We start from the raw sequence: 72,089 nt of genomic DNA on the forward strand, positions 1-72,089 counted from the left end.
GGACCGTTCCCGCTAATTGCAGCGATCCTGGGCTTCAGATAGCATCCGGTACTGCGGCGGTTCAGAGCGGGGGCGCTGTGCGACTTCCCTCTCTTGACGCCCCCATCCGCATGAGGATGTACAGTTATGCCCTCATGCGGGAAGGGGGGGATTCGCCAACATTAGATCTTGTCCTACAAAGAAACACTGTGTTAACATAAGCAGAACATGTTTGTTAAATTTACTAATATGGTAGCTGGATCATCACTTTAATAAACCTTTATTCTACGGGACCGTACTGGTAAATCCTTTTATTTCCTATTTGTAGTGCAAAAAGAAAACTATCTAGCCGTGGAGCTGGAGTTTTCGCTGTTAGATGCTTTTAATATCCACAATGAATGTTACTACAGTATATGTGCTTTATTTATAGTTCCATAGGCTTATTATTATGTAGTCAGAAGCCTATAGAAGCTTTATTACTCTCTTGCTGGCGCACTGCCCGGACTCTAATGACATTGTGTAACACTGTGACAAATTTTTTCATTTACTCTGCTTTAGCTTCATATGGCTATTTATTAGCCAGAATCCTCCGGCAATACTACTCGTGGATAATATCATTGTAAATTCCTTTCTTTGAAGTTTGTGGTATATGTAACTTTATAGTATGTTATTATTCACAGTATGTCGTACTTATACAGGAGGTAGCTCAGCACTCACCTATGGTATAGTATGTTATTACTCACAGTATGTGGTACTCATACAGTAGGTAGCTCAGCGCTCTACTATGGTATAGTATGGTATTACTCACAGTCTGTGGTATCGGCTATTGACATTGGCTGTATCCCAGTTTTCTAGGCGTTCATTACGCTGTATCCACCCGCTGCACGGAGACAGCAGACAGCTGGAGTCAGACCCCGAGATTTCTGATTCATACGAACCAGAAATCCGGCAAGTTCGCTCATCTCTAATCATCTGATCTGGCCAGACAATCGCTGCTATTGACATATAGGGTTCCCACGTGATGCTACGAGCTCCCAACAATTCTCCTGCATGATGATCGGCTGAAAAAAAGCCACCAAACATGCAGGAAGAGGAAGATGCCATTGTCTCGAGTATCGTGAGTTGCTTGCTCATCTCTATTTATTACTATTTTTCTGGATTTGATGCGAGCAAAAATGCACAATTTTTCTTTTTGGCGGGGTTTTGCGCTTATGCCATTTACCATGCGAGACCAGGATAATTTAATAGTTTGTCTGATCACGCACGCGGTGATGCCAAATATGTTTATTTATTTAATTATTTTTATTTATAAAATAGGAAAAGGGGGTTAAATTTAGACTTTTATTAGGGGAGAGTCTTTTTTCATTAATAAAAAAAACTTCTTTTTTTTAACTTATACACTAATTAAAAGTTCCCCTGGGGGACTTCTAATACAACTACACTGATCTCCCATAGTAGTATGTATTATACAGCACCGATCAATGAGATCAGTGCTCTATTGATCTGGTCTGCTTCAGACCAGATCAATTGAATACCGAGCAAGGATCAGCGTCATTCTGACGCTGAGGCCCGGGCCCGTAAGATGAAGAGAGGGGATCTACCCACTAGACCACCAATGATGCACTATGGGTGACTTTTAAATGCAGCTGTCATGTTTGACAGCTGCATTTAAAAATCTTTATTAGCAGCAGTGGCGATCCGCTGTGCCCGCTAATAGCTGCGGTCCCGGGCTAAAAATAGCAGTCGGGATTGCGGCAGTTCAGTGTGGGGGCGCGGCCTTCCTCTGAACTCCCTTGGCGTCGAGATGGCATAAATGTATGTCATCCGTTATTAAGAGGTTAATACTGTAATTTTTCACCCTGTTACTGCAAATCATTTAAAGAGAGTCGCAGTGGGACCGGCATTGGAAGTAGGACCAGCAGAAGTGGGTAAGTATTGAAGGCTCTATGGTAGGTTGGGTGGGTTCCATCCTGGATGCAAGGAAGGCAGGCTCCCTTTAAGAGAAAGTATTGGAAGATCTGGTATAGGTGTCCATAGGTGTATGCAAACACAAAAGAGGGCTGCCCATGCTCCTCAGACAAAAAAGAAGACAACAGTATCATTATGGTACTTTATAGGTCTCGGAGGTCTGTTTTCGATTTTTAAATTAGGGACCAGGAGCTGAACTCTCCTGAAAATCCAGGGCGGCGGTCCCATTTTGGAGGCGATCACGGCACTATGTACCCTGCCTTCTGCCCAAGTGTATTCTTCTGGCACCCTATCCACTTCCTTTCATATATCCAACGTCACGCGACAGGGGTGCCCCCTGTCGCCTACAATTTTTGTATTAGCTGTAGAGCCACTAGCTCAAAAGATAAGAGAGGATAGTACAATAAAGGGAGTGTCGGTAGGTGGATGCGACCACCGTATTGGACTATTCACAGATGACATAAAATTTTGTGTTTAACAACGCCGGAACAGTCCTTAAAACGGGTCACTGAGATTTTAACTGATTTTGGGACTGTGAGTTACTACAAAGTAAACCCATCTAAGTCTCTGATTTTGGCTATGGGTGTCTCACAATAATTAAAAACATGTCTCCAACAACAATACCCCTATAGATGGTCAGACGGTGCTATCCCTTACTTGGGAATCACACTTTCTTATCCTCTGCAGAGAATATCCACTGTTAAAATGATGCTCTTACCAAAACATTATATTATTTCAGAAACCTACCTGTCCCTATAGCTAAATCCCTCATAAAACGTTTACAGAGCTCCAGGTTTTTTTGGTCTGGCCAATGTGCCAGAGTTTCAGCTCAGATATTATACCAACCCGTGAATCAAGGTGGATTGGCATGCCCTAGCATTGCCCTATGCTATCAAGCTGCCCTTTTAGATCAACTGAAACGTTGGTGTATAATGGATACTCCTAATCTTTGGATAGAAATAGAAAAGGCCTTACTCCCCAAACAGAACCTCCACACCCTGCTCTGGGCCTCTAGGTTTCCAATGCCCCATAAACCATGGTTGTAAAAACACCTCCAACACCACAAAACACGGTTCCAAGGGGCGCAGGTCCAGAAAGAATAAAATGATAATAAAATACTTTGCTTTATTGAGACCCAACGCGTTTCGGAGCCGTACCGGTTCCTTTTTCAAGAGTCATAATGTTCTACAGAAAAAACACAATACATATAGAGGAAGTGAACATGACGTCAGAATAAGGGGGCGGGGGAGAACAGCCCCTTCTAAACAGGTGCATTATGTCTATCATTATCAAATCAAAGCATAAAAGTACATATATAAACTCACATCAGGTATAAATAGAAATAAACATAAATATAAATAAAAATAAAAAATATATATATAAATATGTAGTATCATAAATAATTTATACTTTAGTGTTCTCTATCATTTCGTTTAAACCATCTGGTGCTAACGAACATAACCTAAAAATCCAATAGGATTCCCTATTGATCAACTGTTTATATCTATTAGGTATCGATTCTGATATTTCTTCCAAAATTGTGAGTTTTAAAGAAGTAGGGTCAGAGTTGTGTTTAATAAAATAGTGTCTTGATAGACTATGTAGTAAAAAGGAATTCTTAATGTTAGACCGATGTTTATTCATGCGGGACCGCACAGTCTGAACTGTGCGGCCCACATATTGCAACTGACAAGGACATTCTAAAAGATAGATCACATATTGTGAAGAACATGAATATGTGTTGTGAACATGAAATATTTCCTTCGTTACTGAGGATTTAAAGGTAGATGATGAAGTATCAGAAATCCAATTGCAACATAGACATCTGGTGACATTACATCGTACAGTGCCAATCATATTTGTCTTTTGTCCTTTGTCGTTAGTATTAGCAACAGTACTATGAAGTCTACCCGGGGCAAGTTGACTGCGCAGTGTTTTGGTTCTACGAAAAATAACCGTAGGTTGACTCGGAAGAATCGGTTTTAAAATTGGGTCACTTAAAACAATATTCCAATGTTTAATTAATATTCCTTTAATATCTCGCGTCCCACAGTTATATTCTGTAATAAGTGCTGCATTAAAGCTATGAGTATTGGATTTTTCAATTTTTTGTTTATTAAACATTTTATCAATAATCTTTTTTTGTGAAATATCTTTATTTTTATTATAGGCATTGGATAGCAGGCGTTTAGGGTAACCCTTATTAACAAACCGATCATATAAAATTTTAGACTGCACTCGAAAATCAGTATCTAGGGTACAATTTTTCCTAATACGTTGATATTGTCCATAGGGTACATTTTTTAACCAGTTGGGAAGGTGGCAGCTCGTGTAATCTAAAAAACTATTAACATCTACTTTTTAAAAAAAAATGTGGAGGTTTTAATACTATTGGATACTAAATCTTTACTAATAATTAGGTCTAAAAACTCTATGTTAGTCTCCCCATAATTAAGGGTAAAATTAATGCCCCAATTATTTTGATTTAAAAGTTCAACAAATAAAACCGCATCATCTTTGGACCCTGTCCACACCATAAATAGGTCATCAATATAACGACGATAAAAAAATACAAATTGTCTGTACATATTAGAAGCAAGGGACTGTGCGATGAGTTCTTCCTCAAATCGACCCATAAACAGATTGGCAAAACTGGGAGAGAAACGAGAACCCATCGCACAGCCCTTAATTTGACGAAAAATATTATTATCAAAAGTAAAAGCATTATGCTCTAAAATAAACTGCATACTACGTAGAATAAAAGTAGATTGTGCTATAGGTAAGGACGTATCCTCAAACAAATAATATTGTGTTGATTTAAGACCCAATTCAATATCAATATTAGAATAAAGTGCTGATACATCAAGTGAAATAAAAGAAAAAAACGGAGGTAAATGAAGCAACTGAAGTTCGGAAATAAGTTGTGATGAATCTCTCAAAAAAGACGGTAATTTACAAACATATTTCTGAAGAAATAAATCAACATAGTGAGACAGATTACTTGTAAGAGAACCCACCCCCGAAATAATAGGTCTGCCTTGTGGTTTTGATTCGCATTTGTGTACTTTAGGTAAATAATAAAAATAAGGAAAATTGGTGTTAATAACTGATAAAAAATCTTTTTCATTTTTATTCAAAATCCCTTCACCTATTGCATCCTGTATAAGAGTGCCATATGCGCTGGAATATTCATGGCTGGGGATAGTGTCCAATTTAATATAGTAGTCAGTATCTGAGAGTATTCTATATGCCTCTAAAACATAGTCAGATCTATCTAGCAAGACAGTACCACCCCCCTTGTCAGCGGGGCGTATTATCAGTTGTGAATTGGATCTTAAAGTGTTTAAAGCTATTCTTTCATTCTTAGTGAGATTATCTTTATATCCCTTGTTGTACACTACACCATTGATATCTCGTAGATCATTAAGTACCAGTGACTGAAAGGTCTCTATAAAGTGACCTTTGCTATGCAGCGGATAAAAATTAGATTTATTCTTGACCGGAACATGTTGAAATAGATCTAAGGGAGTATCCACACTGGAAGGGGTGGGTAGGCAGTTATCTGATTCCTTTAATTTAAAATGACGCTTAAGTGTTAATTTACGTATAAAATCATTAATATCCAAAACAATGAACCATGGTTGTCTCCCACTATGTCAGCTAGTCTTAGAGTTTGGAATATGGAAATAGTAAAGTCTGTACTCATTCCATTGAGACCAATGACCTTACCTCTTACAGTCCTGGAGTATCTCATACCAGATTCTGACTACCAGTCATGGTCAGACAAGGGAATAAGTACAATATCCTCCTTGTATGACAAAGGAGAATTGGTTTCTTTTTCCCACCTGGTCACTACGTATAACATTCCCAATAGGGACTTTTTATAAGTACTTATTGGCTAGGCATGGTTTGCAAACCATGAGCATTGCAGCTATGCCTACATCTACTAAATATGAAAATTACTTTAATAACACTCAAGTGCTCGCCAAGAGTATTTCCATGGCTTATAAAGCCATGCAACCACGATTACCTGAGCTGCCCTTTGTGTCCAGGTGGGAGCAGGAACTGAAAAGTGTGGTTGTAGCAGGGGAATGGTACAGAATGTTCTCCTTAGTCTCTAAAATTTCCCATTGCATTGATCACCTGGAGGCCTCGAGAAAACTACTATATAGATGGTACATGAGACCTTACCGCCTATCCAGAATCAACCCGGAAGCACTCTAATGCACATATGGTGGGAATGTCCTGTGTTGGTCCATTTTTGGAATAAAATTCAGGCACTATTAGAAAAGGATCTGATGTTCCCCTTAGATTGGGGCCCTAGCATGGCTTTACTTTCTATGAACACAGAGGATTTCCACCTCTCTGATGTTACAGTTTTGCTTTACATTTTGATGGTGGCTAGAACTGTAGTTAAGAAAAGGTGGAAGTCGTCTGTAGTTCCTACACTTTCAGAGATCCAAAATAAAGTGAACTTTAATTATCAAATGGAGGTCTCTATAGCAATGAGGTCTGATAAAGCGGGATAGATGAATACACTGTGGCATAAGTGGTGTGCATGCCAAAAATCTTTTGATTTTGAGTCTGCTGAAATGATTTCATATTGCAGATATACTTTATTTTATTGCAGATATGCTTATTTTACTTGCAGTTATGTTTTTCTATATAGCCTTAGAGCCTTGTTATACTTATTCTGAGATTTTATGTTTTTACACTGTTTGGTCAGTGTTTTCTGACCTTATTTTACTTTACATGTAAAAATTGGAAAACTTTCAATAAAATATTTGTCATAAAAAAAAAAGAAAATCCAGGGAGTCTATTGAAGGATGAGTTGATTGAACAGACAGAAATTTATATGGCAGACAGTTTATCACACTTTCACGCTCATACATTAATATTCACACACTTTCATTTCACATTCACATGCATGAAAATAATTGAATATAACATAATAGAAGATGCAATAAGAGTAAAGTTTATTGGAATTTATCTTTTTCAATCAAAGTGTAAGGCTATATTCCCACTATGGAAACATATGGGGGAATGCACCTGTTTTGTTAAACAGACAGTGGCTGATAATGATCGGGATCTTTTTTAGGGGCCATCTACAAAACGGCTATGTTTCCCCCATATGTTCCTGAACATAACCTATAAGTGATTAGTAAGTAATTTTGAATCATTCTTAATCTCTATATTCATTTTAACTATGATATTAAACTAAAAGAAAGTTAGGAACATTACATGACTATATCTTCAGCACAAATCTCCTGTAATTTCCCAAACGGACTGTTTGGGATTACTTGTTTCCGCTGTGGAGTTCTTTAGATTTTTTCTAAATAAAGAAAGAAGAATTTATTATAAAATCAATTACTGTACGTCTAATTCTTTGTAACTACTGTATGTGACTAAAGGAGCCCATAGACCTTATACAGTTTTTTGAAAGCATATATAGGCTATGTTCACACATTTTTTTAGGTGAAAAAAAAGTCAGTTTTCTGATGAAAAATTATCATTATCATTATTGACTTCTGTAATTATCAAAACACATCTGTAGTAGCATTTTTTTTCCTGCCATATATATATATATCGCAACTAGTGATGAGCGAGTACTAAAATGCTCGGGTGCTCGTTACTCGAATTGAATATCTCCCGATACTCGAGTGCTCGGTTCGAGTAACGAACCCCATTGAAGTCAATGGGAGACTCGAGCATTTTTGCAGGGGACCCAAGTTCGGTAGAGGGAAGGTCGTGTGAAAACCTGTCAACCTCAGAAAATGATGGAAACACAACGGAAATGGACAGGAAACAGCAGGGGCAGCATGTATGGATGCCTTTGAGACTGCCTAATTGCACCATTATGCCAAATTCCGGGCAACAACCTGGTTAAAACCGAGGCAGGCAGGCAAGTTCAGCCTGAGAGAGCATGGCAGTGAGAACACAGGGAACCATTAAAACAGAGGTAGCATATCATGAACCACCCAAAAACTTAGACTGACACAGCATGGCGGTGAGAACATATGGAACCATTCAAACACCGGTAGCATATGGACCACCCAAAAACTTAGCCTGACACCAGAGACCCAGACCAAGATGGACAATACAATCATCTAATAAAAATAGCCTGATTATGGCTAGATTTAGCCTCACACCCTCATGCAGTTGTGCGTGAGAGGCATATCTTTAGAGGTAGGGACGAAGAATAACAAAACAGTCTTCTTAAGAGGCCCCAGAATTTGATTTGAATGAATGAATACACTTTAAATCCTTAAAAGAGTCTCTAAGAGAGGGCAAGTGCGGTAGCTTGTCTATTAAAAAGACCTGGTCAATCGTGCCTTCAAAAAGGCTGCAACATCCAAGAAAGGTTGACGGCACTGGTGAAAGCCCTGGTCAATCCTGCCTTCAAAAAGGCTACAACAGCATCCAAGGAAGGATAGAAGCTACTGGTGAAAGGCCTGGTCAATTCTGCTTTCAAAAAGGCTACAACATCCAAGGAAAGATAGCAGCTACTGGTGAAAGGCCTGGTCAATCCTGCCTTCAAAAAGGCTACAACAACAGACAAGGAAGGTAGAAAGTACTGGTGAAAGGCCTGGTCAATCCTGCCTTCAAAAAGGCTACTACAACATCAGAGAAAGGATAAAAGCTACTGGTGAAAGGCCTGGTCAATCCTGTCTTCAAAACTGCTAAAACATCCAAGGAAGGTAGAAGGTGCTGTTCAGCAGCACTTACCCACTTACTCGTGGGCACTTACCCATGGCAGTGCTGCTGCTGTTCCTAAAACTAAAATAGCCGGATTATGGCTAGATTTAGCCTCACACCCTCATGCACTTGTGCGTGAGAGGCATATCTTTGGAGGTAGGGATGAAGAATTACAATACAGTCTTCTCAAGAGGCCCCGGAATTTGATTTGAACGAATGAATACACTTTCAATTCTTTAAAGAGTCTCTAAGAGAGGGCAAGTGGCCTGTCTAAAGACATGGTCAATCCTGCCTTCAAAAATGCAACAACATCCAAGAAAGGTAGACGGTACTGGTGAAAGGCCTGGTCAATCGTGCCTTCAAAAAGGCTACAACAACATCCACAGATTGTCTGGTATGAAATGGACAACAAAAGGTGGATGCTAAATTAGGATCCACCATTTTCACTGTCTGTTCCTTTGAACAGTGGCGTGTATCTTGGAGATATAATAGATGACCAGACAGCCCTGCAAAATAGCACTTGAATTGAAGTAGATTTGATTTCAAAATTTAAATTGAAGAAAAAAAGACCATAAAGTGGCCATTACCGGCCTTTAGATGAGGCAGGCGTGGAACCTCACAAAAATTAGGCCTGACCCAGTAGAGTACCAAGGGGCTGCAACCGCCATGAGGTTCCAAAAAGGGGACACAGGGAACCATTCAAACACAGGTAGCATATGGACCACCCAAAAACTTAGCCTGACACCACTGACCTAGACCAAGATGGACAATACAATCATCCAATTAAAATTATTACTTATGATTATGGCTAGATTTAGCCTCACACCCTCATGCAGTTGTGCGGGAGAGACATATCTTTGGAGGTAGGGACGAAGAACAAAAATACAGTCTTCTTAAGAGGCCCCAGAATTTGAATGACTACACTTTCAATCCTTTAAAGAGTCTCTAAGAGAGGGCAAGTGCTGTAGCCTGTGTATTAAAAAGACCTGGTCAATCCTGACTTCAAAAAGGCTACAACATCCAAGGAAGGTAGACGGTACTGGTAAAAGGACGGCAGAGGCCACCCGTAAGATGACATTCACACATAATATGGCTTGAAATGGACAAGAATGCTAAATTGAATTTGACTGTAGCAGTTGGGGTAACATTCCCTGCACTCCCCCCACCGCTGTTTTGAGTTTCAATTTGACTTTGAATTTGACTGAAGCAGTTGGAGTAACTTTTCCTGGTGATCTTGTCAGCCAAATTGGGGTAGGATTTAAGGAACGACAGCAACACTAGGTTGAAGACGTGGGCCAGGCATGGTGCATGTGTGAGGCTGCCGAGTTGCAGAGTCGCCACCAGGTTCCGCCCCTTGTCACACGCAACCAAGCTCACTGCTAATTACACAGGGAAATTAGCAATGAGCTTGGATATGGCTTTAATAAGAAATAAAGAAATAATAAAATTAATAAACGTCAGCCTGTCAGCGCTGTCAGTTGACAGGCTTATTAGTGAATGATGATGCCACCAGCTGCACTGACGACCCGCTCTGACAACACGCTGGGGGCAGGGCAGCCCAGCACCTCCAAGTCAAACTCAAACTTAAAATCCAATAAGCTTTGGGGAGAAGTGGTGAGTCACATCCAAGCTCACTGCTAAATGCCCTGTGAAAGATGGTGGCATATACTATATACAGTAGCTGCAGTTACCCACAGATTGTATAGGACAACCTCCAGAAACTAGTGTGACCTGTCCTGTATATTTTCTTATTTCTTCATTTATGACTGCAGTCACATCCAAGCTCACTGCTAATTGCCCTGTGAAAGATGGTGACATATACTTTATACTATATAGCTACAGTTACCCACAGATTGTATACGACAACCTCCAGAAACTAGTGTGACCTGTATATTTTCTTATTTCTTCATTTATGACTGCAGTCACATCAAAGCTCACTGCTAATTGCCCTGTGAAAGGTGGTGGTATATACTATATAATAATAGTAATAATAATATAATAGTACTGAGGACTTCTTAGGGGTCTGTATGCAACACCTGCTGTCCCCTTTCTGCCAGCAGCCAATCACCACAGTGTGCTGCTAAAATCTTGGTAGCTGCACTGCATGTCCAAGCCAGCAGTCTGGAGTCTGACTTTGAGCATAGTGGAGGTGAAGGGGTGGGTGTAGGGAGGGAGCCGCTTGTGCCTTGGGCCTGTGGGATACAATCTGGTGGTGGCTGCACCAATACACTCTGTGACACCCCCTTTACTCTGTGCAAGCAGTTGTGAACTTAGATATGCCTTGTGTATGAAATACAGAAATCAGAAAGAAAAAATACTAGTGGTACCACTAGTTTAGGGGGGCTGTGGGATACAATCTGGTAGAGGCTGCACTTACAGTATACACACTCTGTGACAACCCCTTTAGTCTGTGCAAGCAGTTGTGAACTTAGATAGGCCTTGCGTATGAAATACAGAAATCAGAAAAAAATACTTGTGGTCCCATTAGTTTTGGGGGGCTGTGGGATACAATCTGGTAGTGGCTGCACCTATACACACTCTGTGACACCCCCTTTACTCTGTCCAAGCAGTTGTGAACTTAGATAGGCCTTGTGTATGAAATACAGAAATCAGAAAAAATACTAGTGGTACCACTAGTTTAGGGGGGCTGTGGTATACAATCTGGTGGTTGCTGCACCTATACACACTCTGTGACACCCCCTTACAATGAGCAGTAAAGTTCTATGCAGGTGTACTACAAATCCCAGCAATGCAATGTAGTACAGCAGCACCACCAGCCACAAAATCATAAAATAGTACTCGATCAAGTATTAGGGTACTCGATGGTACTCGTTACTCGGACAAGCATCTCTCGATACTCAAGAAAATCTCATCATCCGTTTCCTGTAAGTTTGGGCGCTATTTCTCAGCCAATAAACATGCAGGAGACTCTTTGGTACATCCTGCGATGACGTGGGACCCATACATGTCGATAGCAGCGATTGGTTGGCCAGATCAGATGACCCTGCCATATAAAACTCGGCGCCGGTAGTGATCGCTTCAGACGCATGCTGTGAGAGATCAGGGACAGAGCTGCTGCTACTCAGGGAGAGTGTCAGTGTAGGATTTAGCGTTCCAGTAGGCAGGGTATATACTAGCAATACAAACAAACAGCCCTTTTTAGGGCTTAAAAGCATTTTTTAATAGTATTACTACAGACTGCTGGCTGGGACTTGCAGTGCTGCTACCACGATATCACCAGCACACTGTGGTGATCGGCTGCAGGCAAAAAGGGGACATTAGATGTTGCATACAGACCCCTAAGAAGTGCTCAGTGTACTCTTTTTTTTATTTTGGGGCTGGTGGTGCTGCTATATTACACTGTATTGCTGGGATTTGTAGTACATCCTGCATACAACTTCACTGCTGAATTTGAAGGGGGTGTCAGAGTGTGTATAGTTCACGCCAATACCAGATTGAAATATCCAGCCCCCCCCCCCCCCCCCCCCCCCGCCTAGACTAGTTGCCACTACACTGTATTGCTGGTATTTGTAGTACATCCTGCATAGAACTTTACTGCTGATTGGAAGGGGGTGTCAGAGTGTGTATAGTACATGCCAATAACAGATTGAACCATCCAGCCCCCCCTGAACTAGTGGGCACTACAGTGTATTGCTGGGATTTGTAGTACATCCTGCATAGAACTTTACTGCTGGTTGGAAGGGGGTGTCAGAGTGTGTATAGTTCATGCCAATACCAGATTGTACCGTACAGCCCCACCAAACCAGTGGGTACTCCAAGTATTTTTCCTGATTTCTGTATTTCATATGCAAGGCCTATCTAAGTTCCATACTGTGCAGTGTCCATAAAATGGTGAATCCCAGGGGTAAGGGTCGAGGGCGTGGCCGTGGGGTTTGAAGTGAAGGGGTTGCGTGAGGCCGTGGTTCAGGGCAGGGTGACACAGCAGCACCTGTTGAGGAGGTAGCAGTGGAACACCGCAGACGTCCACTCCCTAGCTTCTTTGCCCAACTGAAACCACAGCAGTGTGAACAGGTGATCACGTGAATAGCGGATAATGTGTCCAGTAACTTATCCACCACCCAGTCTTCCACGCAGTCCACCCACACTACCCAAGGGAGTGGAATCCTTGCTCCATTAGCTCAGCCTCCTTCCCCACAGCCTGGCCCCTCCAGGGAAAGAAGGGATTCAGATCCACCACCATGATCCCAGGAACTCTTTTCTGGACCCTTTCCTGAGTCGGAGCAAACGAAGCATTCGATCTGTCCTGATGCCTAAACTATGCAGCTCCCGCAGTCAGTGGGTGATGAGAGTGGGGACTTGCAAGTGGGGTTGGAAGAGGTGTCTGATGATGATGAGACCCGGTTGTCAGACAGTGAGGTTGTTGTCATAGATGTAACTCAAAGTGAGGAAGAGAATGAGGAGCAAGTGGATGAGGACGAGGTGACTGACCCGAGCTGGGTGGATAGGCCTAGTGAAAAACGTGCTTCTGAGGGGGAGGCAAGTTCACCCGCAGGACTGGTTGGAAGAGGAATAGGGGTGGGCACAGGGAGAAGAAGGGGCAGAGCGGGTAGATCAGATACTGTTTCACGGAGTCAAACTCACGTGGCCAGGGCTAGATGTTCCCAAGTCTGGAGGTTTTTTTTAAAGAAACTGCGGATGACCGACGGACTGTAGTGTGCAATGTGTGCCACGCAAGGATCAGCAGGGTAGCCACCACTACCAGCATGCGCAGGCATATGAGTGCTAAACACCCCACTCAGTGGAACCAAGGCCGTTCAGCGAGTACAAGTCGCACACCTGCTCATTCCCCTGTGTCACGTGCTTGCTCTGTCAGTCCCCCCGCTCAGGCGCCAGACACGAGCGCCTCCCGCCCTACACGCACCCCTTCACCTGCACTATCCCCACAACCTCCAGCAAGGTGTCCAAGCGCTGCATCAACTGTCCCTGCAGCAGACCTTTGAACGTAAGCGCAAACACACTGCCACTCACCCGCATGCACAAGCCCTAAATGTGCACATAGGTAAACAGCTGAGCTTGGAGATGCTGCCCTATCGGCTGGTAGAGACAGAGGCTTTTAAAAACCTCATGGCGGTGGCTGTCCCTCGGTACTCTGTCCCCAGCTGTCACTACTTTTCAAGGTGTCGGATAACATCATACGTGCCCTGACCAACGCGGTCAGCGACAATGTCCACCTAACAAGTGCTGGCGGGCAGGGACACTATATCTCCCTGACGGCACATTGGGTCAACTTGGTGGAGGCTGGGACAGAGTCTGACCCTGGTTCCACTCATGTGCTGCCCACCCCGAGGATTGTGGGGCCTACCTCGGTTGTGGTCTCTCATGAGTTGTACACCTCTTTCTCCTCCTCTTCTTCCTCCTCCTCTCTATTACCCTCCACGAGCACGTCGCCTCCATCTCGTAGCATCAGCAGTGCGGTGGGTAAGCGCCAACAGGCGGTGTTGAAACTGCTGAGCTTAGGCAACAAGAGGCACACGGCCCAGGAGCTGTTGCAGTGCATCACAGCGCAGTCAAATTTTTGGCTCGCGCCACGGAACCTCAAACCAGGCATGGTTGTGTGTGACAACGGGCGAAACCCGGTGGTGGCTCTGCAACTCGGCAGCCTCACACATGTACCATGCCTGGCCCACGTGTTCAATCTAGTGGTGCAGCTGTTTCTTAAGACCTACCCCAATTGCGGCATCTGTGCGCATTTCCGCAAGTCAACCAAGGATGCTGGCACCCTTAGGGCAATGCAAAGGCGCTTGCAACTTCCAGCTCACAGACTGCTGTGCGACGTGTCAACAAGGTGGAATTCCACCCTCCAGATGGTAGCCAGGGTTTACCAGCAACGCAGAGCCATTGTGGAATGCCAGATGTCAACCTCATTGCGAAGTGGTAGGTCAGTCAGCTACCTCAAATCTACAATGAGGAGTGGACGTGGAGCAGTGGAGCAGGCAGCTTATCAAGGGGCAGGGCAACACTCTCCAAGGCCTTTGACAGTTTCATGGAACCCCAGCAAGACTATGTCAACCGTCCCCAGTCTAGACAGAGTAGGGGGGAAGCCTTCAGGAAGATGGTGAGGGAGTACCTTGCTAACCATACCACCGTCCTTCCCGATCACTCTGCTACCTACAACTACTGGGTTTCAAAGCTGGATACATGGCCCGAACTGGCGCTTTACACCTTGGAGGTGCTGGCCTGCCCTTCCGCTAGCGTGATAAGCGCACCCGCCTGTCCACTGACAGCGCTGACAGGCTGAAGTTTATAAAAATGAACAAAGACTGGATTTCACCGGAATTAAACTGTCCACCCGGGGAAAGCAGCTGAGCATGAAGATTCTTGGTATCTCCTCTCCTCCTCCTCCTCCTCTTCCTACAATTATCAGCCAACTGCAAAGTCTTCTTCCGCCATACAGGGTCTGGCCTAATTATTGGGAGGCTCAATTGCTTCCTCACTGACTTCTAATGGTTCTCTGTGACCTAACTGCCATGCTCTGACGTCACACTACGTCTGAGGAGGAGCGGGACTGGTTGCCGGGGGCCCGCCAACCGCCCCCGCCAACCGGGCAGCTGTTTATTTTTTTTTGTCTAGCTGTGGCTGGAGCCTCGCCACCCCTGGTCGAGAGGCATTAAGTGTACTGTTCAAGGCCATGCACTGTCTGAACTAGTTTTGGGGAGCCTCACTAGCTTCCTCACTCACTTGTTATGGTTCTCTGTGTGCTGAATGCCATGCTGTGTCTGGCCTAGTTTTAGGGAGCCTCACTAGCTTCCTCATTCACTTGTAATGGTTCTTTGTGTGTTCAAGGCCCTGCACTGTCTGGCCTAGTTTTGGGGAGCCTCACTAGCTTCCTCACTCACTTGTAATGGTTCTCTGTGTGCTGAATGCCATGCAGTGTCTGTCCTAATTTTTGGGAGGCTCACTTGCTTCCTCACTCTTTTCTCATGGTTCTCTGTTTCCTCACTGCCATGCTTTGTCTGGCCTAATTTTTGGGAGGCTCACTAGCTTCCTCAATCACTTGTAATGGATCTCGGTGTGCTGAATGCCATGCTGTGTCTGGCATAATTTTGGGGAGGCTGACTGGCTACCGCTTCTACCTTGTACACTCTGTCCTCCCGGCCATGCTGTGTCAGGCTGAATTTTTGGCTGGTTCATGATATGCTACCTCTGTTTTCATGGTTCCCCGTGTTCTCAAATTCCAGGGTCTCTTCAAGAGGATGTACCACCAGGTACATCCTGTTTAACATGACAAAGGGATAGAGCGGCGCTGTCAGGGGAAGTCGGTGCCGCGGTCCTTTTTTCGAACCGCGGCCCGGTTCCCGTGTACGGCACCTTTCTATCCACGGTTACCGGCCAGTGCTAAAGCACTGGAGGTAGGCGGCCCGCCCCCAGTGGGAGGGAATTCCCTCCCCTCTATGACACGGCTCCATTGATTCTAATGGAGCCGCGTCATAGAGGGGAGGGAATTCCCTCCCACTGGGAGGGTCATCTGATCTGGCCAACCAATCGCTGCTATAGACATGTATGGGTCCCACGTGATCGCAGGGTGTACCAAAGAGTGTCCTGCATGTTTATTGGCTGAGAAATAGCGCCCAAACTTACAGGAAACGGATAATGAGATCTTCTCGAGTATCGCAAGATTCTTGTGCGAGTAACGAGTACCATCGAGTACCCTAATTCTCGAACGAGTACCAAGCTCGGACGAGCATGCTCGCTCATCACTAATCGCAACTACAGTAGAAAGATGATGAATCATATTTTGGCACTGAAACCCGATTTGAAAACCCAGCTTGGAACTTCTCTGTTTGGAGAAAGACGCTGTAGGGCTCTCTTGGCATCAAAACCTTTCTTTATTGCATGAATGTGATGCATTTCGGCGGTCCACAGCCCCCTTTATAAGACATATCAACCCTCATCAATTACATTCACTAATTGTTCGCTGATAATTGTTTGTTGGGATCAATATGGTGATCCCAACAAACAATGTAATATGGTGAACAATTTCAGGTTAACGATAAACAATTTAGTTTATCTGGCTAGTATCTGGCTAGTCCTGTGTTTCAAGACTCCTAAATAAGGCTCCATGGGCTCGCTCTCTCTTTTTTTTTTAGAAAATGAAAACAAAAAAATAAAATAAACTTGGTAGTATGTGAACCAGCGCTGTCACCGGGAGGAAGCCGACTTGCAATCACAATGAAAGATTATAACTTTAATGGAAAGGCACAGTGTTAACATGTTTCGGGAGACAGTACTCCCTGCCTCAGAACAAGCGTGCATAAGGAACAGAAGGTAATGACTGGATTTAAATAACATTGAAAGCTCGCCAAACTCGCCTAGTGGGTGGGGAAAGGAGGGTGAGATACAAATAGTTCATTGCAATATGCATAAATCAAAAAAAAAGGACACAACATATAAAACATATGTATATAAATCATATGGAGGGGTTAGCACAGCTAATACTGTAGCTATAAACAGAGTTCTAACTAAATGTAGACACGCCCTTGCTCCTACGTAGGTATAAAGTGCCGTGCGACTCAGGAGAATCCCCATAGAGCCGTCACAGAGTGCAAAAGGGGCATGGTCAGCAAGCTCTCACTTGAGCTAAATATGATGTATAATATAAATAAATAATGTAAAAATCTATGTTCATCAAGTAAAAAATGTAGACAACAATAAATATATCATATCTCATAACTGTAATGTGATCAGGGTAGTATGTAAGGAACCAATCAATTAAGTACGTTCTCAATATATTCATTAAGACCTTGTGGTATTAGGGTCTTCATTTTAAAGATCCAGTAATTTTCACGTCTACGTAACTTCTGGAATCTTTGGCCGCCTATTGGGACATGTTCAATAGGGGTAATAGTAAAAGAGGAAAAATTGCAATTGTTACATAACGTGGCATGGCGGAATACGCTATGGAGGACGTATCCTCTCAACATTGGACCTATGTTGGTTAATTTTTGCCCGCAGTGTCTTGGTGGTACGACCTATATACTGAATTCCACAAGTGCAAGTGAGCAAATGAACAACAAAAGTGGTGCTGCAAGATAAGAACGATCTAATAGGATAAGACTCCCCTGTCACAGTTGATTTAAAATTAGTGGCCCTATGAGTAATATTTTTACAGCTAGGGATGGTCCGAACCGAGTTCGGTTTGGGTTCGTTCGAACCCGAACTCTCGGTAATGATTCCCACTGTCTGCCCGCTCCGTGGAGAGGGTGGATACAGCGGGAGGACCGCCTGGAAAACTGGGATACAGCCATAGCCATAGGCTGTATCCCAGTTTCCCAGGCGGTCCTCCTGCTGTATTCACCCGCTTCACAGAGCGAGCAGACAGCGGGAATCTGTTGCGAGCGTTCGGGTTCATTCAAACCCGAACCTCGGCAGTTTCGGACCATCCCTAGTTACAGCATTTACATTTTTTATACCACATTTAAAACTTCCTAATTGTTTAGCCAAAAAGGTGGACGATGAGGATGCCGAGATGTTAGTTTTCGTAACATTTTTAAGGACACTAGGTGCTAGAATATTCTTGAGAGACCTAGCCCTCCAAAATGTAACCCCCGTATGGTTGGGTATGATATCCTTCAGGAATGGGTCACAGCGTAATATATTCCAGTGCTTATTAAGAATAAGTTTTATATTTTTGTGATCAGAGAAATATGTAGTGATAAAGTTTATACCAAAATCCTTCTTATCAGCTCCTTGAATTTGCTTCTTTTTCCCTGGCTGTAAACATTGCGTTGGACTAAGAAGTGCAGCTTTTTTTCTGGCATTGTGGATGAGAGAGGCTGGATATTTCTTAGCATTAAATCTTTTAGCAAGGACTTGACTTTGGACCCTATAATCACTGATCCTGGTGCAATTCCTACGGATTCTCCTAAACTGGCCAAAAGGTATATTATTTAACTATTTCTGATAGTGGCCACTATTGTAATGGAGATAATTATTCCCATCTACGCTTTTAATAAAAAGTCTCGGTGAGTATCTTACCTCTATCGTGAAAGACAATGACGTTTAAAAACTCAGCATGGTTTTTAAAAACATTATGCGTAAACTCCAGTTCCCATGCATTGGTATTAATATCAGTGATAAAAGATAATAGTTCAACTTCAGTGCCCTCCCATACAATAAAAATGTCGTCGATATACCAGCAATAGTGCACACACTTTAAAAACAGAGGGTGTTGGTAAATTACCTTCTTTTCAAAACTGCCCACAAATAGGTTAGCAAAACTGGGCGCAAAGGTACTGCCCATCGCAGTACCCTTGTTTTGTTTATAAATTTTATGATTAAAATGAAATATATTATGATCTAAAATAAATTGAATAGCCTCTAGTATAAACTTTTTTTGAACCTCCGGCATGTTAGGGTCACTATCAAGGAACTCGTTAACTGCTTTTCCCCCCAAGGAGTGGTCTATCATTGTATATAATGAGGATATATCCATAGTAAGTAGAAAATTATCTTGCCAAGAAATAGATGTGATTTGTTCTATAAAATGTGAGGAATCACGAGTATATGAGGTCAGGGCCTGAACGTATTTTTGCAGGAAAGTGTCAGCATATCTTGAAAGATCTGAAGTTAATGAATTAATCCCGGAGATGATGGGTCTTCCGGGAGGTCGTGTGATGTTTTTATGGACCTTTGGAAGATAGTAAAAAGTTGCTAAAACTGGTTCTGACATGGTTAGAAAGTCTAATTCCGATTTTGAGATTGCCCCTGACATGCGACCTCTTTCAATAAACTCTGTGTATTCCTTTGTATATTTTACTAAGGGATTAGAATCTAATGGAATATAAAATTGAAGATCAGCCAGAAGTCTATTGGCTTCTACAAGGTAATCCTCCCGATCTAGAACAACTATTCCTCCCCCTTTGTCAGCTGTTTTGATGACAATAGAAGTATTATTAGACAGTGACACGAGGGTACGTTTCTCTATGGGGGTGAGGTTCTGTGGGGCATGGTTGGGGAGTGATGTCAGAGCTTCCAAATCTGCCTGAACTAGAGCCGAGAACGTTTCAAGGTAGTTTCCTCGACTGTGGAGGGGATAAAAAATGGATCTAACATAGCTCCAATGAGAGGATACGTCCTCCATAGCGTATCCCGCCATGCGACGTTATGTAACAATTGCAATTTTTCCTCTTTTACTATTAGCCCTATTGAACATGTCCCAATAGGCGGCCAAAGATTCCAGAAGTTACGTAGACGTGAAAATGACTGGATCTTTAACCTTCTGGATTACTGGATCTTTAACGTGAATTTACTGCAGAGGATGACACAGGCGTAGGAGCTATGCCTGTGTCATCCGCGGCGGGTCCCGGCTATCAGTGATAGCCGGGGACCTTCCGGATTTCTCAGCACCGGAGCTGAGCCCTGGAGCTTAGCTCCGGTGTTGAGAGTTAGTCCTATAAATAATGCGGTCAGCACGACCGCAGTATCTATAGGGCTCTGGAGAGACAATTCTCCCTCTACTGAGGGAGAACTGTCTCTCCGGTGTCCATTGGGGCTCTGCGAACTGATCGCAGAGCCCCGATGGTAGTCATAGAAACCGGAAGCCTCAGGCTTCCGGTTTCTATGTATGGAGACCGGTGGGGGACAGGAGAGAAGGCAGGACGCGCACCGGGCGGGCGCCTGTCAGCTCTGCCGCCTCCCCTCTCTCCCCTTTTATACCATTACTTTCTATATTCTTATATGATTAGTACACATCATTATGATATCATCTCATTATTTATATCTTAAAATTCAGGATTTGCCTGATAATGCACAGATAAGAAGTCGGGGGGGGGGGGGGGAGGCTGGGAGATTGCTTCTTGAGTACAGAAGGAGGCTTTTTTGGCTGATAAAACCTATTACAGAGTTTCTTAAAAACGCTTATACTACTGATTTCTGCAATAAAAAAAAAACATGACAGTTACGCTTTAAGTTTACAGCTATGGTCACGTCTTTGTTCTGTTACGCCCTTTTAGCGCTCCGCAACGGCTCTATGGGGATTCTCCCCTCTGTGCCGCACGGCGCTTTAACACTATTGCAGTTACACTGTTTTACTTAGCCAGCACATTAGCTCAAGTGAGAGCTTGCTGACCACACCCTTTTTGCACTCCGTGACAGCTCTATGGTGATTCTCCTGAGCCGCACGGCACTTTATACCTACGTAGGAGCGAGAGCATGTCTACAGTTAGTACTCTGTTTATAGCTACAGTTTTAGCTGTGCTAACCCCTCCATATGATTTATATACGTATGATTTATATGTTGTGTCCTTTATTTTGATTTATGCATATTGCAATGAACTATTTGTATCTCACCCTCCTTTCCCCGCCCACTAGGCGGGTTTGGCGAGCTTTCAATGTTATTTAAATCAAGTCATTACCATCTGTTCCTTATGCATGCTTGTTCTGAGGAAGGGAGTACTGTCTCCCGAAACATGATAACACTGTGCCTTTCCATTAAAGTTATAATCTTTCATTGGGATTGCAAGTCGTCTTCTTCCCGGTGACAGCGCTGGTCCACATACTACCTCAAGGTTTATTTTATTTTTGTTCTTATTATTCTTATTCACACGGGCCCCCGACCACCCTTAATGACCTGTCAGTTCACACAGTGAAGCGAGCGTCTCCGGCCGCTCGCTTCACTGTGGGCTATGGGAAGCTCTGATGCGGGCGCGCTGATGCGCCCGCATCAGAGCTCTGCGGCCGGACGGATCATCCGGCCGGCACTTAAGTACCGGCCGCGATGATGCGGGCAGAGACTGGCCGTTCTGTGACCCGGCCGGGGTCACGCAACGGCTGGTCTCTTACGCAGTGGGAACATAGCCTAATAGTGTTTGGATTTTATGTGTGGTCATTTTTTCGATATAATAAAAAGCCCCCATGATTAATTCTACAAATATATTGATATGACGTATCATTCTATCTTACCATATCAAACTCTTAAACGGAACCTGTCACCCCCCGTGCCGGGGTGACAGGCTCCCGACCCCCCGTTAGAACCCCCTATAACTCACCTCATCGCGCCGGGTCCCGTTTCTGGATTCGGTCGGGTCACGGAGATCTCAGCCGCTGCAGCCCGGCGCGCGCTGAGAGATGAGTCCAACGCTCATAGAGAATGACGGAGCGCTGGACTCTCCTGTCATTCTCTATGGGTGTTGGACTCATCTCTCAGCGTGCGCGCCGGGCTGCAGCGGCTGAGATTTCCGTGACCCGACCGAATCCAGAAGCGGGACCCGGCGCGATGAGGTGAGTATAGGGGGTTCTAACGGGGGGTCGGGAGCCTGTCACCCCGGCACGGGGGGTGACAGGTTCCCTTTAACATGATGATACAATTATTCATAACTTTTACCATACATTGTAACAGTCCACCTGTATATATAGTGTGCCACATATGTGAAGACCATATATCAATGGGGTTGTAGTACTCACGTATTATATATGATGCCATGAACCCTTTATACTGATAGGAGCCATCGCTAACAAAGTGCAGCTTCAGGGAGTTGATTTTAGATTTAATTACAATGTCATTTTCTTTTCCACAGAGTGGGCCGTACAGGGTAGTCCCACTCCTCAATTCTACATAGTCATATATGCAGGAACTGTAAAACTCCAAATCAAAATCACGAAAGGTCAGGACAATCTGTAACAAATTAACACATGCAACGTTTCGGCAAAAAAATTTCTTTTTCACTTATAATACAATATATGACATGAATTACTAAAGAAAAAGTATGTGTGTATATATATATATATATATATATATATATATATTATGGTTGTGAGAAATCCTGTAGATATTTCACTCATTTTGTCAAGTTCTGTTGTTGTTACAACGGCCGTGATTCCCACGGAACTTACGTAGTGCTGCCTTCTGAAATAACCGCGGGCGGAGTGTATACACATAGTATACACTCCGGCCGGGATCCCTAGCGGCACCGTAATAAAGTCAGTTTTCTGCGGCCGCTATTCATTGAATAGCGGCCGCAGAAAACCCAGTTAGTGCACACGGGAGCGAGCTGCTCCGACTGCACACACCATAGTGAGCAGTGGGGAATTCTGATGTGGGCGTGCACTAATGCGCCCGCATGAGAACTCTGCAGCGCTACAAATCATCTGGCCGGTACTGCAGTACCAACCCAACTGTAGCCAACCCAACTGATAATCATTAGGAGGGGTGGGCCAGATGGGAGTGGATCGGTGTTTTGCTACAAGCGACCCTCAGGCCGTACACAGGATTACATTAAAACTGCTCTGGAATTGTGCAAAGGATGATGGTAAGGGACATACCTTCATCCTCAGCACCCATGCGCGATTCTGCACTAGATTCTTATAACCTGCTGATATTTCATTTTTCACTCCCTCCCCAGTCTATGTTGAATGTAAAAACCAGTGCCGTGTCTATACCAGTCACCACACAGGTTGTCCATCTAATACAGAACATAATTTCAATCGTCAGTCTAAACCCCAAAGCTGTCCTCAGAGCTCCACCTCCCTACATCGCCTTCCTCATGTCCGTCTGCCCTCCTACCCACATTCTTTGCTTTGTAAATTATCCAAGACTACCCACCTTCATAATCCAAACCTCACATTGCCATCTTCAAGACTTTCTCTCCATGGACAATCAGGTGTTTCCCAATATTCACGGTATTAACGGTAAGAGGAAAACTTATCCCCCATCCCCTAATCTGTTATTACACAGATCAGTCATGTCAAACTCTGTCCCGTGGGCCAAATCTGGCCAGTGGTCCCATTATTTTTGGCCCTTCAGGCAATTTAGAGTTTGAATTACATCTGGCCCACCATGGCTACAATATAAGAGACTATGGGGGAAGGCTGGCTACTATATGAGACTATTGGGAAGGGCTGGCTACTATATGAGAGTATAAGGAGGACTGGCTACTATATGAGACTACTGGGGAGGGCTGGCTACTATATATGAGACTACTGGGGAGGGCTGGCTACTATATATGAGACTGTGGGGAAGGGCTGGCTACTATATATGAGACTATGGGGAAGGGCTGGCTACTATATAAGAGACTATGGGGAGAGCAGGCTACTATATGAGACTACTAGGGAGGGCTGTCTACTATATAAGACTACTGGGGAGGGCTGGCTACTATATAAGAGGCCATGGGGGAGGGCTGGCTATTGTATGAGACTATGGGGGAGGGCTTTCTACTTTATCAGGCAATTTTGGTTGAGTTGGCTACTACATGGGGTAATATTGGGGGAGGATTAATATTACATGGGTTGGGGTTTAATCATGTCATAGCAATTTATCATGTCATTTATCATCACTTATCATGTCATTTATTTATCGCACACCACTGATAGTGGCAGCAATACCGCATGCTGCTCTGACAGTGCCAGCACCGTGGCATTCGCACTTCAAGGCTATGTTCACACTACGTAAGTCTCCGGACGTAGCGCGTTCCGTGAATAAGCGGCCGGAGACTTACGTAGTCTGCGTACAATGGAAAGTATACGATCTACGGCCACACAGTTCACACTACGTACGAACTTACGAGAGGATCATACGCGCCGCCGTAATAAATGAACCAGACCATTGTTTGAGGATGAAAATGCCGTAACTTACGCCCCTAGCGTAACATGCAGTCCCGTACGTAGTGGTGATTTCTTCTTTTTTGCAGCTTTTTGTGCCGATCCAAAAGAATCTGTGGGGTGTCCGGGGCTAGGCGAAGTTTTCCGAGTAAAAGACCACTGTGAGATCGCTACGTAGGGCGCTCGGGAAACGTAAGTAGACAGCGGGCGTAAATTCGCAATCCGTACGTAGCCGGCCGCAAGTAGCGTAAATCCCCGGCCGGAGTTTAACGCGTATATGTCCGGCCGCGGAAATATGCTGCCGGACATATACGCAGTGTGAACATAGCCCAATAATTATCTAAGTTGGCCCGTGACTTTGTCCAATTTTTTAATTTTGGCCTACTGTGTATTTGAGTTTGACAACCCTGACATAGATGGATCAGAATGGCAATACTACAGGGTATACATTCCTAGGCTATAATCTGGGATATAAACTAAAAATGAAAATGGGAATACTACAGTTTAGTTTACATACCCTGTATCCAACAGGAGCTGTGATTGTGTAGTCACACTTCAAATTTGGGGCATAGTCATTGGGATAACCAGGAGAAATAAATGTTCCACTGGGTTTATAGAATGCTCCTCCACATTGCACTGTGGGAAAAACATTTAATGTTATAAAGAAAAAAGAAAAAAAAAAAAGGTCTAAAAGAAATGTTTAAAGGAAAATAGTAAGATACATAAAAAAACATTTCCCTCCATTTAAGGCTATATTAACACACAGTAAAAAAAAAAAAAAATACAGTAGTAAAACACTACATTAAAGACTACATTAAAGTCTATGAAAAATGTCATATGTTCACACTACGTAAAAGTACGGCCGTTGTTGCCATCGGCAACAACAGCCGTACTTAATGCAGTGTGGAACATTGCCTGTTCTTCTATGGGATCCCAGCCAGAGCGTATACACATCGAATACGCTCTTGCTGGGATCCCGTGCGGCCCCGCAAATAACTGAGATGTCAGTTTTCTGACGTCGGAAACCCTGTCGGCTCACACAATGAAGAGCAGCAGCTCTGGACGCTTGCTTCTTTGTGCGCTATAGTAAGTTCTGATGCGTGAGCTAATGCGCCCGCATCAGAAGACTGCGGCCGCAAAGATCATCCGTCCGGTACTTAAGTACTTGCCGGGATGATCCGGGCAGAGACCGGCCATTCCGTGACCCGGCTGGGTCATGGAACAGCCGGTCTCTTACCTTGTGGGAACATAGCCTTACAGTTTGTGCTCAGATGTAGATGTCTGCTTTTTCATAGATTTTAACGTAGCACAATTTTAGATTCAAAATAGAAACATAGGAGATTATTGTCAGTTTCCATTGTTTGGACAACTTATGGACAGTTGTAAAGCTTAATCATTTCCAGGAAAGTATCTACCACTTTAGCAGCCATAGCGGCTGCTATGGGGCACGCCACGTCAGGGGGCCCTGCGGCCTGCTCCTGCAATACACTAGGCCCCCTGAGCTGTCACTATTTGCAGCACCAGGTGGCCGAGCTGGCCTCCTGGGATCTGCAAATTTCCCTTCAACTGAAAGTACCCCTTTTGAGTGCTCGCAGTTAAGACTACACTTGATGGCTTAGTAGTCAGTTGGGAAGTAGGGGGGGGGATCAAAAGTTTGCTATGGGGCACAGCCATTTCTAGTTACTCTCCTGATCATCCATATTACTGATACCTCCAGGAATATCAACCCTATTGTACACTTTTGTGTCGTCAGCAAACAGACAAACCTTTTCTACCAACCTTTCTTCTATGTCACTATGCTTACCGACCAAACCTTCCCCTATGTCACTATCCTTACCTACCAAACCTTCTCCTATGTCACTAAACTTACCTACCAAACCTTCTCCTATGTCACTAACCTTACCTACCAAACCTTCTCCTATGTCACTAACCTTACCTACCAAACCTTCTCCTATGTCACTATCCTTACCTACCAAACCACCTTCTATGTCACTTACCTTACCTACCAAACTTTTTCCTATGTCACTAAGCTTACTGACCAAACCTTCTCCTACTGTATGTCACTAACCTTACCTACCAAACCTTCTCCTATGTCACTATCCTTACCTACCAAACCTTCTCCTATGTCACTATCCTTACCTACCAAACCTTTTCCTATGTCACTAACTTTACCTACCAAACTTTTTCCTATGTCACTAAACTTACCTACCAAACCTTCACCGATTCACCTATGACACTATCCTTACCTACCAAACCTTCTCCTATGTCACTTACCTTACCTACCAAACCTTCCCCTATGTCACTATGTCACTAACCTTACCTACCAAACCTTCTCCTATGTCACTATCCTTACCTACCAAACCTTTTCCTATGTCACTAACTTTACCTACCAAACTTTTTCCTATGTCACTAAACTTACCTACCAAACCTTCACCGATTCACCTATGACACTATCCTTACCCACCAAACCTTCTTCTATGTCACTTACAAATATATTTAAAATAATAGGAAACAGAAGTGACCCTTGTTGCCACCGCTGGTAACCAGTCTCTGCTTGGAATATACACCATTAACAACAACCTTCATATATCTATCCTTCAGCCAACAACAAATCCACTGAACTATCCAGGGACGAAGTCCATTTTTCCCTATCAGCTCTTTTTGATGAACTGTATCAAAGGCTTTTCTGGAATCCAGATACCTAACATCCAGGACACCACCTTCATCCAGCACTTTTGTGATATAGTTAAAGAAATCAATAAGTTTAGTTTGACATGATCTGCCCATAGTAAAGCCATGCTGGTTTGGATCCATGAAATTGTAATTTTTAGGTGATGAATTATCTTCTTTTTTTCTATTTTATACCTATTTTATTGTTGTATTTTGCTTTTATTTTACTGTGTATAAAGGTAGCTTAAAGCTCAAAAGTGTTTTGTTCTCCTAATCCATTCATAGCTTGGATGTTATTCTTGTAACTATAGGGCAGTACAAAAAAAAAAATAAAAAAAAATAAAAACAGATAGTTTGGAGCTACAAATAGCAGAGCAATAGCATGCTGAACCCAGTGGAGGTTTTTCAGTAATATTCAACAGAGTGAGTCCAACCATTGAATGTGCTAGCATGCCTGCTGGAAAGTTGTAGACACCGTGTGACCTATTTATCATTTGCACAATAATTATTCCACTAGTGCTCTCTTCATGTGCTTTGAAAGATCTCTGGTCTTAATTATCATTAGGAGCATGGACCTTTATAAAGATTGCACAATTTTTGTACTTTTTTTTTTAGCTAAAAACTGGCTAACAAACTATACCAAGGTTTGGAGTATTGCATCCTTTTATATATTTTACAGATGATAAATTCATAGATGATAAATCTGGCTAAAAAAGTAGCTAATGTAAATCTGGCCCTTAATGTGCCCCCTCTGAGCGATTTTTTTTTTTTTTTTTTTAAATGGTGGAGCTGGCATAAACTGCTCAAAAATAGCACGAATGATTCATAAATCATGCGTTTAATGGTATGCCCTGCACAAAAAGATGGTACAAGTGGTAAAGACAGTGAAAAAATGTGTTCAACAAGTAAAAACAATGTCTGTAGTTTGCAAAATACGTCCACGAATAATTGATGTGAACATTATTTTGACGTCCGCGCAAACAATGTCTGCTATTTAATTCTTCAATCATAATTCAGTAATAATGGATGTTATTTTAAAAAGAAAAAGTGATAATCAGTCAGTGACAAGTCCTTGTCCTGTCACTGACTACCTTAGATGCCATGATTGCTGGGCATCGCAGCGTTTAAGGGGGTTAATTACAGACAGCTGCATGACCGAAGCTGCTTGTCATTAGGCTCGAGTTTGGGGACAGTAATGTGTGCAGGGCCGATCGCATTGAAACTCCTCCAAAGTCAGGAACGGTTATATAACAGGGTATGTGCCCTAGGAATGTATATAGCCGTATGGCTGATTTGAAGGGGTTAATTGACAAGTCTATTGAATTTAATAGTAAAGGTGGTGAAAGGATGGTGAAAAAAGAAAAACAGTGTGTGAACAACTACAAAATAACGTCCATTGTTTGCAACAGATGTCCAAAAATAAATTCATCATTACCTTGATGTCCGAGCAGACAACTACCTGGGTATGATTATCACCCCATATAACATGGCACTAAAGATAGCTCATCACTATATTACCTTGGGGAAACCTCTTTGATTCTAAAAAGAAATCAAAATATACTAATATATGCTACAAAAGTTAGAATGTAATACTGTACCTGTGTCGTATAAAGCTTTGAAGCCCCTCCCAGCAACAGTGCCCTCACTGGAAAACTCAACCAGTAGCAGGTTAGTAGATGCAATAATGGGAGGAATCAACTCAGTCCCACAGGTTTTGTCCCATATCAGAGGATAATCCTTAGTGGGACCATCATAAATTCTAATATAATCTGATTTACAACCAGGAGATGACTGGACATCAAAGTCAACAAAGTTCAATGCAACCTATCAAAGAAATATCAGCATTATTAAACAGCAATTGTGATGGTTAATGTAGAAATGTAGTATCAAAATAGATGTGAATAATAGTAATAGTAATTTTTATTATTTGTCAGATAATGTTAATTGTTTTCTTTTTCATTTTGGCCCTATCCTCTTACTCTAAAGTTTACAGCTCATTGCCTAGGTTACTGGCCTCCACTCTCCGGTCTGTGAGTTGTGGCCGGACTACCGACATACTGATATCCTCATTGGCTGGGAACTTGGGAGCTGGTGAATACGTCCTACAGCTTCTATAGCCCCTATTACAAGGGGCCATGTACAGGTGCGAGCGAGTGCCGACCTGTCAGGTCAGCGCTAGGGTAAGTGTGGGGGGAAGGGGGGAGCTGCAAGGGGGGTGGCCCCAGATGATCTTTAGACTGTACAGGGAGCCCATGGGGGATAGCGGCGGTCTCCTGCCACCGATCCTATTACACGGAACGACGGCAGCAGATCGTTGCTATCTTAGTCATATGCCTTACAACATGTTGACAGATAACAACAGACAACGATCAGCCTACATTGTTCATAACGCCTGATTGTTGTCTTCTGTTACATCAAGTCATCGTCGGCCATAATGGCTGATTATCCTCCAAATACGGACAATAATTGGTTTGTCTAATAGGGCCTTAAGTCTCCCTTTCAAATCACAAATGCCTCCAGGGCTTGTGAATTGTCCTTGGAGGCAGTTGTGATCTCAGTGGAAGACACAGAAACCAAGAGCAGATTCGGCTCAGCATTGTCGCATCCCACCATCACTGATACACCCCCCAACCCCCCAACCCCGGCCCCTGCACCAAACAAGGACATGCTAAGCTGAGCTGCTATAGGATCATTGGGAGTCCAACCATTGGGCACCCGCTGATCCCCAGACTGGAAGTCAAGTGTCCTCCGAATGAGTTCCAGCCCTCTGTTCATTCCATATAGAGCTTCCCAAAATTCTTGTAAGTCATTACATTTATAGTTCTGCTTCTTCATAACTTTACCTGTCCTGATGGTATTCTTATAAGCCAAACACAGCTGACATTATGTGGGTAGGCTGATGGGTAGTTGGCTGAGGTCAGATTTCCACTTCTTTCATTAAGTAAATTTGAGCAGACATCTAAAAGACAAAATAAATTAACTCAATAACCAAATTTTTATTCTTCATACTTTTATTCCTCATACAAAATGAATTATTACATAAAAACATAAAAAAAACTATACATGTTTGGTATCAATTAGTGATGAGCGAGTACTAAAATGTTTGGGTGCTCGTTACTCGAGACGAGTATTTCCCGATACTCGAGTGCTCGTTTTGAGTAACAAACCCCATTGAAGTCAATGGGAGACTTGAGCATTTTTTGAGGGGACTCAGGTTCGGTAGAGAGAAGGTCGTGTGAAAACCTGTCAACCTCAGAAATTGATGGAAACACAACTGAAATGGACAGGAAAAAGCAGGGGCAGCATGTATGCATGCCTATGAGGCTGCCTAATGGCATCATTATGCCTAATTCTGTGCAACAGCCTGGTTAAAACAGAGGTTGGCATAGGGACCACCCAAAAACTCACACAGCAGACACAGCAGATCAGTGAGAACACAGGAAACCATTAAAACAGAGGTAGCTTATCATGAACCACCCAAAAATTCAGCCTGACACAGCACAGCGGGGATGACAGAGTGAACAAGGTAGAACCGGTGGCCAGTAAGCCTTCCAAAAATTATACCAGACCTAGCATGGCAGTGACCTCACAGAGAACCATTAAAGGTGAGTGAGGAAGAAAGTGAGCCTCTCCAAAATTAGGCCAAACACTGCATGACATTGAGCCCACAGAGAACTGCCGGGATCAGCAGTAGCCAACATGGAGGCCAGGCAGGAGCAACAGTAACCAACATGGAGGCCAGGCAGGAGCAACAATAACCAACATGGAGGCCAGGAAGGAGCAACAGTAGTTAACATGGAGGGCAGGCAGGATCAGCAGTAGCTAACATGGAGGCAAGGGCAGGCACACCAGTAGTCAGCAGTAGTCAACATGGATGCCAGTTTAGGCCCAGCAGTAGTCAACATGGATGCCAGTTAAGGCCCAGCAGTAGTCAACATGGATGCCAGTTAAGGCCCAGCAGTAGCCAACATGGAGGCAAGGGCAGGCACACCAGTAGTCAGCAGTAGTCAACATGGATGCCAGTTAAGGCCCAGCAGTAGCCAACATGTAGGCAAGGGCAGGCACAACAGTAGTCAACATGGATGCCAGTAAAGGCCCAGCAGTAGTCTACATGGATGCCAGTTAAGGCCCAGCAGTAGCCAACATGGAGGCAAGGGCAGGCACACCAGTAGTCAGCAGTAGTCAACATGGATGCCAGTAAAGGCCCAGCAGTAGCCAACATGGAGGCAAGGGCAGCATGATGGCTCATTGGTTATTACTGTAGCCTTGCAGCGCTGGAGTCCTGGGTTCAAATACGACCAAAGACAGCATCTGCAAAAAGTGTGTATGTTCTCTCTGTGTTTGCGTGGGTTTCCTCCGGGAACTCCGGTTTCCTCCCACACCCAAAAACATACAGATAGGTGAAGCGCTGCGGAATCTGTCTGTGCTATGCAAATAATAATAAAAAATTAAACAAGGGCAGGCACAGCAGTAGTCAACATGGATGCCAGTAAAGGCCCAGCAGTAGTCAACATGGATGCCAGTGAAGGCCCAGCAGTAGTCAACATGGATGCCAGTAAAGGCCCAGCAGTAGTCAACATGGAGGCAAGGGCAGGCCCAGCAGTAGTCAACATGGATGCCAGTAAAGGCCCAGCAAAAAAAGAAGGCAAGGGCAGGCACACCTAGTGAGGCTCCCCAAAACTAGGCCAGACACTGCAGGGCCTTGAACACACAGAGAACCATTACAAGTGAGTGAGGAAGCTAGTGAGGCTCCCCAGAACTAGGCCAAACACAACATGGCATTCAGCACACAGAGAGCCATTACAAGTGAGTGAGGAAGCTAGTGAGGCTCCCCAGAACTAGGCCAGACACAACATGGCATTCAGCACACAGAGAACCACTACAAGTGAGTGAGGAAGCTAGTGAGGCTCCCCAAAACTAGGTCAGACAGTGCAGGGCCTTGAACACACAGAGAACCATTACAAGTGAGTGAAGAAGCTAGTGAGCCTCCCAAAAATTAGGCCACACACTGCATGGCATTCAGCACACAGAGAGCCATTACAAGTGAGTGAGGAATCAAGTGAGCCCACCCAAAAATTGGAGTGAGTCCAGGGCCTGGAATTTGAGAACACGGGGAACCATTAAAACAGAGGTAGCATATCATGAACCACCCAAAAATTCAGCCTGAACAGAAAAAAGACCTCCCTCCAACCAGGGTAGAAAATCAGGAGCGGATCCACCGGAGATAAAAGATGATATTAAAATTTAATGCTTAAAACATTCATGGCGACACAACGCATTTCTAAATCGAACCGGTTTCTTTCTCAAGTGTCATCTGCCCTGACACTTGAGAAAGAAACCATCTTGTATGGTCTTACCCGGGAGTGGCAGCGATCCTATATGTGGTTTTAGAGTGTTGTGCCTCCAATTGCACAACCCTATCAGGTGAGAGTTTTTCAATTATTTCTCACACTAACCGCAAACCCCCTGATCTGTGCTATGGAGCGCTGTTCAAATTTCTCTTGCTAAAAATTCAGCCTGACACAGCATAGCGGTGAGAACAGAGCGAACAAGGTAGAAGCGATAGCCAGTTAGCCTTCCAAAAATTATACCAGACCTAGCATGGCATTGAGCACACAGAGAATCTTTAAAAGTGAGTGAGGAAGCACGTGAGCCTCCCAAAAATTAGGGCAGAAGCAGCATGGCATTGAGCACCCAGAGAACCATTACAAGTCAGTGAGGAAGCAAGTGAGCCTCCCAAAAGTTAGGCCATAAGCAGCATGGCACTGAGCAGACAGAGAACCATTACAAGTAAGTGCGGCAGCAAGTGAGCCTCCCAAAAATTAGGCCAGACACAGCAGGGCCTTGAACACACAGATAACCATTACAAGTCAGTGAGGAAGCAAGTGAGACTCCCAACAATTGGAGTGAGTCCAGGGCCTGGGGTATGTAGTGGACATGAACCTGGGTGCTGACAGCTAACTGGCTAGGTATATATCATACACTGCACACAGGTTACATGTCATATGCTGCACACAGGCTGTATACCATACACTGCACACAGGCTATATATCATACACTGCACACAGGCTATATATCATACACTGCACAAAGGCTACATGTCATATGCTGCACACAGGCTATATATCATAGGCTGCACAAAGGCTATATACCATACACTGCACACAGGCTATATATTATAGGCTGCACACAGGCAATATACCATACACTGCACACAGGCAATATATCATAGGCTGCACACAGACTATATACCATACACTGCACACAGGCTATATACCATACACTGCACACAGGCTATATACCATACACTGCACACAGGTTACATGTCATATGTTGCACACAGGCTATATACCATACACTGCACACAGGCTATATACCATACACTGCACACAGGCTATATACCATACACTGCACACAGGCTATATACCATACACTGAACACAGGTTACATGTCATATGTTGCACACAGGCTATATACCATACACTGCACACAGGCTATATACCATACACTGCACATAGGCTATATATCATACACTGCACAAAGGCTATATATCATACACTGCACACAGGCTATATATCATAGGCTGCACACAGGTTACATGTCATATGCTGCACATAGGCTATAGACCATACGCTGCACACAGGCTATATATCATACGCTGCACACAGGCTATATATCATACACTGCACACAGGCTATGTATCATACACTGCACACAGGCTATATATCATACACTACACACAGGCTATGTATCATACACTGCACACAGGCTATGTATCATACACTGCACACAGGCTATGTATCATACACTGCCCAGAGGCTATGTATCTTACACTGCACACAGACTATATACTATACACTGCACACACACTATATACCATACGCTGCACACAGGCTATATATCATAGGCTGCACACAGGCTATATATACCTCTGCTCTTATATATGCCCCTATAGTATATACCCCTGCTCTGATATATGCCCCCATAGTATATTCCCCCTGCTCTGATATATGCCCATATAGCGTATGCCCCCTGCTCTGATATATGCCCCTATTGTATATACCCCTGCTCTGATATATGCCCCTATAGTATATATCCCTGCTCTGATATATGCCTCTATAGTATATACCCCGGCTCCGATGTGCCAAAACAAAACCTCATACTCACCTGATCGGGGCAGATGACAGGTCTTCTCTCTTCTGGCTATTCTCTGTTCCTTCAGCCTGTCAGCCACATCATGATGTCACATCCCTGCTGGAGAGATCAGGTTTCCTTGCTAAGGTCTTAAGCAGCCCTCTCCTCAGTGAGGGGGAGGGGCAAGGGGGAGTGAGGACCTCGGCAGGAGACAGGCACCCGGAAGCTTGATAGGAAGAATCCATTCAAAGAACCACCAGGGGGGAGTCTGAGCCTGCCGGGAGGGAGATGCTTACTTAGGATTAACCCTACACCTCCCTCCCTCCCTGGACAGCATGCAGTGTGGCCAATGCTGTGTCCAGGTAGGGTTTCCACATGCTTTTTGCGCATGGGACTGGCTCCCAGACACCACTTCTGGGTTTGGGCTGGTGGAGGCCCCCTAGTGGGGGAGGCCCCTAGGCACGTGCCCCTTGTGCCCTCCTTTAATCCGGCCCTGACCTCAATACTCGATCGAGTACCAAGCTCATCTCTAGTATCAATATATCCGTAAGGACTCCAGCTGTATAGTTATTCCATTATTTATCCAGCATGGTGCACAATGTAATAATATATTGTAAGAAATCAGTGCCAGAATCCCTATATGTTGTCATTCTACCTCAGAAAAAAAACATCATAAAAGAGATCTAAAAGTCATATACAAGTAAAAGATGGTTTCAATAAAAACTATTAATCTACCCACAACAGAAAAATAAGAAAGCTCTGGATCTTGGAACATGGCAACAGTTATCATAGTTTTTTTTTTTTAGAAAATAGTTTTTAAAGTGATAATAGTTAAAGGGAAAAAAATGTAAATTTGGTATCGCTGTAAATGTAGTGGCTTAGTATATATCTATATGTTATTATAAATATATATATATATATATTATTCAAAAAGATACAGCAACCGGCACTACTATATCCACACTTCTTTAGTCCTATATATGACTCTTAACGCAGGAATGATTTTGCCACAAAAAGATGGGGTGCTCACTACAATCCGTACTGATAGATGAGTCTTCAAATGAGTATCAAAGAAAGGAAAATTGGAGAGGGCACTCACCAGGAAGGTCTGTAAATAAGGATGTAAATAAAGATGAAAGTTTTTAACCCCTTAAGGACATCGGGCGTACACTTACGCCCCCGCTGCCTGGGCTTTAAGGCCGGAGGGCGTAAATGTACGCCCCGGCATGGTCCCAGGCGAGCTCACGAGCTGAGCCTGCGCCATAGAACGTGAGGACCTGCTGCTATCTGCAACAAGGCCCTCATTCTCAATGGCGGGCGACCGCGATCTCGCGGCCGCCCGCGATTAACCCCTTAAACGCTGCAGCGTTTAAGTATAAGTGACCAGAGCATCTCCGGTCACTTAGCGATTGGGAGCCCCACAGCGTGTCTGCGGGGGTCCCGATGGGATTTCCTAACTGCCGGAGGTCTGCTGCTTACCTCCGTGCAGTCTTCTGCTCGGTCATCTGATTCAGCCTGCCACAGGCAGGCTGAATCAGAAGATCAAAAATAACACTGATCCCTGCAATGCTATGGCATAGCAGGGATCAGTGTTACTAATACAATGTATGTATCAGATAGTTCCCTAAGGGAACTATATAAGTGGTAAAATATAAATAAATGTTTTACACAATGCCCCAAAGACCCCCCCCCAATAAAAGTGAAAATCACCCCCCCCTTCCCATTTCATACATAAAACACATAAAAATTAATAAAGGTAATTAACATATTATATACCGTAGCGTGCGTAATAGTCCGATCTATTAAAATAAAACAACACTATTCCTGCACGGTAAATGGCGTGAACAAAAAGCTGTAAAAAAACGCAGAGATTGCTTTTTTTAAAATTACATTTTATGTATAAAAATTTTTATAAAAAGCGATCAATACCTTAGATGTAGAAAAAAATTATACTAATAAAAAGTAGACACCCCATACAACCCTGTAGGTGAAAAAATAAAAGCGCTATAGGAGTCACAACAAGGCCATTTTAAATATGCCTATTTGTAAAAAAAATTATGTTTTACTGCAAATAAAAATAGTATAACGTAAGAAAACCTATTAACCATGTATATTGCCAGTTTTACTCTTAATTGCATTACCTAAACATGGAAGCCCCCCCAAAATTTGCGGAATCAAATTATTTGACTCAAATTCACCCCATAAATGATGTTTGGGGGTTCCGTCATTCATTTCATGGCAGCTTGAAAGATGCCATTACAAAGTAAACCTGCTCTTGAAAAAAACAAGCCCTCACATGGCCCTGTAGGTGAAAAAATTAAAGCGTTATGGGTCCTAGTAGGCAAGGAGGAAAAAACGAAAACGCAAAAGTGACAATTGGCCCGGTCCTTAATAAAGGTTAATCAAACACATACATTAATGACAAAATGAGGCCAACAAAAAATAAAAACATGTCCCTCAGAAAACAAGCTACTTTGGCAAAAAGAAAATTGCTTGGTCACTAGGGGTCAAATTAGGCTGCCACTTGGTTTAGTTTAAAACTGCAGACCTGCAGGAACTTACCGCATTGATACAAACGGTTGATCTTTGCCACATCTAGAGGGCTTAGTCCATTGCTTTCTCCAATTGTGACGTTTGGGTCAGGTTTGGGCACGATGGTGGGTTGTCCTGAGGTGTTAGTGAATGCATACCTGTCAGATACAAGAGACGAGGAAAATGAAAACGGAGGAGTGTTTACATTTCTATATTAGCTTTAATCTTGCTAGTAAGCAAATATTATTACTTTAGCAAAAAAAACAACTTACCTGTCATAATGCATCACTGATCCGTAGTCATACTTCAGACCAAGATTATTGGTATCTGCTTTGTTAAAATTTGCACGTTTACCTTAAAAAATGAGATGTTTTTATTAGACTGGACATTGATAACATTAGTCATGCAAACCCAGTGCATGCATCAGTAACCCCTTCTCACCCCACATCCAAATTTGTGTAATGTGCAAATAATTTGCTCTGCACATTACAACAAACAACATATCACATCAACAACATATCTGCACATTACATGCATGCTCCGTGTACTTAGACCAACACTATATATCATGGTATAGCAGAGAAGAGTGTGTGATGTGTTGTGCTGTCCTGCCCCTTGAAATCAAGTAAATCATATATACCGTGTTTCCCCTGAAATAAGACGCCCTCCTAAAATAATACACCCCTACTACTTTATCCTATATTGTAAAGTAAGACACCCCCCCCCTTCCCCTCAAAAATAAGGCCCTCAGTACCCGTAATTAGGGCAAAAGTAAGGCGGCCCACCGTCACCCAGGACTCACCTAATCCCCTCGTGAAGCTTAACTGCCGACACCGCAGGCAGCTTGGTCCATGGCCCCCAACATCTGCCGCACATCCCGACACCCAACGCCGCCGCCACAAGGACCGCCGCAAGGACTTCCGGCCCGCAAGGATCTGAGTATTCCGCGGAGGTCGGGGGGGGGGGGGGGGGAATGTCTTATTTCTCTCCCCGCAAGTCGGGGGGGGGGGGGAGGGGAGAGAAATAAGACATACACCGAAAATACGACATAGGAGGAGATTTATCAAACATGGTGTAAAGTAGAATTGTCTCAGTTGCCCCTAGCAACCAATCAGATTCCACTTTTCATTCCTCACAGGCTCTTTGAAAAAAAAAAAAGGTGGAATCTGATTGGTTGCTAGGGGCAACTGAGACAATTCTACTTTACTCCAGTTTGAAAAATCTCCCACTTAGTGCCTGTTTTGGAGTAAAAATGAATATAAGGCACTGTCTTATTTTCGGGAAAACACGGTATATATGGCTAAGCACCATGACGGTGATTCTCAGTGCTCAATTACAAGATGGAGTACACTAAAATTACCTTGTTGCAACTTTAAATGGTGAACCTCATAAAACTGTGCGGGTTTAATTAAAATTTTATATATATATATATATATATATATATATATATATATATATATTTTTTTTTTTTTTTTTTTTTTTTTTTTTTTTCATTTGAAACAATGGGTACCCTATGTATGTATTCACAACTAGGACCTTACCTTCTGATATATACTGGTACATGATGGTGATATAGTCATCCCGGTCACTTCTCATGTGTTCATGGTAGAAGCCCAGGGCATGGTTCAGCTCATGTTGTATAATATCTTTATATATACAACCACCTGGATTTAACCCAACCAGCTGCCCTCCACCTAGTCGTCCCATATATGATACACACCTGAATAGAGAGGAAACCAGACTTCATTATAATGACCTATCAAGGGTACATTCACACTACAGTAATGCAAGAAAGGACAGTTAGATTAATTACTGCAATGAAATCATTAAAGGAGAAGTCCGGAGGGGGGCGGCAAAAAAATCATCACGGGCAGGGGGTGGGTGGAAATTACAAAACAAGTTATAGTTACCTGTCCTGGTGCCTGGGCAGAGCCAGGTCCCACTTCTGGACCCCGCCGGCTGTCTTTTGAGTTCCCTCCTGTTACATCACAACCCAGCTGATGGACGCCCTGCTCAGCCAGTCAGTGAATGGGGCGGAACACCACTACAGTCACTGATTGACTGAGCGGGCTAAATCCCACCCATCTTTGTCATCGAACCCAGGTCATTAACTACCTGAAACCTGGGAGAAGATGATAGCCGCCGGGGTCCAGGAGCTCAGTGATGCAGGGCAGCGCGGGCAATGGGAACGGTAAGCATATTGTCTTTTTTAACTTCCCCCTCACCCACTGCCCATAATGATTTTTTAACCTCCCCCTCATCCTGGCAGATGTCCCCATTTTACATGATGGGACAAAGATACAAAATACTAAGGAATATTCACGCACTTGTCTGCCATCCATTAGAGGGTAGCTGCCTAGGTTTAGTGTCCTTTTATACTACACGTTTTTTTTTTTTACCGTTGACGGCCGCAAACAGTCGCTTATTAGTATTCTTGCTTGTTTGATTTCCCAGGGGGCCATGTTCCTAGATTCACTGACTGTGGGAAACATATGATGGCGTCTTTGCAGTGTTTTGGTTGATTTGCCCAGGGTCAACCACCATTCTCTTAAAGGAATCTGAATTGTTAAACTTACCCTGCTGTAGGCGCAATGCTGAGGAAGTTGTCCTCTGTCGTCCGATTCACAAACCTTATACAGGTAAGTGAATGAAATTCCCCCATGGAAGTCTTTATCAAGTTTTGCTGCCAATCACCTGGGGGGGGGGGGATATAAAAGAATGTTATATGATAGATTCATTGTTTAACAGATAGCATGGCCACACTATGTATAGAAAGCAGAATATACTTACTGTAATTAGGAGCAATAGTGTAAGGCACATTGACTGTCCCACTGGCAGATTTAGGCCACAAGCATTGTGTACATTTTATAGCACTGCGATCAGGTGGTATCAGTATGTCACCTTCCCGTACGGCCAGAGTGATGTCTAAAGGAAGAGGATAGTGATTTAGATTTGTTATTTACATGATTGAGTCTTAGACTCCCCCAAAAACACTGGATTCACAGGTCAGACTGCTCTGTCCTGGTCTGGGAACTTGGTGAGGTAAGACTGCAGGATGTTGTGCTTTGCTGTCTCATTACCCCCCCCCCCCCCCCCCCCCCCCTAGACCATAATGGACACAGAAAACCTGCTTCTTCTGAAATGAGGAGGGGAGGCTGTAAAACAGCTTTTTCAGTACAGAAGGAAACTCTTTGATGTGATTTTCAGATTTGTGACATTTGGCCCAGAATTATCAAGCTGCTCAAAACTCCCACTGTCTGTTTTTTTTTCCCCCAACAAAAAACAATCACAGCTTGTGTTTTATATCTTTCTGAGTTCTGGTAAAATTATACCTAAACTGTAACCAGTTACTATGGTAGGAAAAAAACAAACAAACAAACAGCCAGACAGCGTTCTTTTAAACATCTTTTTAAGGGACAAAATATAGGAAAAAATATATTAAAAAAATATGATAGATTAAGGCTGGGTTCACATTACGTTTTTGCAATCCATTTTTTTCATCCGTGTTTTGCAAAAAACGGATGAAAAAAATGGATGCATTTGTAGACATCCGTTTTGTTCCGTTTGTCCATATATGGACCAAAACTGATCCGTTTTTTTTTTTTTTAGCTGACACAAAAATTAGGTCGACTATGTTTTTGTGTACGTTTAAAAAAACGGATCCGTTTTGATCCCTTTCTTTATAATATAGGTCAATGGAAAAAGGGATCAAAACAGATGCACATAAATGCTTTCATTTTTTAACACCCATTTTTCATCCATTTTTTGCAAAAAATGGATTGCAAAAAGGTAGTGTGAACCCCGCCTTACCAGGCACCCTCCTCTCAACTGTTTAAATGAGTCTCCAATTGCATTTTGTTGCTTGTTTAACACTAGGGCTGAGCATTGGCCTCTCAATAAGTACAGAAGCGGGGAAATAATAATAATAATATAATAATAATAATAATAATAATAATAATAATAATAATAATAATAATAATTATATATATATATATAGCATCAACAGATTCTGCAGCACTTTACAATTCTGGGGGTACATACAGGGACATAAATCAGACATTACAGAGATCTACATATAATTATCCATAAACGTGGAGTGAGGGCCCTGCTCACATGCATCAGCTTACAGACTATTAGGACTGGTTTGAGACGAAATGGCAGAGGGGCAAAGTCTTTCCTTTTTAGCATGGTCCGGCCATCTTTATAAATAAGGCAGTGCAGGTAAGGGTGGATAAATCAGTCACCAACCAATGCCTGCCTGCTACAGGTCTAAGTGCTTGAATGCCTGGCGTATGTATTGGGGGGAGGAACCGTGATTGATCCCTGAGGAACCCCAACTGTAATGGGAAGAGAAGATGAGGTGGAACCAGAAAGTGATACACTAAAGGAGCGGTCAGAGAGATCGGAGGAAAACCAGGAAAGAGTCCTTGAGGCCGATAGAGTGTAGCATGGAGAGGAGGAGCTGGTGGTCTAAAGTGTCAAAAGCTGCAGATAGATCAAGGAAAATGAGCAGAGAATGGTCACCTTTAGATTTGGCGGAGAGGAGATCATTAGAGACTTTAGTAAGGGCAGTTTCTGTGGAATGGAGAGGACGGAAACCAGATTAAAGGGGGTCAAGAAGAGAGTTTTCAGAGAGGTAGCTGGGAATAGACCAGGCGTCCTAAGAGTTTAGAGATAAAAGAAAGATTAGAGACAGGTCGATAGTTGGCTGCACAAGATGGTTCTAGAGAGGGTTTTTTTCAGTAATGGAGTGATGATGGAGTATTTGAAAGTCGAGGGGAAGATGCCAGAGGAGCAGGAGAGGTTGAAGATTTTAGTTAGGTAAGTAGTGAGAGAAGGAGAGAGAGACTGGACAAGGTGTGAGGAAAAAGGGTCACTAGGGCAGGTGGTGGGACGAGAGGAGGAGAGGAGTCTGGAGACTTCCTCCTCTGTTACAGATAAAAAAAAAAGGAACAAATCTGATTTATGACTTATCAATTCACTCATTTCTTTGTTACCTTTATTAGCCTTAAGTATTTGGCTGAAGATTCCTTGAGGTTCTTTTTCATGATCACCATCTGCAACTGAGATAATGTATCTAATAAGATAATAGTATGTAACATTTGTAGGAGACAAGTTAGTTTTAAAAGAAACCTCTTTAACTTTTCATGTGAAGAGCTTTACTTTTTAGAACTTTAATTCGATAATCATATAGCATTTACTAAGGGAATGTTCACACGGAGAAAAACAGGTGGAATTCGGCCGCCGAATCCCGCCTGCCTTAGTGTCTCTATGGGATGGCTCGCCCACCTCCACTCGCGCCCCTCTCCACTCAAAGAATTGACATGTCAATTCTTTGAGCAGAGAGTGACGGAAGTGGAGGTGCGCAAGCCCTCCCATAGAGACACTGTGTGACATTGAGGCAGACGGGATTCCATGAAGGAAAGCTCCGCCGCGGAATTCCGCCTGTTTTACTCAGTGTGAACAGGCCCCTACTGTTAATGTTAAGAAGTAGAGATGAGAGAGCATGCTCGCCCAAGCTTGGTACTCGTTTATGTCTAAGGGTACTCAATGGAGCTCATTACTCGGAGAGCATTCCGCGATACTGGAGACAATGGCATCTTCCTCTTCCTGCATGTTTGGCGCCTTTTTCTCAGCCAATTATCATGCAGGAGAAGCTTTGGGAGCTCTTAGCATCACGTGAGAACCCTACATGTCGATAGCAGCGATTGGCTGGCCAGATCAGATGACCCTGGCATATAAGAATCAGGTCCCGCGAGACTTGCTTCAGACACAGGCTGGAAGAGATTAGGGAGAGAGCTGATGTCTGTCAGGGAGAGTGTTAGGCAGGGAATTAGTGTGCGGTTAGGCAGGAATCCAACACAAAGAACCCAACAGTTCTTCCAACAGCTTAAAATTTTATTTATTTATTTTATTTTTTTTTTGCTACTCTCTGCTGCTCTCTTGGACTTGTAGTGCAGCTTTCAGTAGTCAATTTTATCCTGTTGCTGACACTCTCTTGGCTGGCTGGGATCTGTAGTTCAGCTCAAACCTATCCTCACTATGTTGTGTCCTGTGCAGGTGGTGCCTTAAAGAAGCTACCTCAGTCTAACTTGGTCACTCTGTTGTCACTGCCATGCTTCGTTGCACATAGTTTGGTGCTTTCCTAACATGTGCCAGCACTTGTGCCTTTCCCATCTTGGTCTGGGTAGGCAAAATTTTATTGAGGGCCACCACCCAGCTATTTCCCATTTGGCGTTATGTTGCGATTAGCCAGTTTTCTGAGGTTTCCAGGTTTTTAGGCAACCTTTCCTGTGCAGAGCTTTGGTCCCCTGCAAAAATGCTCGAGTTTCCCATTGACTTTAATGGGGTTCCTTACTCGAAACAAGCACCCAAGCATCGGGAAATATTTGTCTCGAGTATCGAGCACCCGAGCATTTTAGTAATCTCTCATCTCTATTAAGGAGTGCGCACCTTAAATCATTTGGATACATTATTACATAGAGATAAGATAATTCATACTAGGAACACAAAAGTTTGATGGCAGAATAAGACCACGAGGCCCATGAAGTCTATTATTATACTATTACTGTAATATAGATATATGTTTTTCCCAGATACGTACATTACCTTACTGTGAATTTATCAACCATAGTGTCCCTCACTTGGCTAATGAAGATTATGTGGACTACACTGTCTTAGGGTATGTTCACACTGAGACTGAGGTATATAGGCAGAGAGCAACACCGCAGAATCCCGCCTGCCTCAGTGTCTCTATGGGATGACTTGCACGCCTCCGCTCCCGCCGCTTTCTGCTTAAAGAAGTGACATGTCAATTCTTTGAGCAGAGAGCAATGTAAGCGGAGGTGTGCGAGCCATCCCATAGAGACATTGTGTGACACTGAGGCAGGTGGGATTCCGCGGTGGAGCTCTCCGTCTATATTACATACATACCCATATAGGTAAAATATGGCGGCACCATTGTATAAAATAAATTTTACTACAGTACATTTCTGTCCGTATGACAGATGTTACAGTCATCTCCCTCTAGGCCTGAGTCTTGCTGTCTGTACAGATGGAGAAGTGCATTGTACAGCTCAGGTTATAGAGCATCTAGTTGTAAATCCTTTGTAATGGACGTCACAAGCATTGACATTATTCTGTTATTACGTATTCTTCTTTTCTTTTTACCTGGACCCGACTTTTCAACCTTCTTGATCGCATGTAATATATTTTCTGTTGAAAGATATAAGAGGTATATGAATAATAATTTCTATATGAGAGAGCTCTCAACTCAACCTTTTTATATAATACTAGAAAATGTCCCCAGCGCTGCTCGGGTATAAAGTGTCAGTGTGTTAATTGAATTTATCATGAGTTAATCAGTGGAATTAGGGTATACCTGTAGTGCATAGTTGGAGGGGTTCTGTATACCTACAGTGTATAGTTTTAAGGGGTCCCGCATATCTGTAGTGCATAGTTGGGGGGTGTAGGGGGCTGTATACCTATAGTGTATAGTTGAGGGGGTCCTGTATACCTGTAGTGTGTAGTTGGGGGGGGTATATACTTGTAGTGTATAGTTGAGAGAGGTCCTGTATAACAGTAGTGTATAGTTGGGGGGGCTGTATACCTGTACTGTATAGTTTGGGAAGTCCTGTATTATAGAGTAGTCCTGTAGTATAGAGTTGGTGGAGGTCCTATATACCTGAAGTGTATATTTTTGGGGTCCTGTATACCTGTAGTGTATAGTTTGGGGTCCTATATACCTGTAGTATATAGTTGGTGGAGGTCCTGTATACCTGTAGTGTATAGTTTTGGAGTCCTGTATACCTGTAGTGTATAGTTTGGGGTCCCGTATACCTGTAGTTTAGAGTTGGTGGGGGTGCTGTATACCTGTATTATAGAGTTGGTGGAGGTCATGTATACCTGTAGTGAATAGTTTTGGGTTCCTGTAAACCTTTAGTGTAAAGTTTGGGGGCCCTGTATAACTGTAGTATAGAGTTGGTGAAGGTGCTGTATACCTGTTGTGTATAGTTTGGGGTCCTATATACCTGTAGTATATAGTTGGTGGAGTTCCTGTATACCTGTAGTGTATAGTTTTGGGGTCCTGTATACCTGTAGTGTATAGTTTGGGGTCCTGTATATGTGTAGTATATAGTTGGTGGAGGTCCTGTATACCTGAAGTATATAGTTGGTGAAGGTCCTATATACCTGTAGTGTATAGTTTTGAGGTCCTGTATACCTGTAGTGCAAAGTTTGGGGTTCTTTATATCTGTAGTATATAGTTAATGGAGGTCCTGTGCACCTGTAGTGTATAGTTTTGGGGTCCTGTATACCTCTAGTGTCCTTTATACCTGCAGGGTCGTGTTTACCATAAGGCACCCATGGTCTGGTGCCTAGGGTAGCACCTTGCAGAGGGGCAGTACCCTTCTTTTCAGACTTGCCAGAAAATCTGATGTCTCTTTTCGAGGGGGGGTATGGCGGTATTGGTCAGGTCTGGTATAGCGGTGTTATCCAGCCACAGTATGGCGGTATTGGTCAGGTCTGGTATGGCGGTGTTATCCAGTCACAGTGTGGCAGTATTGGTTAGGTCGGGTGTGGCAGTGTTATCCAGTCACAGTATGGCGGTATTGGTCAGGTCTGGTATAGCGGTGTTATCCAGTCACAGTATGGTGGTGTTGATCAGATCTGGTATAGCGGTGTTATCCAGTCACAGTATGGTGGTATTGGTCAGGTGTGGTATGGCGGTGTTATCCAGTCACAGTATGTTGGTATTCGTCAGGTCTGGTATGGCAGTGTTATCCAGTCACAGTATGTTGGTATTGGTCAGGTGTGTTATTACAGTGTTATCTAGTCACAGTATAGCGGTATTGGTCAGGTCTAGTGTGGCGGTTTTAAATGTGACGTCTGGAGCCATTACCTACCAATCCTGATGCTAATTGATGAGTGAGGATGGGGCATCTTCAGGTTTAGTGCTTAAGGCAGCAGCAGCTGGTAATACTGCCTTGTATACTTGTACTGTATAGATGTAGTAGGGAGTCTACCATTTATTTCTGTGGATCTGTTGTGAGGCAGCTGGCCCTAGCAACCATCAGATTCCAGCTCCCTTTGAAAATGAAAGTAGTAATCCTATCGGTTGCTAAGGCTTCCAACTGTTATTTACTGCTGGGCAGCTGCAGCTACTGTAATTATGTCACCTGTGTGTACAGTGTGGAGATTTTCCCATTCATCTCAATGGGGCGCCGCTCTTCCCAATCCCCTTCCCCTCCTGTACATCTGGCAAGGACGGGACCTTCGCTCTAACCTTCCCGGTCACCCAATGTATCTGTGTGCCAAATTTGGGGTCAGGCATTTGGAAGTCTATACGGGACAGACAGACTTTCATTTTTATGATATGGATTAGAATAAGTGTAATATTACTGAAAAAGTGGCTGCTGTATATGGTATAGTGTAGTTGTAGTATATCTGCTGCTTCACACCATAGTAGACTGCTGCTAGATTTATATAGCAATGCTCTTAATAATTAGGTGATTTTTACATCATGGTACGCCACTCACTAAGCCCCCTCAATCACAACAGCACCAGTATATCACCTATCACCCCGGGAAGTTACCCCCCCCCCCCCCCCGGCCGGTAGAGCGTTCCCAAGTTGATGCCCCTGGATCATAGACTTTAGCTGTGCCTCAGCCAGTGGTTCGGATGTCACATATGAATGTCTGAATCCTTTCTTACACTTCTCTATATTTTTATTATCTGGACATGTTACTAGGGTCATTTGGTTTGAATTCAGAACCTTTGTATGGGCAGTTAGCACCATGATAATAACTCTATTGATTGGTCTAATTTATTTCTAAACCATGTGCTGTACAGTAGCTTCAAAGCTATAATAGTTTGGAGCCCTTCGGACCATAAAATCACATAGTAATATTATTATTATTATTATTGGGAAACAATCATTATAACATCATCCCTTCAGCTATTAATATGTTACTATACGGCCCCAAGCACGGTTTCCTGCATAACTTATATGGCTCAAAAACATTCTCTGTAAATCCTACCTATGTAAGCATATGGGCAGTCCTTAGCCGTTAACTAGTCACTGGTTAGCAGCAGAGGGCGGCCCACATGAATACATAGGTAGGATTTACAAAGTACATGTTCAGCCCATGAAAGTAACGCTCACAGCAATTACTCATATGCTTGGAAACAGTGCTCGGGCCATATAGTAATGTTTTTCTAGCTGTTGAAGTGATTTTACAATGATTAGTTCCCTTTAAGTAGAATTATGGTTTACTCTTACATAGGAAAAGGTTATAAGTGTAGCAAATAGAAAAAAACAGCACTTGTATCAGACACTTTAAAAGACTAAAGGCAATTTTAGTGCAGGTTCACACATGGCAGATATGCTGCAGATTGTTGTTTGATGTCCACAAATAACTTCAATAGGAAAATCCAAAAATCCTCAGCTTATCCACCATGTTTAAACACTGTTTTAACATTGTTAAAGAAGTCTGGCAAAAAGCATTGTATTGGCCCCCAAAAGTTATACAAATCACTAATAAACACTTATTACAGGAAATTCTTATAAAGTGTTTTTCCCTGCACTTACTACTGCATCAAGGCTTCACTTCCTGGATAACATGGTGATGTCACTTCCTGGATAACATGGTGATGTCACTTCCTGGATAACATGGTGATGTCACTTCCTGGATAACATGGTGATCTCACGACCCAACTCTCTGAGCTGTGCGGGTTGTGGCTGCTGAGGAGGATGATGGCAGGGGACACTGAGGGACACAGGGCACTGGAGGGACACTGAGCATCCCCCTGTCATCATTCTCTCCATCAGCCACAGCCCGCACAGCTCTGGGAGTCGAGTTGTAACATCACCATGTTATCCAGGAAGTGAAGCCTTAATGCAGTAGTAAGTGCAGGGAAAAAACACTTTCTAAGTGTATATTGGTGATTTGTATATCTTTTTGGGGGGAATACAATACTTCAATAAAAAATTTTGCCGGATTTCTCCTTTCAAGTCTCTTATTTTTATTTATTTATTTTTTGCAGAAATCAATAGTTCAAGAGATTTTAAGAAACTCTGTAATAGCTTTTATTAAGCAAAAGAGTTCCTTCTGTTTTCAAAAATTTGTTATGCAGCCTCCCCCCTCACTTATCTGTATCCATTATGGTCTATGGAGAGGGGAGGGGTCTACGGGGTTGAGAGAGCAGGAAGAGGAGACAAGTAGCTCCTGTATAGCAGAGAGCACAAGACAACATCCTGCTATCTTATCTCACCAAGTTCCCATACCAGCACTGATCACTCTGACCCATGAATCCAGCATTTTATGTGTCTAGGCACACAGGGGAACATTTATCAAGACTGGGGAATCAGTACGCCAGCCTTAAATAAATCCCCACCTACTTTTCCCTAGGCAGATTTACTAAGTACAAGAACACAATCAGAGACTTGATAAAGAAGCCGGACTAGTCTCAAAATGTGTTGTATCGCTGTCAAAATTCTTTTTAAAAAATTCTGATATTTTATATTGCTATTACCTCTTGGACCAGCGCCTGTTTTACCTGCTTCGAATTGAGGGAGGATACAGATTTACTAATTGGCCCATGCCTCTTAGTACAGCTGGCTGGCCATGCGCCCGGCACAGGCATTGCCAGATAATCTATACCTGATCTGAAGGTGAAGATTTTTGCCTTCTAATAACTTTTATAAACCACGCCTCTTCCCCTTCTTGTCATGCCCCCCTCACCCTTTCATCAGGTGAGTGGCTGATATACGCCACATAAAAGGGGGAAATCTGCCATTTTGCCTGATATGCGCAAGGGGGGCATGATGATAATTCACTCCTGCAGTCAAGAAACTGCACGAGCTGGTTCTCTCCTCTTCCTTCTCACTCATCCCCCTCGGCCCCTCCCACCTCAATAGGTTACAATGGACACCCGTCTTCTCTTAGCTCCTCTGTAATACAGAGTACTTTGCCTTGATAATGAGAAAATAAAAAGTGAGGGGGGAACAGCATTTTGAGTACAGAAGGAAACTATTTTGCTTAATAAAACCTATTACAGAATTTCTTTAAAAAGCTGGTACTATTTTTTTCTGCAACAACAACAACAACAAAAATGAAAATTGCACTCTAAAGAATAGAAAGAACAATGAACACTTCAAGAAGAAAGCACTCTTACCATGTTCTTTATTGCCAGGTATAGAAAGCTGTAAAAGATATGTATGATAATTACTAACACTTCAATGTATGTACAGCAGATACAGATATAACAGATAATGGTGGTATATGACACATGTAACTACTTATCATTACTTAAAACTAAGTGCACATGGATTCACGTGGAGATCATCAGAAAGTCCGAATGCCTATAGCAAACCTTATTTGCTCTGGACAGTGCTTTCAGTTAATAAATGAAGGCTCTGAGGTTATAGAGAACTTTAGGTCATTTGCGTAGATGAAAAGAATTACAATCTCTCTGTTGGAGGGAATTTATCTGGAATAGGGATGGTAATGAACCGAGTTCGGTTTAGGTTCGTATGAACCCGAACCCTCGGTAATGATTCCCGCTGTCTGCCCACTCCATGCAGCGGTCGGATCCAGCGGGAGCACCGCCTGGAAAACTTGGATACAGCCATAGCCATAGGCTGTATCCCAGTTTTCCAGGCGGTCCTCCCTCTGGATCCGCCCGCTGCATGGAGCAGGCAGACAGCGGGAATCCGATGCCGAGCGTTCGGGTTCAGTCGAACCCGAACCTCGGCGGGTTCGACCATCCCTAAACGGGAATTCCAATTCTCCACCAACAGATGATGCTGGTAGAGATAAGGGGTAGGACATGATGTGGTCAGATGGGGTAAGGGCTGTCTCATGGAGCTTACCCCTCCTCATAGAGAACACATAAATGGTCGTCTGTGCAGAATGTTCGTATGTTTGGGGAGGATGGGAGAGATATCTGTCAGCGGGCATAGCCACCTTTTATCCATTTAACAAGTTCAAGCCCAGAATTTTTATGGGGGTCACCACCAGGCTCTCTCCCCTAATTATAAGGAGGCTCGCACAATTTTTTTTACAGCATGTGCATGAGGCCTTTTTTTTGTGTAATGAAGGGTGATGGGATTTCCTCTTCCCTTTCAATTTTTGGCAGCCCTTGCACTTGGTGCATTGGCTTGATGAGTCTAGGTGTCGTTTGAGTTCACCCTTATCTAGGGCACATTTCTTTGTCATAGATGACAGGAACTTGAGAGGTGTGTACGAGGATTTTTTTTCTAAAAAAAAAAACTAAATGTTTCCCATTGACTTTAATAGGATTCGTTACTCGAATCGAACACTCAAGATTCAGAAAATACTCAAATTTAGTAACAAGCATTCAAGCATGTTAGTACTCACCCATCTCTAGTGAATATGTAACTGCTATCTTACCTGCCGGGTTGGGGACAGAGGCACGCTTGTTACAGGTCCCAATGCAACAAACAGGACCAGGAGGAAGATCTTCTCATCCATGTTGTTGAGATTTCTCTACAATATATGGAAGGATTTGCTGCTTCCCTGGATGATTGTTGAACTTGATGTCAGGTAAACCTTATATACCTGTAAATGACAAATCCATCCAATCACAAAGCAGAAATAATAAGATCGGTAATGGTCAAAAGAAACGCCTGTGGCAGATATATCATTATCTTTACATGTGATCTCATGATGTCCACGTGGAGATGAATTTAGAAAATAATCCTAGTTGAATGGTCTACAAATTTAATTTTCTATGACAAATGAATAATATTGTGTATAGTAGAAAAAAAGCTATTATTATCAGTATTTAATTTTATACTTCTGTAAATGTACTATACAATGTACTATACAAAAACTTATTTTCCAGTCCTAGTCCCAATGAAATCTGATAACCAAAAAATAATTCCAGATTACATGTAAAAGTCTGCCCCTACTCTTTCAGATATAGAATTTTCATCATTTCCCTTCTCTTAAAGTGAGTGTACCAGCAATACATTTGTCATAGAGGGGAGGGGAGGCCCACCTCCAGTGCTTTAGGCCAGGCTGGGCACGAAAATATTTTAAACTTTTTTTTATTTTACACTTATATTTTACTGTAAAACATGCAATCATTAGATTGCATGTACTGATCTATGCTATCCCATAGCATAGATCATTGTTATCGGAGATCTGTACATAGAGTCTGCCTGACAGGGCGGAGGTAAGTGACTTACCCCACCCATTGGTACAAGCAATCGGGACCCCTGCAGCATGGCTGCGGGTGTCCCGATCAGTCAGTGACAGGTGCTTAACCTGTCACTGATATCCTAATAAATAAATAATAAATAATACATTTATTTGTATAGCGCCAACAGATTCTGCAGCGCTTTTTTTTTTTCTATGCATACAGTACAGAGGTACATAAATGTCCCGATCGCAATAGATTATGGCGTTTAAGGGGATAATGACGGGTAGCTGCAGGATCTAGCTGCCTGTCATTATCTCCAGCCCTGGGTACACTGTGTGCGTCAGGAAGGTATATATATATATATATGTATTGTGGACTCGAAGGGGTAAGCAAGAGATGATACTCATTTTAGGTAAAGAATTTTTAAAAAATATTTTTAGTCAGTAAATCCTAGGGTTGGCTTTAGATATTTGCTCAATCCATCTGTTTAGTTCATATAGTATCTTCCAATTTCTCATACCATGGCATTGCCTAAGCAATATGTTTGAGTGTGCTAGCTTCCTACAAAAGGTATTCTTCCTTAAATGATCCATAAATGTGTACGACCCTGGCTTGTTACCGTACCTCACTTACATATATAATTGTATCTGATCTTAGTCTGTCCTTTACAATTCTACCTGTGCTTCTAAACTTGACCAACTGGCCTCAGGGTACCACTCAGACAGCCCCATAGGCTAATACATACAGTAAGAGCTCAGTGTAGTGGTGGAAAGTAAGGCTATGTTCACACTATGTATAAACAATGGCCCTTGGTTGACAGCAGGAACATCATTTTATTATAATTGGCATGCGGGCACATTGAAGTCTATTAAACCATTAAAGTCTTTTCAATGTATGGCCGCCTGAATGGCCATACATTGTGTGAACGAAGCAGGAACAACGTGTTCATGCATTAGCAGCCACAAATATTTGACAAGTCAATTATTTGTGCAGCCATGGGAGAACAACGGCCATTGTTTTAACCCCTAGACGACCCATGACGTACAGTTATGTTGTGGATTTCTGTCACTAGACCATCCATGACATAACTTCATTGCATGGGTGTCTAATGTGCTATGAAGTGCGCTCCAGAGCGGGTGGGGGCCGGCTGCAGTTAGCAGCTGGGCCTTCATCGTTAATGACAGGCTGCACCGATCGCGCTGCAGCCTGTCATTAACCCCTTAAATGTTGAGAGTAACTCCTGTCACTTACCGATCACTTTCACGGTCGGCTGGAGGTCTCTAACCTATCTCCTATCTCCGGTCCGATCGGCAGCCTGCTCATTGAGTCTGCTCACAGGCAGACTCAATCAGCAGAGCGCCTATTACACTGATCAATGCTATGCCTATGGCATAGCAATGATCAGTGTATGCAGTCTGATGATTGCATGTAAAAGTCTCTAAGGGGGACTTAAAATGTGTAAAAAAAAAAAAAAAAAAAAAAAGGAAGAATGTTTTTAGAAATGCCCCAAAGCCCCTTCCCCAATAAAGATTAAAATCACCCCCTATTCTATTATATAAATAAAACATTTAAAAATAATTAAATAAATAAACATATTATATACTGTTGCGTGCATAATTGTCAGATCTATTAAAATATAACAATCCTCATCGCGAACGGAATGGCGTAAATGAAAAGAGGGGAAAAAGCGGCAGAATTACAGATTTTTTTTGTTACATTATACATTAAAAAAAAATAATAAAAAGTGATCAAAACATCCAAGCTACACAAATATGGTATTAATTAATTAAAAAAATGACGCCACGTAGGTGGAAACCCAAACTGTTATAAGCGTCACAATAGGGCCATTTTATTAATAACTAAAAAAAAAGGTTTCATAAAAATAATAATATGGCATATGGCACTGACCTATAGAATAATGGTATCATGTCACTTTTACCCTATAGTGCATTATGTAGACACAGGAACCCCCCAAACCTTACCATATTGCATTCTTTTTTACAATTTCACCAATTTATATTTTCATAAACAATATTTTGAGGCTTCCCTTATACATGTTATGGTAAAATGAAAGACGCCATTACACAGTACAACTATTCCTGAAAAAAAGATAGAAAAATGAAAGTGCTAGAGCTCTTAAAAGGGGAGGAGGAAAATATGAAAATGCAAAAATAAACATAGGTGCGGTCCGCTGGGTCATTTTGGGCTTGGTTCTCAAAGGGTTAATCACCAATAATGGCCGTTCTTGTCTTAAAAAATAAACTGTGTGAACATAGCCTAAGCATAAAATGTTTGTTATGTTTACTAGAGATGAACGAGTAGTGAAATATTCGACTTTGAGAATTCGAATCGAATAGGCACCGAGATTCGACTATTCAAACGAATATTCGATCCCATTATAGTCTTTTGGAAAAAAATTTGCGGCACTTGGAAGTCAAAATTCGATCACTTGGTGGTCACCAAGTCCCCAATGAAACCTCCATAAACTATGCGAACACCTCCCGAATGACACTGGGGCATTAGGGGGAGCATGCCTGGATGCACTGAAAACCCCAAAATTGCATTATAATGCCACTCTCCGCAGTTACGAACGTTTATGGCAATGTTCACACATTTCGTTCGTATTTCTTGCGCAGCGTTACATACATTATTCCAATGTGCGTCTGTAGAGCGTCATGTTATTTGTGCGTATCACGTGTCATGCTGTCTGAATGTTACTAAAACAGTATGTATCACGTGCCTTTTACTGGGCTACTGAAACAGTATGCATGACATGACTTTTTCTGGGCTACTGGAACAATATGTATCACGTGCCTTTTACTGGGCTACTGGAACAGTATATATCAGGTACCCTTAGGGGCATAGACCATATACCACTTCTTACACACAGACTGTACGACAACCTCCAAAAAACAGTGTGACCAGTATCTTTTGTAATCTGCAGCCAGTCTGCAGGGTTGCAAGATGTGCCTTGCCCATCTTGGTCTGGGTCAGCACTATCGTCTTGAGGTTGACCACCAGGCTGTTGCCCAGAATTTGGCGTAATAGTGTGATTAGGCAGCCTCAGAGGCATCCATGCATGTTGCCCTGCTCTTTCCTGTCCATTTCTGTTGTGTTTCCATAATTTTCTAAGGTTGACAGGTTTTCTCACGACATTCCCTGTGCTGAGCTTGGGTCCCCTGCAAAAATTCACGAGTCTCCCATTGAATTCAATGGGGTTCATTACTCGAAACGAGCACCCGAGCATTGGGAAATATTCGTCTCGAGTATCGTGCACCCGAGCATTTTAGTACTCGCTCATCACTATTTACCAATACAACATGTAAAAAATTTTGGAGCGCTGGACCCTTATTCTGTGGGAGGGTACTGATAAATCCTAACTCTCATGTCCTATTTATTAATAGTGCAAAAACAAATAATTGTTGATGCTTTTAATATCCACAATGAATGTTACTATATGTGCTGTATTTATAGTTCCATAGGCGGCTTAGGCCCCGTTCCCACTGAGCAAAAGTAGCGGACAATTCCGCCGCGGAATGCCGTTAGCCTCCCGCTCATAATGTGAGTCTATGGGAGGCGCACGCTCTTGCTTTGTCCGTGCTGAAGAATGAACATGTTCATTCTTCAGCACGTACAGAGCAGGAGCGTGCGCCTCCCATAGACTCCCATTATGAGCGGGAGGCTAACGGCATTCCGCGGCGGAATTGTCCGCTACTTTTGCTCAGTGGGAACGGGGCATTATTATTATGTAGTCAGAAGCCTATGGAAGCTCTATTACTCTCTTTCTGGCGCACTGCCCGGACTCTATTGACATTGTGTAACACTGTGACAAATTGTCTCATTTCCTTAGTTTCGTCACTCTGCTTTAGCTTCATATGGCTATTTGTCAGCCAGAATCCTCCGGCAATACTACTCATGGATACTATTATTATTGTATTATGTCTTTGAGGTTTCTGGTGTCTATAGCTCTATAGTATGTTATTATTCACAGTATGCGGTACAGTACTCTGTGCTCATAGGTAGCTCAGCGCTCTCCTATGGTACAGTATGTTATTCACAGTATGTAGAACTCATACAGTAGGTAGCTTAGCGCTCTCCTATGGTATAGTATGTTCTTATACACAGTATGTAGTACTCATACAGTAGGTAGCTCAGTGCTCTCCTATGGTATAGTATAATATTACTCACAGTATGTCGTACTTATACAGGAGGTAGCTCAGCGCTCTCCTATGGTAAAGTATAATATTACTCACAGTATGTGGTACTCATACAGTAGGTAGCTCAGCACTCTCCAATGGTATAGTATGTTATTATTCACAATATGTGGTACTCATACAGTAAGTATATCAGCACTCTCCAATGGTATAGTATATTATTATTCACAATATGTGGTACTCATACAGTAGGTAGCTCAGCGCTCTCCTATGGTATAGTATAATATTACAGTATGTGGTACTCATACAGTAGGTAGCTCAGCGCTCTCCTCTGGTATAGTATGTTATTATTCACAGTATGTGGTACTTATACAGTAGGTAGCTCAGCGCTCTCCTGTGGTATAGTATGTTCTTATACACAGTATGTAGTACTCATACAGTAGGTATCTCAGCGCTCTCCTGTGGTATAGTAAGGTATTACTCACAGAATGTGGTACTCATACAGTAGGTAGCTCAGCACTCTCCTATGGTATAGTATGTCATTATTTACATTATGTGAAGTTCGGTTCAAAGTTCGACTCAAACTCGAACTCGAACCCCATAAAAGTCAATGGGAGATGTTCGGGTTAAAGGGGAACTCCAGGTAGAGGTTAAAAAAATGAAACTCCTGCAGCAGCATAAAGCATTACTTACCTGTCTATCACAGTTTTGAAACTACCAAAACTCCATTTGTTTGGGGGGGGGGGGGGTGCTCTGTATTGGCTTTCTGTCCTTCCTGGTTTAGCATTTCCCAGAATGCATTGCTTTCCCTCAGCTAATCATCAGAGATGAGCGAAACATTTTAAAAGTTCGTTCTGACTGGACTTCCGGATTTTCTTAAAAAGTTCGGTTCAACCGAATTTTGGATTTCTTTGGATTTCATAGTTTAAAGCATCTATATAATACGGGGGTAGTGTATTTGGTTGAATTTAGGGGTCTACATGTCAGTAACATCATTATCTTTTCAATATCTCAAAGTCATTTTTTTTTTAGACTTCAATATTCACCATTACAGGGTCTATGCAGGAAACTCACCATTACAGGGTCTATGCAGGAAATTCACCATTACAGGGTCTATGCAGGAAACTCACCATTACAGGGTCTATGCAGGAAACTCACCATTACAGGGTCTATGCAGGAAACTCACCATTACAGGCTCTATGCAGGAAATTCACCATTACAGGGTCTATGCAGGAAACTCACCATTACAGGGTCTATGCAGGAAATTCACCATTACAGGGTCTATGCAGGAAACTCACCATTACAGAGTCTATGCAGGAAATTCACCATTACAGGGTCTATGCAGGAAACTCACCATTACAGGGTCTATGCAGGAAACTCACCATTACAGGGTCTATGCAGGAAATTCACCATTACAGGGTCTATGCAGGAAACTCACCATTACAGGGTCTATGCAGGAAACTCACCATTACAGGGTCTATGCAGGAAAAAGATCACAAATGCATCGAGGGAGAAGCAGTAGTCATTGCAGGCCAGTGGAGGTCCAGCATTAGTCATTTGAGGCCAGTACAGAAGCAGCAGTAGTCATAGGAGGCCAGTGGAGGTCCAGCAATAGTCATTTGAGGCCAGTACAGGAGCGGCAGTAGTCAACATGGAGGCCAGTACAGGAGCAGCAGAAGTCAACATGGAGGCCAGGCAGGATCAACAGTAGTTAAAATGGAGGCCAGGCAGGAGCAACAGTAGTCAACATGGAGGCCAGTACAGGAGCAGCAGTAGTCAACATGGAGGTCAGGCAGGATCAACAGTAGTCAACATGGAGGCCAGGCAGGATCAACAGTAGTCAACATGGAGGCCAGGCACGATCAACAGTAGTCAACATGAAGGCCAGGCAGGAACAACAGTAGTTAAAATGGAGGCCGGGCAGGCCCAGCAGTAGTCAACATAGAGGTGAGTTAAGGCCCAGCAGTAGCCAACATGGAGGCAAGGGCAGGCACAGCAATAGTCAACATGCAGGCCAGTGAAAGCCCAGCAGTAGCCAACATGGAGGCAAGGGCAGGCACAGCAGTAGTCAAAATGCAGGACAGTGAATGCCCAGCAGTAGCCAACATGGAGGCAATGGCAGGCACAGCAGTAGTCAACATGCAGGCCAGTGAAGGCCCAGCTGAAGCCAACATGGAGGCAAGGGCAGACACAGCAGTGGTCAACATGCAGGCCAGTGAAGGCCCAGCAGTAGCCAACATGGAGGCAAGGGCATACACAGCAGTAGTCAACATGGAGGCCAGTGAAGGCCCAGCAGTAGCCAACATGGAGGCAAGGGCATACACAGCAGCAGTCAACATGGATGCCAGTGAAGGCCCAGCAGTAGCCAACATGGAGGCAAGGGCAGGCACAGCAGTAGTCAACATGCAGGCCAGTGAAGGCCCAGCAGTAGTCAACATGGAGGCAAGTGCAGGCACAGCAGTAGTCAAATTGGAGGCCAGTACATGAGCAGCAGTAGTCAACATGGAGGCCAGGCAGGATCAACAGTAGTTAAAATGGAGGCCAGGCAGGAGCAACAGTAGTCAACATGGAGGCCAGTACAGGAGCAGCAGTAGTCAACATGAAGGCAAGGGCAGGCACAGCAGTAGTCAACATGGATCCCAGTGAAGGCCCAGCAGTAGTCAACATGGATGCCAGTGAAGGTCCAACAGTAGCCAAAATGGAGGCAAGGGCAGGCACCACAGTAGTCAACAGGGATGCCAGTAAAGGCCCCGCAGTTGTCAACATGGATGCCAGTGAAGGCCCAGCAGTAGCCAACATGGAGGCAAGGGCATACACAGCAGCAGTCAACATGGATGCCAGTGAAGGCCCAGCAGTAGCCAACATGGAGGCAAGGGCAGGCACAGCAGTAGTCAACATGCAGGCCAGTGAAGGCCCAGCAGTAGTCAACATGGAGGCAAGTGCAGGCACAGCAGTAGTCAAATTGGAGGCCAGTACATGAGCAGCAGTAGTCAACATGGAGGCCAGGCAGGATCAACAGTAGTTAAAATGGAGGCCAGGCAGGAGCAACAGTAGTCAACATGGAGGCCAGTACAGGAGCAGCAGTAGTCAACATGAAGGCAAGGGCAGGCACAGCAGTAGTCAACATGGATCCCAGTGAAGGCCCAGCAGTAGTTAACATGGATGCCAGTTAAGGCCCAGCAGTAGCTAACATGGATGCAAGGGCAGGCACAGCGGTAGTCAAAATGGATTCCAGTGATGGCCCAGCAGTAGTCAACATGGATGCCAGTGAAGGTCCAACAGTAGCCAAAATGGAGGCAAGGGCAGGCACCACAGTAGTCAACAGGGATGCCAGTAAAGGCCCCGCAGTTGTCAACATGGATGCCAGTGAAGGCCCAGCAGTAGCCAACATGGAGGCAAGGGCAAGTACAGCAGTAGTCAACATGCAGGCAAGTGAAGGCCCAGCAATAGTCAACATGGATGCCAGTGAAAGCCCAGCAGTAGCCAACATGGAGGCAAGGACAGGTACAGCAGTATTCAACATGCAGACAAGTGAAGGCCCAGCAATAGCCAACATGGAGGCAAGGGCGGGCACAACAGTAGTCAACATGTGTGCCAGTGAAGTGCTGGGCCTTCACTGGCACACATGTTGACTACTGTTGTGCCTGCCCTTGCCTCCATGTTGGCTATTGCTGGGCCTTCACTTGTCTGCATGTTGAATACTGCTGTAGTCAACATGTATGCCAGTGAATGCCCAACAGTAGTCAAGATGTCTGCCAGTGAAGGCCCATAAGTAGCCAACATGGAGGCAAGAGCAGGCTCAGAGGTAGCCAACATGCAGGCCAGTGAAGGCCCAGCAGTAGCCAACATGGAGGCAAGGGCAGGCACAGCAGTAGTCAACATGCAGGCCAGTGAAGGCCCAGCAGTAGCCAACATGGAGGCAAGGGCAGACCCAGCAGTAGTCAACATGGAAGCCAGTTAAGGCCCAGCAGTAGCCAACATGGAGGCAAGGCAGGCACAGCAGTAGTCAACATGGAGGCCAGTTAATTCCCAGCAGTAGCCAAAATGGAGGCCAGGCCAGGAGCAGCAGTGTTCAACATAGAGGCCAGTACAGGAGCGGCATTAGTCAACATAGAGGCCAGTGAAGGCCCAGCAGTAGTCAACTTGGAGGCTAGTGAAGGCCCAGCTGTAGCCAACATGTATGCCAGTGAAGGCCCAGCAGTAGCCAACATGGAGGCAAGGGCAGGTGCAGCGCTCCTTTTCTTCCCTGAACCGCAAGGGCAGGAGTAGCAGTTGTAATGGGGTGACATGAGCAGCAAAAGCAGAATAATGAGGTCCATGGACAGACAAGAGGTAGCAGGGCAGCAGCAGCAGCAGGAATGGTGGAATGACCAGTAAGGTCTAGTTCACATATAGGCCATAATCTAAGCAGGAAAGGTCCTACATCTTGGTGACAACAGGACCAAATCCTACTCTGTGGAATCAGGAGCAGGTGTCGCAAAGTCCTTATCTATCCATGTGAAAGTCAGACGCTCAACACTATCACAGGACAATCTGGTTCTCCTGGGACTGACAATATGACCTGCTGCGCTAAAAACTCACTCGGATGACACACTGCTGGCCGGACAGGAGAGTATGTCCAAAGCAAATTCAGAGAGTTGTGGCCAGACATCTAATTTTCCCACCCAGTAGTCCAGAGGTTCCGGCACATTAGGTGGCAACGTATAGTCCAAAAACTGTTTGAGATGTGCCGCCATGTCCTGCTGCTGTGCGGGTGCTCCTGTTACCCCGGTCTGTGGCTGCATAAAAGCGTGTATCATGGACATCAGGCTCAGACTGCTGCCGCTGCTCATGCCACCCAAGCTGCTAGAGGAGGATGTGGAGGAGGCAGCGCTGCTGGTGTGGCCCTGGTGGGAATGGCGTGAATGAGAGTGCCGTGTTCCAAAGGCTGCCACTAACTGTGCACCCAGCTCCTCTCTTTAATAACTCATTTTTTCCTCCAGTTGGGCAGGGTGAATAAATTCACACAGCTTGTTGCGATACCGTGGGTCCAGTAGTGTGGCCAGCCAGAACTCGTCCCGTTGACAAATCCGTTGCAAGCGTGGGTCAGCCCAAAAGCATATCAACATGCGCTTAGCCATTTCCACCAGGAAGTGGGAAGGAGATCCCGTCTCCGTCTCCACAGCATACTGTCAATGGGTACTGTCTCCATCCTCCTCATCCTCCTCATAGCTCTGCATATCCTCCTCTGGCCCCCCCCTATGGTCTGGCAGGAAGGATCATCTCCTTCTCTCCTGTCACTTACCGATCGGGACCCCCGCAGTGTGACTGCGGGGGTTCCGATCGTTGAAACGGACCGCCGAAGGTCTTTCACGTGCCTCCGTGCGGTCCGATCGGCGATCTGCTTTACTGAGCCTCAATGAGCAGATCGCCTATCACACTGATCAATGCTATGCCTATGGCATAGCAGTGACCAGTGTCTCCAGTCTAACTATTGTATGTAAAACAATAGCAACATATGTAAAACATAACAATAAACATAAAAATAAATAAATACATAAAAATAAATAAATAAACATATAATATACCGTAGCAAGCGTAATTGTCCAATCTATTAAAATATAACATAGTTATTGCGATCGGTGAACAGCGTACACGAAAAGAGGGAAAAAAGCGCACTGATTACCGATTTAATGTTACATTATATATTTTAAAAAATTAATAAAAATTTATCAAAACGTCCGATCTTCACAAATGTGGTATTAATAAAAACTAGAGATCATGTTGGAAAAAATGACACCCGATACAGCCCTGTAGGTGAAAAATTACAGCCGTTATAAGCGTCGAAATAGGCCCATTTTATTAATAATTAATTGCCAAAAAAAAAGGATTTAATTTAACAAAATATATAACATTAGAGAATCTGTGTAAACCTGCATGTAGTTGTGTTCAGACTGACCTATAGAATAATGGTATCTTATCACTTTTACCATATAGTGCATTACGTAGACACAGGAACCCCCCAAACGTTACCATATTGCATTCTTTTACGATTTCACCAATTTATATCTTCATAACTAAAATATTTGGGATTCCATCATACATGTTATGGTAGAATAAAAGACGCCATTACACAGTACAACTATTCCTGTAACAAATAAGCCATTACATGGCCTTGTAGATAGAAAACTGAAAGTGCTAGAGCTCTTAGAAGGGGAGGAGAGAAAAACGAAAACACTAAGATCAAATTTTGCGCGGTCCACTGGGTCATTTTGGGCCGGTCCTCAAAGGGTTAAAAAACTGCCATACAGGCGAGGTGTAGAGTCTACTACCGACAGGCTGCGAGGATGGGCGGGCGCTGCCCATACTAGGACCTGCAGAAGAGGAGGTTTCCCCAGTGGTCATCTGCTTGTCCCGGATACGCTTCCAACTTATTTGACTACTGCTGCCTGTCTGCTTCTTAGTTGTGGCGGGCCTGCTGGCGGACAGATTCCCGATTGACGAAGCCAACTCCTGGCGTGGATCCCATGTAACATCCAATGTAGCATCATCCACTTCCAGAATGATATCATCCTCATCAGGCTCCTACCCAGCCCTCACTCGTCTACTGCCTACTGCTCTCCTGCCAGGCCTATCATGGGCCTGCTCTGATATGGACTCCGACACAGCTATGCCCTCCACTTGATTGTCCCCTGTCTCTTCCCCCACATGCTCATCATCATCAAAGAGCAGTTGGCTGCTCATAGACGCTAACAGTTCCCTTGCAGGCAGCTGATCAAAAGTTAGCGGGATATTGCTGATGATTTTAGATGGAGGAGGTGGGGGAATTGCTGCGTGCCCGTGCCAAGTCAGGGTCGTGTCTGAGGTATCCACAGATACTTGGCTGTCTGTCTCACTACTGATCCTAGTGGACGTCGAAGTGTGAACCAGCCACTCCAGGACTGTGGAATTAGACGTGTGGACATGACCCTGGTGTGACAAAGGAAGCTCAGGCCTGCCACTGGACCCACTTCCTGCGCTACTTCTTCTTCTGCCCCTTGAGTCAGACTCTCTGCCCTGCCCTCTGCCTGAAACGCTTTGAGAGGTTTCCTGCTGACGCTGTGCCATGACTTTATATTCAAATTAGGATTTTTACACTTGGTAGATGAGAACAGTATTTTCTGTAATACAGTCTAGCAGGCAACCCACTTTAGTACTTGTATATCTGTAGAGCACTTTTTTTAGAGTTTTATTCTACACAAATGCATGAGGTATATTTGTGTCGTAGGATAACACGTATGTCATATACACTCTCTTAAGGATCCAACTATTGTACTTTGAATATCTGTACAGCACTATTTTTAGAGTTTTATTCAACACATATGTAAGAGGTATATTTGTGTCTTAGGATAACACGTATGTCATATACACTTACACAAGGATCTAACTATTGTACTTGGAATATCTGTAGAGCACTTTTTTTTAGAGTTTTAATCTACACAAATGCACAAGGTATATTTTTGTCTTAGGATAACACGTATGTCATATACACTCTCACAAGTGTGACAATATAGTACTTATATATCTGTAGAGCACTTTTTTTTAGAGTTTTATTCAACACAAATGTACGAGGTATATTTTTGTCTTAGGATAACACGTATGTCATATACACTCTCACAAGGAGCCAACTATTGTACTTAGAATATCTGTACAGCACTTTTTTTTTTTTTTTTTGAGTTGTATGCTAAACAAATCCATGAGGTATATTTGTGCCTCAGGATAACACCTACGTCATATACACTCTGACAAGGGTGACAGTATAGTACTTATATATCTGTAGAGCACGTTTTTGTTCTGTGCACCCTTTGCTCTCCTATGCCTAATCTATCTATCTTACACCCTCTCTATTTTTCTCTCTCAATCACTATATGTTTCTCCTCTCCGCTTTCCTAATAATCTTTTGGTCTTAGCTCTTGTACAATATCTTCTCAGTAGTCAGTACAGCAGTGTACAGCAGCAGCGTTTTGTCAGTCATGTGACCGCTCCTCTTATACCAATACCGACGTCACACATGGGGTGGGCTAGTGTAAGATCCCTGCTGATTGGATTTGTTCTGGGCATCATGGGAAAGGGCTTTTCCCACCCAGAACACTTTCTGCTTTCTAAAATGGCGGCTGCCATTTTAGAAAGCAAGAAGAAAAAATGGACTTCCAAAAATCCGAATCCAACCGGACTCGGACTTTTGGAAAAATACGAACCTGATCCCATAACGGCCAAACCGGTTCACTTATCTCTACTAATCATCACAGTCTCCCACCCACACAATCAGTAAAATTAGTGCTGCACCTGCTTCTGGCTGGTCAGAGATGGTGAATCACTCAGGGGATTGGGTTATTCAGCCAAGCTGTCACGACTGGCAGGTGAAGACAAGACACTCGACAGTGGGCCCTAGATCTTACCCCACCCACTGTCACCTGCCTACTTGCCTCGGTCGACCCTAGGCGGTCGCGGACAACCACGAAGACAATCCCTATACTGTATACGTGCAGAACATAAAACACGGACAGACAGACAAACACAATGCGGGGAGTCAACTAGCCGAGTCAGACACCAAACGAGCAACGCAGTACAAAATCAGAACCGAGCGGAGAGTCAGGGGACAGGCAAAAGGTCAGAATCCAGGCGAGGCAAAAGAGGACGGATATAGCAGAATACAAGGGACTGGGGAGCTGGGATCAGAAACAACTAATAGCCAGCGATTAGAGGCTGGCACTAATAACACTTTATACTGGATCAGGAGCCCGGACCAAAGGCTGATTGGTCCGGTCTCCTGAATCCAGACGCATAGCAGCTGATGCGCTGCAGGCTGAGTGGCAGAGAGATCCGTCACTCAGCCTGAGCTCAACAGCACTCAGCTGCTCGGCCGGGCGACGTACACTAACGCGAGACCCGCGGCTCCCCTGGTTACTAGGGACGCCGTCGGGTCTCCGTGACGTCACCCGGCCCGGCCGAGGAGGGCGGCGCTGCGCTCCAGCCGGGCCAGACGACGCTGGAGCGCGGTCAGGTAAGTTCCTGACACAAGCCTCCTGGGACATCCTCCTGTCTGCATTATCAGAAAACACACACAATGTGAGACAGAAGCATGTAAGATTTGTCTCCTTAGGGGTCGAGAGCAGAGGGAGCAGGAGACAATGTGAATTGGCATAGGGGCCATTTTTTCACTTCCTGGATTTCTGTTAGCTACAAGTGTCACAGAATCGCACAGATACAGTAATACATAGTATAGACACATCTATATAACTTTTAATGTACTTTTAATAGAAAACAAGTTTTTCTTATCCGGAGTTCCCCTTTAATTTTGACACCTATATGTATTAGGAAACATCCAGAGGAGTAAACTGGAAACATTGAACAACTTATAGCCTGAAATTTGGCTTTAAAAAATAAAGGAGAAAAAAAAAGGGGGGGGGGGATAAAATACTGGGCTGTAATCACTGAAAAAAATCCACGTACACAAATCAGATGTACGATTAATTACTGTATAACAGATGTGAGTAGACCAAAATACACTTTTAAGCATGTATAAATTGGCAAAACCAATATGCAGCCTGCAATACCAAAGCTAAGTATTGCTGTGACTGCAATGCTTTCTATGGACAGGAAAATGCTTGTTGCAAAAGTGCTAGTCTAACCTTGGTAAACATCCCACTAATCTCACTACCTATCTCAGCAATCTCACTAATCTCACTATCTGTCTAATGTCACTATCTGTCAAATCGAAATGCCAGCATGCATGGAAACAAGGAGACACTGAGAGAGCACTGTATCTAGCACAGTGAGTAAGCTGAAAATGGCGTCCAGAACGCATCATAGTGAATTTGATATGAGATGGTCTTGTGATTTTAGCAGCCAATCAGACCCCTGCACCTCAGTTCGATTAACACTACTCATAGGTAGCTCAGTGCTCTGCTATGGTATTGTATGTTACTATTCACAGTATGTGGTACTCATATAGTAGGTAGCACAGTGATCTTTTATGGTATAGTATGTTATTATTCACAGTATGTGGTACTCTGTGCTCATAGGTAGCTTAGCGCTATCCTATTGTATACTATGTTTTTCCTCACAGCGCTGTCATATGGTAGATTTATTATTATTCAAATCTCCTGGTACTCTGTGCTCATTGGTAGGTATCTCTTATATATTATAATGGTGTATAAACAGCTCTATAGCATACTATGTATATACAGGGTGGTGCAAAAGTAGGTGGACAGTATGATAGTCCCATAGGCTTATTATTATGTAGTCAGAAGCCTATGGAAGCTCTATTACTCTCTTGCTGGCGCACTGCCCGGACTCTATTGACATTGTGTAACACTGTGACAAATTGTCTCATTTCCTTAGTTTCGTCACTCTGCTTTAGCTTCATATGGCTATTTGTCAGCCAGAATCCTCCGGCAATACTACTCATGGATAATATTATTATTGTATTATGTCTTTGAGGTTTCTGGTGTCTATAGCTCTATAGTATGTTATTATTCACAGTATGCGGTACAGTACTCTGTGCTCATAGGTAGCTCAGCGCTCTCCTATGGTATAGTATGTTATTCACAGTATGTAGTACTCATACAGTAGGTAGCTTAGCGCTCTCCTATGGTATAGTATGTTATTATTCACAGTATGTGGTACTCATACAGTAGGTAGCTCAGCACTCTCCTATGGTATAGTATGTTATTATTCACAATATGTGGTACTCATACAGTAGGTAGCTCAGCGCTCTCCTATGGTACAGTATGTTATTATTCACAATATGTGGTACTCATACAGTAGGTAGCTCAGCGCTCTCCTATGGTATAGTATGTTATTCACAGTATGTGGTACTCATACAGTAGTTAGCTCAGCACTCTCCTGTGGTATAGTATGTTATTATTCACAATAAGTGGTACTCATACAGTAGGTAGCTCAGCGCTCTCCAATGGTATAGTATGTAATTATTACTTACAGTATGTGGTATTCATACAGTAGGTTGTTCAGCACTCTCCTATGGTACAGTATGTTATTCACAGTATGTGGTACTCATACAGTAGGTAGATCAGCACTTTCCTATGGTATAGTATGTTATTATTCACAGTATGTAGTACTCATACAGTAGGTAGCTCAGCGCTCTCCTATGGTATAGTATGTAATTATTACTTACAGTATGTGGTATTCATACAGTAGGTAGCTCAGTGCTCTCCTATGGTATAGTATGTTATTATTCACAGTATGTGGTACTCATACAGTAGGTAGCTCAGCACTCTCCTATGGTATAGTATGTTATTATTCACAGTATGTGGTACTCATACAGTAGGTAGCTTAGCGCTCTCCTATGGTATAGTATGTTATTATTCACAGTATGTGGTACTCATACAGTAGGTAGCTTAGCGCTCTCCTACGGTATAGTATGTTATTATTCACAGTATGTGGTACTCATACAGTAGGTAGCTTAGCGCTCTCCTATGGTATAGTATGTTATTATTCACAGTATGTGGTACTCATACAGTAGGTTGTTCAGCAGAACGCACGCGTAGGTGTCAGGTTAGGTGCAGAAAAATACATAATAACGAAAATTAACAATAACTACAAATCAGTAGTAGCAAGATAACAGGTATTATCCCAAACTCACAGTATACAGCCGTATACCGTATATATATATTTTTTACAACAATAAAATTAAAGGGCACTTAAAAGCCTTTACAGGACGCAGACTGCGCAAATCAGTAGTAGAAAGATAACAGGTATTATCCCACACTTACAGTATACAGCCGTACACACTATCAGTAGATGTCTGAACACACTGCCTGTCTCACAACAGCTTCTAAATGTATGTATTTTATACTTTTAGCCCTAACAATGGCTTTTTGGGGTCCCTTCCTACCTAACGTCACCTAAAAGCTTTCTCTCCCTGGTGTACAGTCTGTCCCTCTCTAGCTCCAACTAGCAACTGACACGAACAACAACTGAAATCACTATTCGTCTATACGACATATCACCTCAGTCGAAAAATCAGGGGCTTGATCAGAAAAGGCCCAGCTTTCACAGGTTCGGGACCTCTTAGACGGCGAAAACCTAGTACCGGTCTCCCCTCATCCACCACTGACCACGGCTGGCACAGTAATATCAGCGGACTTGTGCGACCGCCCTCTCCCTTTCTTAGGTCGGACCCGCCCTGTAACTACCTCATCCTACTCATGGTCCACTGATGATGCCCTCGGTAGCTGTCGCTCCAAAGACCATGTTGGATCCGCAATTTCATCATCATCATCATCATCATCATCGTCATCGTAATGAAAGGTAATTTCCTTTATCTTACAGTATATATCCTCAAGCTGCGGGCTAGAAGCCACAGGCACTTTCAGGCATTGCTGACCACCCGGTTTCTCTGACGACAGACCAGTTTCCTGATCCTCCTCTGAGGGCATCAGCAATTGGGCGTCAGAGAAGACTAAATCATCCTCTATGGCCTCTTGATCTTTCAAACCACCTTCTGACCCCAACTGCATTGTGTGGTCAAATAGCTCTTCAGAATGTGGATTATTTTCAGCGGCCTTTACATTGTACTCATGTTTGCTTCCAGTTGGACTGACGATGTTGATGATGACATTTGTGGCCGTGACTGAGAGGAAGAGGAGGTCAAAGCGATTGATTCAGGGTCTGATAACCACTGAAGAACACATTAACGACGCTGTTCATTAATAATGCTCACAGGAAACCTAGCAAAAGAGGACAGGCCCGATAGTCCTGCTACTGACGATGTTCTCGTTCGGATGTTGGCCGGATCACTGGAAGCAATGCCTTGTGCACTACCCCTATCTCCCCTTCCTACTCACCTACCACCTCTGGTTCTCACCATGTTCAGAAGATAGATATGATATCTATGATATAAGATTAAAAAAGAACAGATCTACCCACTCTCAATAAATCCACGTAATTACTGGGTATAACAGATGTCAAGTATTCTGTATTTTTTATGACCGACAGAGAACGTATGTCAGCTGATAGGAATACAGCTGTAATCATTGAAAAAAATGCACGTACACAAATCAAATGTACGATTAATTACTGGGTCTAACAGATGTCAAGTATTCCGTATTTTTTGTTAACAGACAGAGAATGTATGTCAGCTGATAGGAATATAGCTGTTATCACTGAAAAAAATCTACGTACATAAATCAGATGTACGATTAATTACTGTATAACAGATGTGAGCAGACCAACATACACTTTTAAGCATTATGTATGAATTGGCAAATCCAATATGCAGCCTGCAATACCAAAGCTAAGTATTGCTGTGACTGCAATGCTGTCTATGGACAGGAAAATGCTTGTTACAAAAATGCTAGTCTAACCTGGCTAAACATCCCACTAATCTCACTACCTATCTCAGCAATCTCACTAATCTCACTACCTGTCTAATGTCACTATCTGTCTAATTGAAATGCCAGCATGCATGGAAACAAGGAGACACTCAGAGAGCACTGTATCCAGCACAGTGAGTGAGCTGAAAATGGCGTCCAGAACACATCACAGTGAGTTTTATATAAGGTGGTCTTGTAATTTTAGCAGCCAATCAGACCCCTGCACCTCTGTTCAATCAACACTACTCATAGGTAGCTCAGTGCTCTATGGTATACGATGTTATTATTCACAGTATGTGGTACTCATACAGTAGGTAGCTCAGCACTCTCCTATGGTATAGTATGTTCTTATACACAGTATGTAGTACTCATACAGTAGGTAGCTCAGCACTCTCCTATGGTATAGTATGTTATTATTCACAGTATGTAGTACTCATACAGTAGGTAGCTCAGCACTCTCCTATGGTATAGTATGTTATTATTCACAGTATGTGGTACTCATACAGTAGGTAGCTCAGCACTCTCCTATGGTATAGTATGTTATTATTCACAGTATGTGGTACTCATACAGAAGGTAGCTCAGCACTCTCCTATGGTATAGTATGTTATTATTCACAGTATGTGGTACTCTGTGCTCATAGGTAGCTTGGCGCTATCCTATAAAGTCTTAATGGAAAATCCAGCACAACAGTATCCAGCTATACAGGAACTTAGACAAAATAAAAATATAGTAGTCTGCAATGCGGATAAAGGTGGGGCAGTCATAGTGCTTGACTTGGGACTATATGAGAAACTTAATTTAGAGATGCTATCGGAACAAAGTACAAATCGTAAATTAACATCAGATCCAACAAAAAAGTTTCCAGAAAAAAATACAAAAACTGTTGATTGAAGGGGTTCATATGGGTGCCATTACTCAAAAACAATCCGATTTTTTGTTTGTCAGTGACCCAGTCATCCCAGTATTCCACTCGCTGCCCAAGGTCCATAAGGGTATATTCCCTCCCCCACTAAGGCCAATTGTGGCAGGGATTGGATCCCTGGGCGAGCGACTGGGATCATGGGTTGACCATTACCTGCAACCATTGGTTAGTGTCACTCCATCCCATGTTAAAGATACCAAACATGTGTTAAATATCATTCAAAACATGGGCTGGAATGAAGACTGGAGTCGTGCCACACTAGATGTGGTGGCGCTATATCCATCTATACCCAAAGAAGTAGCCATTACATGTCTAGAGTATTATTTGTACATATACACATACAGAGGTAGATTTTTTGTTAATGGCAACTAATTTTCTTCTGACCCATAACTATTTTTCATTTAATGAAGAATTTTACTTACAAATACAAGGCGTTAGCATGGGGGCGAAGTTTTCCCCTTCGCTAGCAAATATAGTTATGGTTGTATTAGAGGAGAAATATATATTTTTTCTGACAGTTATCTTTATCGTGATAATATACATTGGATCTGACGTTTTATAGACGATTTAGTACTAGTCTGGAAGGATACGGAGGTGTCCTTTCATTCATTTACCGATTATTTAAACAACAATGAGTTTTGTTTAAAATGTACTTCATGCTATGGAAACAAAGAGATTGTTTTTCTAGATGTACGTCTAAAAGGTTATAATAATAGTATAGAGGTTTTTCCTTATCGGAAGGAATGTGCAGGCAATAGTATTTTGCTGACGACATCGTCATCCACCCCACGTAGTCCATAATATTCCAGATGGGGAGTGTCTACGCTTAAAACGCAATTGCAGTAGCGAGACAACGTATGGTAAGGAGCTAATTACGCTTCAGGACAGATTCAAGGAGCGACTTTTCCCACAGCATAGTATTACTAGGGCTATACAGAAAATGTCCACAGTAAAGAGAAATGACTCACTACAGGATAAGACAGAAAAGAGGTTTTAAGAAGAGGAAAGATCAGAAAGTAACTTTTGTAACAATGTACTGTCGCCAATATAGTTGTATAAAAATTATATTAAATAAACATTTACCTATATTATGGCAGGATGAAAAACTGTACAATATAACCAAAGAAGGGGTGAGGGTTGTTTCAAGGAGAGCGCCGACCCTAGGTTCATCTCTGTCCCCGTCTATGTATTCTAATGGAAGTAGGAACAGAGATGGAACATGGTTGGATACAAAAGGTTCCAATAAATGTGGCCACCAAAAATGTATAACTTGTACACATATGGTTATAAGTAAACAATTTAAATCATGCACTAATGGACAAGAATATAAAATCAATAGCTACATAAATTGTAACACATCCTTTGTAGTTTATTTGGCCACTTGTGTGGATTGCCACATGGGGGCTATGTTCACACTACGTATCTTTCCGCTCGTAGTGCGAACCGCGAATATACGCACGTAGGTTTGAGGTTGATGCGTTCACTTGAAAGTATACGATATACGGCCGCACAGTTCACACTACGTATGAACTTACGACCGGATCGTATATGGCGCCTTGAAAAACAAACAAGACCATTGTTTGAGGACGGAAATGTTCGAACTCACGGACGTGGATTTCCATGCGGTCCCGTACGAAGTACTTATTTCAGTCAAATTGAACTTGATTTTTCGATCCAAAAGGTTCTGTGAGTTTTATTGGGCTGGGTGAAGATTTCCAAGTAAATGACCTGCATCAGATCGCTTCGAAACAAGCTAGGGAAGCATAACTGTACTACGGGTGTATGTTCGCGGTGCGCCATGTCGATTTTTCCCTCGCCTGTAGTTTCAGCCGCACATGTACAGCGGCGTAAGAACTGCGGACGGAATCGTACGCAATGTGAACATAGCCATAATATGTAGGCTGTACTACGATTAGTTTGAAAGCAAGAATTCGGCGACATATCTCTGACAATAAAGGACAAACATTCAATGTCTCGTCGCTCTCTAGACACTTTAGAGATGTACATGGGGGTGAAGTGCAATCCCTGAGAGTGACGGGCATTGAAAAAATCTGACAACCTAGCAGAGGAGGTTTCCATAGGAGACAGCTACTGAATAGGGAATCCTTTTGGATATTTAGATTGGCCACTAGAACACCACAGGGGCTAAATTCCAGACACGACTTAATTCTCACCTACTAATAGGTCATGCGTTTTTTATGCGTCTTCTTCTCTGACACTTGTCCTGGGATTTTTCTTTGACAATATGCATTTTTATAAAGCTTCCAGTGTGTTGTGAAAACATCTACAAATTTATTTATATTTATACTCTGAATTACACCCTGTAGTAGCAGACACTTTTTCCTGTTTCACTGATCACCTGTGCTTTTATTCATGTGTTTGTTATCTGATTTTAATTGTCTAATCATGTGATCTCACACCCCATAAATATGGAAGGGGAATGGTCTTTGTTAGACTAAGTTGTGAACAAGGCGTGTGCCTACGCCGAAACGCGTCAACTAAGCTGTCTATCTCTGGTTTTATGGATTTCTAAGAAAGATTTTGGACAAGAAGCCTGACCCGATCCTGTTGTGCTGGATTTTCCATTAAGACTTTATTTCGTTTGTGAGCCGAGATTGGGCTGGTCCGAGCAGATGGATTGAGGGAGTGCCAGGAGAGCTGCAAAAGTAGGTGGACAGTATGATAGTCCCATAGGCTTATTATTATGTAGTCAGAAGCCTATGGAAGCTCTATTACTCTCTTGCTGGCGCACTGCCCGGACTCTATTGACATTGTGTAACACTGTGACAAATTGTCTCATTTCCTTAGTTTCGTCACTCTGCTTTAGCTTCATATGGCTATTTGTCAGCCAGAATCCTCCGGCAATACTACTCATGGATACTATTATTATTGTATTATGTCTTTGAGGTTTCTGGTGTCTATAGCTCTATAGTATGTTATTATTCACAGTATGCGGT

At 43.3% G+C, this 72,089-nt stretch overlaps 1 protein-coding gene across 1 annotated transcript; it reads right to left on the minus strand.

Moving 5' to 3' along the window:
• Window positions 1-24,650: 24,650 nt before the first annotated feature.
• Window positions 24,651-50,027, minus strand: LOC138770459 (embryonic protein UVS.2-like). Its single transcript, XM_069949562.1, has 11 exons — window positions 49,947-50,027; window positions 48,709-48,736; window positions 39,325-39,459; window positions 39,111-39,228; window positions 38,076-38,254; window positions 36,807-36,888; window positions 36,565-36,692; window positions 29,712-29,827; window positions 28,467-28,692; window positions 24,716-24,834; window positions 24,651-24,674 (listed from the first exon to the last, which is right to left on the minus strand). Exons 1-11 carry the CDS (start codon window positions 50,025-50,027, stop codon window positions 24,651-24,653), a joined length of 1,236 nt encoding a protein of 411 aa, XP_069805663.1.
• Window positions 50,028-72,089: the final 22,062 nt, after the last annotated feature.

This window comes from Dendropsophus ebraccatus, chromosome 13, assembly GCF_027789765.1.
Source record: "Dendropsophus ebraccatus isolate aDenEbr1 chromosome 13, aDenEbr1.pat, whole genome shotgun sequence".
NCBI classification, from domain to species: domain Eukaryota; kingdom Metazoa; phylum Chordata; class Amphibia; order Anura; family Hylidae; genus Dendropsophus; species Dendropsophus ebraccatus.

Bases quoted from the DNA above. Each gene is read 5' to 3' on its own strand.
- LOC138770459 (XM_069949562.1), bottom strand. From the start codon at position 50,027: ATGGATGAGAAGATCTTCCTCCTGGTCCTGTTTGTTGCATTGGGACCT. The intron at 38,255-39,110 runs GTAAGTTTAACA...CTCTCTATTCAG, and splicing joins AGCATTGCGCCTACAGCAGG to GTGTGTATCATATATGGGAC. The intron at 36,693-36,806 runs GTAAGTTGTTTT...TGTATCTGACAG, and splicing joins TCAGTGATGCATTATGACAG to GTATGCATTCACTAACACCT.